We start from the raw sequence: 72,089 nt of genomic DNA, 5'->3' as shown, positions 1-72,089 counted from the left end.
ATTCGTCCTCAATGAATGAATAACCTTAAGGAATACAGTAACTCGCTTGCAGGGGATTCACGAGTGTGTGTATGGACTTACCTCCCGTACCAGACGGGGGATGAACCATTGTCGTCGACTCGGGCCACGACTCCTATGCCGCGTGCGAACCCGAGGGGCCGAGACGATATAGTAATCGTCCTCCTTCCCTGCACACAGTTTATATAATTTTTTATTTTTTTTATTAATACCCTTCCGTAGGGTTTAAAAAAAAAGTCCAAAGTCCATAAAGTCTAAAAAAAAATAATAATAATAAAAATAAAATTACAGTTTTCCTCACACACTCTAAAAAGAATTAAAAATTAAATCCTAAAATTGTCCTCTTTTCTTCTCTTTTCGCTTTAAGCTTTTTCCTCTCCAAGTCCTTAGTGCTCCACTTCGAACTTGTAAATCAAAGACAAAAAGGCAAAGTAAAAAGGAACAAATAATTAAAAAAATAAAAATAAAATCTATATACAAGTCCGCGTCGGCGGCGCCATTTTGTTATAGTAATAATATTGCGATATGTAGGGGTTCATTGCTCGGACTCGTAAAGATTTATAAAAACAAAATATATGTACAAATTTTCACTGGATCAAGAGACACCAGGACTCAGGATTCCACTATAATTATTTATATAATTATTATATTTATTCAAAAGACAATTATAGCTCACATAAAAATAGGGACTCTAATTCTTGCCAATGTAGATTTTTAGAAGATTAACTGTAAATCGAAAGCATGGCATATCAAAAGTACTAAGACCAAGCATAAACCATCAAAAGAAATGACAATCAATTAAGAAAAATCATATAACATTTAATAAAAATGCAAGAAGTCATAAAAAAATTAAATATAGTTTTTATATGCGTAAAATATGGCTTCCTCCATCATCCCAGTGTTGGGGTTTAGCCTCTCATCATGAAAACACTCTCAAAAATATAATTCATAGCTCAAATGGTGTTTTTATTAAAGAAAACTAATAACAACGAATTCGCAACATATATAAGCGTTACAGAAGTTACCGTTACAAGATATGTTGCAGATTCAAAATAAACGTGCCAAACGAACTGTTGCGAGAACTGTTGAGAATCGACACTTCTCTGTGACAGTTCCTGCGACAGTTCGCTGGTTCTTCTTCTTCTTCTTCTTCTTCTCTACAGCAGCAGAGAAGTTTTTTGGCAGCGTTTTCTTCGTCCCCAGCTCTCGATAGCCTTCACAGACATCCCAGTATCCTATTTATACATCACCAACCCCTTTAATCCTCACAATAACTCCAAGAAATACCCATTAATGGTTTTTATCCACGAGAATATTTTCTTTCTCTGTTCACCTTTCACGCGTCTTTTGTTGATTCTCCCGTATATTTTGTTGCTCATTCAAGCTCCAAATATCCTACAGATTGAGTAAAGCTCGTCCAGGAACATGCCAATCTTCCAAAGATGGCTAAAAAATCCCGAGAATCACTCTCAAAATATTCTTCCCTGTTTTTGCTCTGTTTTATCTCCCACGGATTCCTTGGCCAAATTTGCTCGATTAAAACAGTTGTACCAGGCCTATTAAGACATATTAGGTTCATCACAATTATTTCCAACAATTGAATCTTCCAAAAACACGTCCAACAATCGAGTTGAAATTCATGCAGACGTGTTTGAAAAATTCCCGCCAATTTCATTTTTTGAACTCGTAAAGGTGGTGTCCCCCTTAGCAAACAGTGGTGTCCCCTTAGCATTTTGGGTGGAAACATCATTTTTTGGGGTGTAAATAACCATGGGGTGCCCTTATCCAAATGATGGGTGTCTTTAGCGATTTTTCTGGGGGCGTTTTCCGCACTTTTTCGGGGTTCCTCCGGGACATTTTCGGGGTACTTCCGCCACACATCTGGGGTACTTCCGGTGCGCCATCAACGGAGCTCCAAACGCCGCATTTTTAACCAATTTCGTCGCAAGGGATTATTTCTCTATAAACACTTATAAATAAATAAAAACCATAATAAGTACAAAAATGGGTACTAATACTATATACAATTGGGCTATATTAGACACATAAATGCGTCTATCAAATACCCCCAAACTTATTATTTGCTAGTCCCGAGCAAATTAAAACTACAAAATAAAATCCTAGCTCACTTTCGCAGGCATCGTCGATTGCATTTAGCGTATGCAATAAGCCTTTAAACCCCTAGGTGGCCCTAGTGGCCGAGTTATAGTATCGGGAGGGCTTACCAGAGATGTACCCATAAAATCATTACTCCAGACCCTAACTATCTATGCAAAATCTTAGAAAGCACTAAAGAACCTCCTTGGTTGGCATACTCATTAATTACAGGAGGAAGTACCCTGACGCGAAATTCCAATTGATGTATACGAGTTTGCACCCAAGTATACTAAAATTCATAAAAGTGACAGAGCTCTACTAAGATAGTTTCACGATGGACATCATACTCGGAGTCAGACTAATCACATGAAAAGATTAAGAAGATGGGAAAAGACAAATGTAGATGGTTGAAAAGTGAAAGATGTTTCCCATATCTGTCTGAAGGTCTTTGCCAAGATAAACCTAACCTAAATGACTGAGATACCGGTATGACTAATATTAAACACTACAAGGGTACCAGTGGGTCAATAATCATGACTCTAGGTCAACACAACTGGCATATACAAGGGTACCAGTGGTCGAATTTATTAAACACACATTTACTTAAGAACTAACTACATGATTGGACTTTGTGGACCCAAGCGCATGTTTCTTGTCAGCAGATTACATGGTAATTCCCGTGGATCCTGCATTCCACGCTTGTTTAGGCGACGGAGACAGGGAGAACACACATATATTGCTATCCAAGTGTTAGTGTTTATTCCTATTGGTCTACTGGTCTGGTCTAAATTATTATTTTTTATTTATTTTTTTTAATAAAAAGGTACTTAGTCACTCTAATTCACCCTAGCAAAGGTAACAACTTGAATCGTGTGCCCCACCGAATCACTTGAAAAAGAAAAGTAAAAATAGAAAGTGAAAAGGACTCAAACAAGATATGGCGAAACTATCATGTTATTTCTAACACCTGAGCTCTGTGCTTTTATGAATAGACTCTATAGATGTTTCCATCTAGTCAGATTGGTCCCTCAACTCCTAAAACCAAAATGCTTCCATCCACTTAGATTGGTTAGTGCTATCCTTAATATGCGTAAATTTCTAGGCTCTGGAGTTTATTTATTGCAACTAAAAAGTTTCTCCCATACCCCCGAACTTAAATCTAACATTATCCTCAATGTTCTAAAGATTAAATTAAAAACATGAACAAGGAGAAACTGTTACCATTTGAAGCAAAAGAGTTAAGGAAGGATATTACCGGGTTGCCCGATATTGGGTTACCTCCCAAGAAGTGCTAAGTTTATAGTCTTCATCCAGACTAAGAAAAGGTTTAGTCAACTCGAACCATATAACAATAATCGGAATATCTGTGGGTCTTTAAAACTAAAAAGAGCTGACAAAAGGAGACTGCCACAAGCCAGAGAGTGATAGTCTTCCTTAAACATATGTGTCGACCCTCATCTCCTAAAATAATTAGGTTTAGTCTCAAAACTTAAAAATTGACACATTTTAAATTCTTATGTTCCCACAATTGGTAGAAAAGTTTTTGGTGGGAAAACAAAATCGATCTTGGAATCATAGCCTGGGTAAACCACATCAACCAGAGGATGGGTTTCCAACGACTGAACTTCCTTATGGACACCATTAGATTCAGGAAAACGTGTATGAAGATAATCTTTTAGAATGGTTGAGGCATTGATGTCAAGTCCCAAGTGAGGGACCTTTTTAAGAGTTAAAACACACGGAGAACGGTAATCACCCCCAAATTTAGATTTTTCGGCGTCTCTAGATAGACAAGTCACAATCTCCCTAATTTCTAGATCATCAGATTCTTGGAAATGGTCAATTGATTCTTCTAAGTTATTATCAGGTAGTGCATCTTTACTCATCTCTGCGGGTCTATCTTCTTCGTCTAAGATTATTGTTTTTAAGTCTCTAGACTCTAAAACAACATTTTCAGAATAGACCCCTTCCTCTAAACCACCATCATATAAAGGATTATAAGAGGAAGTTTCTAATAAAGGCTCATCAACTAAGGTGTTAATCATAGTTACTTCCTCCGATCCATTAATAAGTTCATCAAATAATGGATTTTCCAATACTTTGTAGGCTAAAGGATCATGAACTACATCGTCTAAAACGGTGGTATCCCTGATCAGATCCACATCCTTTTGAATAGGTGAATAATCATTAAAATTATTGGGATCTGAACCAGAAATAATATTATCATTATGAAACTCAAATAGAGTAACTAGTTCCGGATCACTATGCCTACAAATGTATGATTCTTCATCAATATTATCTTCATCATCATCATCATAATAGCATGAAAATGGTTGAACCTCATCTAAATAAGTAGTGTATTTTATTCTACCCTCGTCCTCTAAATTAGGAAAATATTCACTATTGATATCAAGGGTAGAATTGGAAACACTATTTTGGCAGTTAACATTATTTCGAGCAGTTCTTTCATGGGCCTCTAAAAGAATCCGAGTCGACTCAAGTGACCTTCTGATTGAATCAAGGGAAGAAGGTTCACTCGTTTCATTGCTTTCGTCTATAACTAAGTTATTCATTTTAGCTAACTCACATGTCGACTCAGTTAACTCCCTACGGGTTTCTTCTAGAGAACGAGCAGGAATAGAAGGATCATAAAATGGACTACTTTTCAATAGTTTGATTGTTTCCTCCAAACGCGAGGAACTAGTTCTGTATTGTTCCTGATTTTCTTGATCGTAAGACCAATTCGTGTGTGGATAGTAATTGGGCTCACTATGGTATGAACCATAACCTTGAAAAGGTTGGCGCTCCCAACTACTATTCTCACCATGGTCATAAAACTGATGATGTCTATATTCAAATTCAGGTCGATACTCATTGTATTGGCTTCTATCATACCAATTCGACATTTTTTTTAGTTGCAAGGGAATTCTACACAATCACAAAACAAGGCCGACTCGACTCCACCAAAGCAAACCTAGAGATTTCTAGCAAACAACAAGCATGATGGCTCACTTAGATTGTTTCTAGACTAGCTTCTATCTCTGGAAGGGGAATTCGTTACAGTTTGAGCAACCCCTCTGGATCAGTCCGAATTAAAGTAAGTTGAATATAGGCGAGGGAAGCTCAGAGGAGCTTTGATACCCAAGGCCTCACCGGTATAAGGCGGCGCAGTCACGCATTCAACTCACAGAAATCATCATGAACTTTGGAATTTCTTAAAAAGTGACCAATATTCTTCGAAAAATTTTCCTAACAAGCTCGATACCCTATAGATCTCTTTCTAATCATATTTTAAGGCTTAGGTTCGCGTCAGGTTTTGTTCTCCTAAAGCGGGCAAGAAGGGAGCGGTGATGAAATCCGAACCCTTATCTTGTTTAGGCAAGGCCTTGCCCTTTATTAGGAAAATAAAAACAGTCCAAATTCGTCCTCAATCAATGAATCACCTTAAGGAATACAGTAACTCGCTTGCAAGGGATTCACGAATGTTTGGATGGACTTACCTCCCGTATCAGACGGGGGATGAACCGTTGTCGTCGACTCGGGCCACGACTCCTATGACGTGTGCGAACCTGAGGGGACGAGACGATATAGTAATCGTCCTCCTTCCCTGCACACAGTTTATATAATTTTTTTTTTATTAATACCCTTCCGTAGGGTTTAAAAAAAATAAAGTCCAAAGTCCATAAAGTCTAAAAAAAAATAATAAAAAAAAAATACAGTTTTCCTCACACACTCTAAAAAAAAAGAAATTAAATCCTAAAATTGTCCTCTTTTCTTCTCTTTTCGCTTTTCGCTTTAAGCTTTTTCCTCTCCAAGTCCTTAGTGCTCCACTTAGAACCTGTAAATCAAAGACAAAAAGACAAAATAAAAAGGAACAAATAATAAAAAACAAAAAAAACCTAAAAAATAAAAATAAAATCTATATACAAGTCCGCGTCGGCGGCGCCATTTTGTTATAGTAATAATATTGCGATATGTAGGGGTTCGTTGCTCGGACTCGTAAAGATTTATAAAAACAAAATATATGTACAAATTGTCACTGGATCAAGAGACACCAGGACTCAGGATTCCACCATAATTATTTATATAATTATTATATTTATTCCAAAGACAATTATAGCTCACATAAAAATAGGGACTCTAATTCTTGCCAAGGTAGATTTTTAGAAGATTAACTGTAAATCGAAAGCATGGCATATCAAAAGTACTAAGACCAAGCATAAACCATCAAAAGAAATGACAATCAATTAAGAAAAATCATATAACATTTAATAAAAATGCAAGAAGTCATAAAAGAATTAAATATAATTTTTATATGCGTAAAATATGGCTTCCTCCATCATCCCAGTGTTGGGGTTTAGCCTCTCATCATGAAAACACTCTCAAAAATATAATTCATAGCTCAAATGGTGTTTTTATTAAAGAAAACTAATAATAACGAATTCGCAACATATATAAGCGTTACATAAGTTACCGTTACAAGATATGTTGCAGATTCAAAATAAACGTGCCAAACGAACTGTTGCGAGCACTGTTGAGAATCGACACTTCTCTGCGACAGTTCCTGCGACAGTTCGCTGGTTCTTCTTCTTCTTCTTCTCTACAGCAGCAGAGAAGTTTTTTGGCAGCGTTTTCTTCGTCCCCAGCTCTCGATAGCCTTCACAGACATCCCAGTATCCTATTTATACATCACCAACCCCTTTAATCCTCACAATAACTCCAAGAAATACCCATTAATGGTTTTTATCCACGAGAATATTTTCTTTCTCTGTTCACCTTTCACGCGTCTTCTTTTGATTCTCCCGTATATTTTTTTGCTCATTCAAGCTCCAAATATCCTACAGATTGAGTAAAGCTCGTCCAGGAACATGCCAATCTTCCAAAGATGGCTAAAAAATCCCGAGAATCACTCTCAAAATATTCTTCCCTGTTTTGCTCTGTTTTATCTCCCACGGATTCCTTGGCCAAATTTGCTCGATTAAAACAGTTGTACCAGGCCTATTAAGACATATTAGGTTCATCCCAATCATTTCCAACAATCGAGTTGAAATTCATGCAGACGTGTTTGAAAAATTCCCGCCAATTTCATTTTTTGAACTCGTGAAGGTGGGGTCCCCCTTAGCAAACAGTGGTGTCCCCTTAGAAGTTTGGGTGGAAACATCATTTTTGGGGTGTAAATAACCATGGGGTGCCCTTATCCAAATGATGGGTGCCTTTAGCGATTTTTCTGGGGGTGTTTTCCGCACTTTTTCGGGGTTCCTCCGTGACATTTTCGGGGTACTTCCGCCACACTTCTGGGGTACTTCCGGTGCGCCATCAACGGAGCTCCAAACGCCGCATTTTTAACCAATTTCGCCGCAAGGGGTTATTTCTCTAAAAACACTTATAAATAAATAAAAACCATAATAAGTACAAAAATGGGTACTAATACTATATACAATTGGGCTATATTAGACACATAAATGCGTCTATCAAAAAGGCCTCGGTGTTAGGAAAGGAAAAATCATTACTTATATTCCATTTGGCCAACCACCGACGAATATCAGGGTATTACAATACCACCACCTTAAATTGGAGCCGTCCTCGGCTCCAGAATATATTCGCAAGCCCAGATCTTCGACGTTCCCTGCCCCTTATGAGAAGCACCTGGAACAACCCCGTTCAACGTGCCTTCCCACCCTCGGCAGGTGAACCGTCGTCGGCTCTGATACCATTTGTAATGACCCGTCCCTCCACCGATATTGTCCCCACTTAGCCACTGCGGTTATCCGGTAGTGTGGGGTTTTCAACGGGCATCGCTGCGGTAATCCAGCAGAACTTCCCGGATGGTCACCCATCCCTAGATTGCTCCCGCCCGAGCACGCTTAACTGCAAAGTTTTCTGCCAACTCTGGAGCCAATTGTGCTGAAAAGGCCTCGGTGTTAGGAAAGGAAAAATCATTACTTATATTTCATTCGGCCAACCACCGCCAAATATCGGGGTATTACAGATATACTACTTGGTGGTTTGTTTAATAGAATTTGGTAGTCGAGAACTTCCGTATCTAGTGATAGAAGGGGTTTTGGGGATAACACTGATCTAGCTGGTATTCTACGGTTGATGATGAATGGTTCTAATGAAGATAAATAAGTATACTATTGAGTCAATGTTTGGTAACGGCGAAGGACTCCTTGATCATCTCTTTCTTTTATTTGTTTCTTTTTATTTTACTTTAAAATAATCCTCCTTTATCTTTTACTTTATTTTGCTGATCAAATAACCTATCAATTACACAACTTTCCGGGAGAACGATCTCTTACTACCACTATATTACCAATTAATTAGTAGGAAATATCTTGATTAATTTTTTGTGGTTACGACACGCATGAATGACCTCTATTGAACAAGAGTTTGATGGTCTTTCAATGGGAAATGTCTCAGTTACTGATGCACCTTCAACATCTAAACCATATTAGTTATCTGATTCAGGTGCTACCACACATATGACAGGGGGATCAATCGTTTTTCCAGACTTCATCATCCTATACCGGCAAGGAGAAAGTAATTGTTGGCAATGGTAAGTCCTTATCCATTTCTCTTATTGGTACTTCATGTCTAGCTACACCTACTTCTTGCATCACCTTAAATAATGTGTTACATGTACCAGACATAAAGCATAACTTTCTATGAGTTGCTAGGTTCACTAGAGATAACAATTGTTATTTTAAATTTGATCCATATGGCTATGAGATTAGAGATTTTCACACACATTTATTTTTGGCTCAGGATGCTATGGTAAATAATTTATATCCCATTTCTCATTTTCCTATTTTTTTTATTCCTTCTCTCATCATGGTTTTGCATCCGTTATGTCTGTCTCATCATCTCTGTGGCATGGCAGATTAGGTCACCCATCCTCCAAAATTGTTCAACTATTACCTAATTCAAATCATAATGTTTTAGACTCTCATTTTTCTTAATCTGTGTGTGACTCATTTCATCTTGCCAAAAGTAACAGATTTGTAAAGACCCTCATGCTCGTCAACGTTATTAGACCAGTCAAGAGACGTTTTAGCCGCTAATGACTCGATTAGTTTAACATAATCGATAATTAACAGACTTAATTTAACAACGACCTAGATACGAAATTAGTAGCATCGAAGAGATCTCGAAAAGTTATGCTAGATAGACTACTCAAACGTGTCATTTGGATACGGGACGAAGAAGATTTTATCAAATTAGTGAGAAGGGCAAAATAATCATTTTTGCATCTAAACCGCCTGGCTGCCCTTATCTTTCACCTGGGTGCCTTATTCATTTTTTTGTCTTTATCATCACCCAACGTGTCAAAGAGAAACTCATTTCTCTTTTATTCTTTTCTTTCCTTCTTCTTTCTTTTTTTTTCCCTGTTATTTCTCTTATCCTCTCTGTCGAGCTCAGCTCAGAAGAGTAGAGTTGTTTTCGTGTAAGTTACTCATAGAAAATTAGTTAGCTTGATGAACTGAAGAAGATAAAGGTAGAATTGAAGTTGTTTGAGTTCCAGGAGAAGGGGAAGATCATGTTAGTGTTGAATTGAAGTTAGGATTTCTGGAGTTAGGGTTCGGGTTGAACTGATAATGGAAAAGTGTCGTTCTGGGATGAAAAATTGAGGAGTTATTATTGAATTGTCAAGGTGATGCTGTTCTGATGATGAATCGAATAGGAAAAGGTAAATCAGAGATTTAATTAGGGTTTTCTGTTTTGATATTTCTTGATGACATTGTTTTTATTCGATTGAATTATTACATGGGTTTGTTTTGATTTGAAGTAGAGATGTTCATATAGGGTTTAATTTTAGTTCTGAGCAATTCAAACTGAGAATTAAGGATTTTGTAAATTAGGGTTTAGAGTTTATAATTGGGGATCAATTGAATGGTACTGGAAAGAAGAAGAATTGGTGATTTGGGTATGATTAGCTGTAAAGCTTAATTATAGAGTTCAAGGAATTAGAATTCTGTAATAGAGAGGATGTGAAGTTGAACTGCTAATGATGTTGCTGGTTGTGTTGAGGTTACATGGAGTTTGTGAATTATGAGTTGTATCTCAGGTGGATGAAGTAGTTACCAGTGAAGCTGCAGTTTGTTATGGTGTTGGTGACTTTGAATGTATGTGTGTCTGAATTAAGAGAATGAGCTGAATATGAAATGGGGATGTAATTGGGTTTGCTGGTGGTGGTGTACAATATAGGGAGGAAGCCTGGGATGTTTTAAGACAAGCTGAAAAGAATGGCATTGCAGACATGAAGATAAAAGTGAACAAAGTGATACGAATGGAGGTATTGGAGCTGGAAATTGGAAATGTGGATAATGATATGGATGGAAGTGCAAGCAATGTATGATTTGATGAAGGTATTGTCTGACTTGAAGTTTAGATGAAGGAATCTGGGTTTTAAGTTACAGTTTAGTGAAAGGAACTGGAGGATGAATTGTATTACAGTGAACTAATGGTGGAGGCGATGAAGAGCTGGAGATTAGGTGAATATGGATGGGTTCTGTTGGTTGAGTAGATTGTATTGCAGTTACAGATGGAACTAAAGTTGCAGCTGGTGATTGTGTGATATTAGAATCTTAGAAGTGTTTGTTTTATTCAAGGACTGAAGTTACAGAATGAATTGATGTTCCATATGAGTGTTTAGAGATAAAGTAACAGTTGGTTATTATGAAGATGTTAGTCTAAGTTATTTGTGGTTAGATACAAGTATGGAACAGATGTTGATGAAGTTTCTGTTGAGGTGAAATGTAATTGAAATGAATCTGGAAATTGTGTAAGAGTGTTGATGAAGTAGTAATGGAATTGATTGAGACTCAAGAATGTGAATTGAGGATTGTAAATTGATTAAGCTGTAGGTTTGCAATTAGAGTTAGAAATGCATCTTTTAGTCTTGACATGTGATGTGTTGCATCTTGTTTGTGCCAAGGCTTTGGCCTTGTGTTTTAGACCTATTAGTCATCCTAGTCAGATTGTCTGTCTGACTCTATCCTTAGCTGACTCAGGATATCTGACTGAGGTGAATCAGTGTAACCTTGAGTTGACTCATTAACTAGTCTTGACCAGACTTGACTCAGTAGACCTTGACCGAGTTAACTCGTTGATTGACCGTAGACATGTTGACCATTGACTGACATTTACTGTTAGTTGACACCATTGACCGTTATCGTTGACTGTTAGTTGACCAGAATGGACCTTAATTTCCTAATTTGATATTTTGGACCCTTATGGTCTGAATTAGCCTTTGGTTCCTTCTAAAAAGTTGTAGCTACTTATTAGACTTATCAAATGAACTTTAGATTCAACCTAATTGAATTAGTAATTCTTTAGATGTGCTAAAGATGGATAATGAAAAGGTGTAGAACCATAAATGGACTTAGAACTATTTGATAGTTCACTTAGCTTATATGTATACAATTGTATGAGATTATGTGACGAGCCTTTTGGCTAATCTTAAAGTGCATGTGTGAATAATAATTACTCTTTATTAACAACGATCGATCTAAAGAATGAACCAATGGATTATGGATCTCAAGGTATGCGAGGCTTTTCATCAAAAGAGGTGGGAATCGATAACGAACTTTCTTGTATTCATTATTGTTTTACAAATCTATATCTTATGAAATGCATGCATATCTTTGTTACTATATGATATGTTTATGCATGTATTATTTATATGTATTACAAACTAGTTTTATTTTATATTTTGGGATGGGTTTGGATCTTTTGAAACAACTGATATTCGTGTTTTGGGAGTTTTTATTTAATTTCAAAGTGTGATTCTTTCCATTGACTAGAAAACAGTTACAATCTTTATCTATTGTTAGCATGAAAGGTAGAAGCTTTCCTTTTGATTGGTGTGAGATGTGTGCCCCAAAATTTATATCTATTTATGCTTGCTATGTAGAATGCGTATAAAATAAGGTACTGGTAAGGTACACATCGTTTATGACTTGAGGACGGAAACCTCATGGGCGCTTTAAAGATCATTGAAGAATCCGCAACAGTCATGCCTTGCTACTCCGAAGGAAGACATCGCTCAACTTTTATTTATGTTGTGAATGTCTGCCGAATGTTTGGTTGGTAGAACTTTATATTTCAGTACAATTATTATTTTAGTTATGCTTTATATATTTTCCAGTTTTAACGGGTTTTTTTCCAGTAAAACAGTAAAACCTGCAATGTCTTTAAATCATTCTAGTGATTACTTGAAAGTTAGTTGTTATTTCTACTGGGCGCCCCTTTTAGGGATAATGTGCTCACGCATTCCCGCTTTCAGTTTCAGAGACAAAATCAGATCAAGTTGTGCACGTCGCGATGAAAGCTTCGAGGAATTGGTTTCGATAGTTGGTTAGCTTCCGCTATGTTTATTTTGTGTTTATATTTTATCTGTAAACCAAATCATTATTACTTATGTAACACTTGAGAGGAGTTTTTGTATTTATTTCATAGAGGGTTTAGATTTGGGTTAATCTTTGTTTAGAAATTCTTTCTTTATGTTTAAATTGATGTTTTAGATCGTTAGTGCCTCATATTATAGTTAGTCTCTTGGATTAGTTAGTTGTTAGCTTAGGGGCCGCTACAAGATTGCCTTTCTCATTATCTTCTCCTCATTCTCTTGCACCTTTCTCTATCCTTCATTGTGATGTATGGGGTCTAGTGATAAGACTCTAAATAGACCTAAAGACTAAAACTGCAAGTGCACAGTGTGTTGTGGCTAGTGTGCAAATGAGGTCAGTTCCACAGGGACTTGGAGGGTTGAATTTGCTAAAACTTACTAATCTTATCAGTGACAGTGAAGAGGTGAAGTGAAACAAAGTGTTTTTGCTGTGTTGTAAACAGCACTGATACGGGTTGAAGTTATCCAAATAAGATCAAGAGAACACTATTGAATAGAGGAAAAAGTTAACAGTGAGCAAAGTTGGAATGAAGTAAACAAGTGAGAATGGAACTAAGGCTTTTGAATCCACCTAACCCTTAGCTAAAGCAAGCTAGTTGATAATGTCCTTGTCCCTTTGGTATTGGGCAGTGATGAAGGTTCTAGCCTTCATTTGTCCCAGGGTTCAAATAGGTGGAATAACTAAAGTGACATATAGAGTTCCCTAGTCCTACATTAGTTGACTACTTAAAGATCAACTCAATGTGGCTTAGAGCCTAAGTGCTTCTAATTATCCTAACCATGAAAACACACAAGATACATACAACCAACATTCAATAGCATAAAGATTTAAGGTTTCATCTAAACCTTAGTATTGAAACTTAGCTCATCATCCTAGACATGTGAATTAGAAGCATACAAAGAACTAGGATATGGGTATGAGGAACAGAACAGGGACAAGAAGTTATAAAATGGGATGCAACTTTCTGAATTATCAAGGCTTGAAACCTAAAACTACAACATGGAAGTGATATTATGAACTAGGACAAGGACTTGTATGTCACTGAACTCTGAGCTTGGTTAATCCAAGTCTCTCTATTGAATTATACTAACAGTTACACTAAGGCAAGAAACATAACATAAAAATGGAAATCAAAACATTAAGCTGAGACATTGAAACTGAACATGAAATTGAAACTAGACTAAACAGTAACAGGACTTCAAATTCAAATTGAAATAGAAATTATACTTGTTGGAAACTTGGCTAGCCCAAGTATCACTGAAGTGCAAAAATTATGAAGATGGATTGAAATTGAAATTAAACTAAGAACTTAAAACATGCATACTCAAATTGAAACAGGACATCAAAATCAAAATGGGAATAGGAACTTGTGTTTTTACTAAAGTTCTGAGCTTGGTTAATCCAAGTCTCAAACCTGATTGCATTAATAGTTTAGGATACCCTAAGCAAGAACACTAATCTACAGGACATGGCATGTGAGTTGAAAACAGAATTTTGAGAAGTTGAAGTTCTTCTAAAACTAAAAATCATACATTAAACATAAGACAAGAATTAGAATGATCAAACATTAAGCAGAATTATGCAACATGAACATGAACCCTAAAATTTTGACAAAACAGTGAAGATGAAATTAAAATTGAAATTGAATTTTGGAATTAAACTGTAATGGAACCCTAATTGATTGAAACTTGGCTAACCCAAGTATATCCCCCGCGTTACAAACATCACCCTCTATTTATAGGGCAGAAACCCCCAATTTTACAAACCTAATTTTTGAATTTAGGGTTTCTTGAAAATCGAAATTAAAACTCACCATTTTCCTCTGATTTGTTTTCTCCTTGTCCTTCATCGACACACCAAGCTTGACCCATGCTGTTATTTACTCGAAATCTCCAAGCCTTCGTCTTCTCTGCACTGTGAACCCTAGTCTGTCTCTCTTGGTTGTAGCATCTAAGGGGAAGCTCTAACCGAGATAGAGAGACTAGGGGCTACACGAGCTTCTCCTGTGATGGTCGGGGTATGGAGTGAAGGTGATGGTGGCAGTGGACTTGGAGGTGAGGGATTTGCAGAGTTCTGTAAATTTGGGAAGAAGAGGAGAAGAAGAAGTCGATGGGAAATGCGATTAGGGGGTGTCTGGTGAAGGGGAAGGTATCTGATGCTAGGGTGTGTAGAGGAACATCAAAATCTGATGAACAGCGAACCGAAAGCGTTGGATTATAAACTTCATATTGGATCTACCGGCTAAGATGGATCAGTCTTGCAACGACCGTTGGATGAGTGATACAACAAATCTAACAATTCAGATGGGAGTTAGGTGCTATGGTGTTTTACAGGAGCTTCGGAGTTTGATGAACGATGATGAGGAGACCGTTGGATGATGAGATGGATCCAATCTGACGGCTCTCATGGAAATGGGTATGGATATTGGAAATGGATTTGGGTAAGGGCTTTGGGATTTGGGTAGGCTAAGCACATATCTTCTTTAAGAACAATTCTTCCTCTTCAAGCCAACTTCTAGATGATCCGGCTCTTGCATACATCATTCTCCGCTTCCTTCCTGCGGGAGTCTTTGCCGTTTCTTTGCTCTTTTCGCTCCGCAACTCATCCAACCTTTATTTAGAACCTAAAAATACAAAATAAAATAAAATAAAATATTTATCCTTGAGGAGAGTAAAATACAGAATTCATTACAAAAAGGGAATTAATGGTATGCAAAAAGGGATAAGTACCAATAAAATGGTAAAGAAAAATCCAATATTTGGCACCTATCAAATACCCCTAAACCTGAATTTTACTTGTCCTCAAGTAAAATAGAAACTAAGGAAATCCTACCTATACCATTGTCGCTGGTTTCTCGATTGCATTTAGCGAATGCAATAACCCTTTTGAACCACTAAGTGTCCCTAGTTGACGAGTTGAAGTCTCGTGAGGGTTTGCTTAGAACATACCCACAAAGTTCTAGGCCAAAATATAATCTCAGATTCCATGACATGTGACATGTGCAAGACATTTTAAGCTCACAGCAAAATGGATATGTGAATCTAGCTATTAAGGCACAATCCTAGCACTGATAACGACTAAAGACATGTGATAAGAGTGTAAAGTGTATCTACACATGTTTAAAGAAAGATCCGAAGTTATGACTACTAATCACCAAGAGATAGTTTTTAGGCTAAGAACCGAAGTCAAAGCCAAGCTAGATGTCCGGCTTTACGAGAACTGTGAATGTTCACCTAAGAGTTGGTGATATTTCAGGTTACTCGCGTTGTACATCAATGGCATACACCCTCCCTTGCTTATTACAATAAAACAACAAAAGATGACTCTTTACATGACTCTTATTTACATTGACTACTCTCTTTTATTTTTTTGAACAAGAGAGAACTATTGTCTTAAACATGACAACATATGGAATTGACACTTGATATTTTTGTATTTTTCTGATTTTTTTTTATGAGAACTAACATGAACTTGACATTTACAATTTAACTTATGAAAAAATAAAATTTACATGACACTGATGTACCCGGTCAAATTCAATGGTTGCTTTTCTTAATGTAACCTCCACCTTCTATCCCAGACAACCAAAGAACAAGCTAGTCAAGTCTCAATCAGTATTCTAAAGTGATTGGCAATCCTAACTTCTGATAGAACACCTCAAGCTTGAGGCTATACATGTATTGGTAGATCGTGCGTGTGCAAATTTCTTATCAACATGTGAATTGTGCTAGAATCAGGGGTGTCTCTATATCTAGACTAAGAATCCTAATATTACATATATGCACAGGAGTCAACATTTCAAGGTAAATGAGCTCCATTTTTATGTTTTTATCATTTTCTATTTTTTTATTTTTATTTTTATTTTTTTTATTTTGATTTTTCAAAAAGTGAAGAGGCCCGTTTTTCTATCATAGCATGTTATTAGGGTATCTAAATCTACCCCCAAACCTAAAATAAACAGTGTCCTCAATGTTTCAAACAAAAAGAAAGAGATTAAGAACTATACAGAAAAGAAATAAAATTGAATGTTTAACCTGATTTATGTACAAGTGTGGACCAGTTTAGTCCACATAGACTGGGTCTTCCAGATTGGTTGTCTCACTGTCAGGTGGAATTGGTTCAAGGAACGGTTTCAATATTTGCCCATTCACTTTGAAAATGTTCTTGTTGGAGACATCTTCAAGTTCCACAGCTCCATAAAGGAATACTGTGCGTACTAAGAACGGACCCGTCCATCTCGAACGCAATTTGCCTGGAAAAAGATGCAACCGAGAGTTGTATAACAAAACTTTCTAACCAGGTGTGAATGACTTGCGCAGAATACGCTTATCATGAAACAACTTCACCTTTTGCTTATACAGCCTGACACTGTCATAAGCATCATTCCTCAATTCTTCTAACTCGTTGAGTTGAAGTTTCCTTTGAATACCAGCCTCGTCCAGAGAGAAGTTAAGTTTATTGATTGCCCAGTAAGCACGATGTTCTAATTCCACAGGTAGATGGCACGGCTTCCCATACACAAGAAGATAAGGGGACATGCCAATTGGTGTCTTATAAGCTGTTTTATAGGCCCACAAAGCATCATTCAGTCGTAATGACCAATCTTTTCTAGACGGGTTGACCGTCTTCTCCAGAATGTGCTTAATATCCCTATTAGAAACTTCCACTTGTCCACTCGTCTGAGGGTGGTACGGAGTTGCAACCTTGTGAGTTATGCCATACTTGCGTACTAAAGACTCAAAGTACTTGTTACAGAAATGTGAACCACCGTCACTGATTATATCTCTAGGGGTACCAAAACGTGAAAATATGTTCTCCTTCAGAAATGAGAGCACCACCTTGTGGTCATTCGTCTTGGTCGCAACAGCTTCAACCCACTTAGAAACGTAATCAACAACGACTAGGATGTATAATTTGCCTTCAGAAGTAGGAAATGGACCCATGAAGTCAATCCCCCACACATCAAATAGCTCAACGATCAAAATCGGATTCAACGGCATCATGTTTCTCCTCGAAATACTTCCTAGCTTTTGACAGCGTTCACAAGTAACACAATACTCATGGCAGTCTCTAAACAGTGATGGCCAGTAAAACCCACACTGCAAGATCTTTGCAGTAGTTTTCTTGGCACTAAAATGTCCTCCACATGCTTGGTCATGACAGAACGATATCACTTCTTTCTGTTCAATGTCGGGGACACATCTCCTAATGATTTGGTCTCGGCAGTACTTAAACAAATATGGGTCATCCCAAAGGAAATGTTTAACTTCAGCCAAGAACTTAGAACGTTCTTTTCGAGACCAATGCAAAGGCATTCTACCTGTATCAAGGTATTTAACAATGTCGGCAAACCAAGGAAGGTTTGACACAGACATCAGTTGTTCATCCGGGAATGATTCTCTAATCAGCTCGGATTCATCAATAGACTCTATGGTTAATCTAGAAAAATGATCAGCAACCACATTCTCACAACCTTTCTTATCACGGATTTCGATATCGAATTACTGTAACAAGAGTATCCATCGAATAAGGCGATCTTTAGCATCCTTCTTGGAAAGAAGATACTTCAAAGCCTCATGGTCAGTGTATATGATGATCTTAGACCCTATAAGATAAGATCTAATCTTTTCTAATGCAAAAACTACAGCAAGTAACTCCTTCTCGGTAGTCGAATAATTAAGTTGAGCATCATTAAGAGTTTTACTAGCATAGTATATCACATATGGTAGTCTATCAACACGCTGTCCTAAAACAACACCGACAGCGTAATCAGAGGCATCACACATGAGTTCGAACGGTAGTTTCCAGTCTGGTGGTCGGACTATAAAAGCGGTAGTAAGAAGAGTTTTTAATTCTTCCCATGCTTTCACACAAGCATCGTCGAAATTGAAGGCAACATCTTTGGCGAGTAGACTACACAGTGGTCTTGAGATTTGACTAAAGTTTTTGATGAATCGCCGGTAAAAACCAGCGTGACCTAAGAATAATCTAATCCCTCTCACAGAGCGGGGTTGAGTTAAATGTTGGATAAGGTCAACTTTAGCTTTATCTACTTCTATGCATTTTTCCGAGACGATGTTTCCTAGAACTATGCCGGAGTTCACCATAAAAGGGCATTTTTCCCAATTTAGAACAAGGTTTCGTTTCTTACATCTAGATAGCACAAGGGTAAGATGTTATAAACATTCATCAAACGAGGAACCAAACACGGAGAAATCATCCATGAAGATCTCGAGAAAACTATCTATCATGTCAGAAAAAATGCTCATCATGCAACGCAGAAAAGTAGTCGTTGCATTACACAACCCAAAGGGCATGCGTCTATAAGCAAATGTCCCAAAGGGGCACATGAATGTAGTTTTTTCTTGATCTTCCGGAGCAATGTGAATTTGGTTATAACCGGAAAAGCCATCCATAAAACAGTAGTGACTGCGTCCAGACACACGTTCTAGCATTTGGTCTATAAAAGGGAGCGGGAAGTGATCCTTCCTTATTACTGTGTTCAGTTTCCTGTAGTCGATACATACTCGCCATCCTGTGGTTGTACGTGAAGGGACTAACTCATTCTTTTTGTTCCGAACTACAGTAATGCCTGACTTCTTAGGCACAACTTGAATGGGACTAACCCATTTGCTATCAGCTATCGGATATATGATACCCGCATCAAGTAGTTTCAGGATTTTTCCTTTAACTACATCTCTCATGTTAGGATTAAGTCTCCTTTGTATTTCCCTAGATGGTTTGGCATTCTCTTCGAGATTAATGTGATGCATGCAAATGGTGGAACTTATTCCTTTGAGGTCTGAGATGGTCCATCCTAAGGCCTCTTTGTATTCCTAAGCACTTCTGGAAGATTGTTTTCCTGTTCCATGTCCAAACATGATGAAATAATGACAGGTAAAGTATCAAAAGAACCTAGGAATGTGTACTTCAAAGTACTAGGCAATGTCTTCAATTCTTGCTTAGGTGACTCTTCAGAAGATGTGATAGACTTTGTATCGGAAAGTGGGAGTTGTTTTACTTTGTTCTGCCATTTAGTGACATCCATTTGAGGTACGGATTCTAGCAAGGATTGGACTTCACTAATGTATTCATCATCATAAAACTCCAAATTAAAATTCTCCAAACATGCTTGTAGGGGGTCAATTGATAAAATACTAGTCAATGAATCTTGTGTTACACTTTCAATCATATTGATCTCATGCACATCATTATCATCAAGATCCACATGTTGTTTACTAACATTAAACACGTTTAATTCTACAGTCATGTTTCCAAAAGACAGTTTCAACACTCTGTTACGGCAGTTAATGTTCGCATTAGACGTAGCCAAGAAAGGACGTCCTAAAATGACAGGAATGTGGCTGTCAGGGTTTTGTACAGGTTGAGTGTCTAAGACAATGAAGTCTACAGGAAAGTAGAACTTATCAACCTTAATCAAACACATCCTCAATCGCACCTCGAGGAACTTTGACGGATCGGTCCGCCAATTGGAGAGTTATGGTTGTTAGTTTCAACTCTCCAAGACCTAACTGCACATAAACAGAATATGGCAGGAGGTTCACACTTGCACCTAGATCTAATAAAGCTTTATTGACTGTATGTTTTCCTATAGTGCAAGAAATTGTTGGATAACCTGGGTCTCTAAACTTGGGTAGAGTTCTGTTCAGAATGATGGAACTCACCTGTTCAGCTAAGAAAGCACGTCTATGTAGATTAAGCTTGCGCTTTTGTGTACACAACTCTTTAAGGAATTTAGCATATGCAGGGATTTGCTTAATTGCCTCAAGGAATGGGATGTTGATGTCAACTCTTTTGAACATCTCTAACATCTCATTGTAGTGGGTGCTTTTGTTTTGTTGAATTAACCTTTGAGGGAATGGAGCAATAGGAACATTAGGTGGTAGAGGGACATTCACAGCAATAGAATTGTCGGCTTCACTAATGTGCTCAAATTCATTATCTAAATTGGAGGTTTTCTTTGGTGGTGTAGGCAGTGCTAAGATTGGCTCAGATTGATTTGTTTGTGGCATGCCTACTTTGTTCTCAACAGTTTTACCACTTCGGAGAGTGGTAATGGAATGGACTTGATCGGGTGAGGTTTCATGGCAAGATGATGTGCCTGCCTGAAATATCCTCTTTGGATTTTGTTGGGGTTGACTAGGAAGTTTACCCTTTTCTCTCTCATTCGTTGCATCACACATTTGACCTATCTTGAGCTCTAGATTTGTAACTTTTTGATCAGAAATTTTTTGATGTTGCACAAGATTTTGGACAATTTCCTCAATGTTGGGGAATTTCTTTTCAGCAGTATGTTGAGGATACGAATGTTGCTGAGGGTTCCTAGGGTATTGATAGCCTTGATTGTTCTGATATCCCTGATTGTTTTGATAGCTTTGGGTGGGTTGAGATGGTCCTCCTTGAACAGGGCCTTTGGACCATGAAAAGTTTGGGTGGTTTCTCCATCCTGGATTGTAAGTCTGTGAATAGGGGTTATGCTCTTTTTTTTGATACATAGCATGTGCTTGTTCAAGTCTAGATTCCTGAAGTGCAAGCAAATATGGGCAGTTATTGAGTTGATGGTTGGGATCGTAACAAGCATCACATACAGACATCTCGACATGTTCTCGAAGAGTAGTGGTAGAAGGTTTTATATTTTTCTGTGTCTCTAACACTTCTATTCTCCTAATTAATGATGCAATTGTTGCATTTCCCTCAAAATCTGACTCAATCCTATGAACCTTAGCTACAGGTGTAGTCTTCCTGGGTTCACGAATGGATTCCCACTGTTGAGTCTTATCATCTACTTCAATTAAGAAGTCCCAAGACGCATCAGCAGTTTTGTCTACGAATAGACTATTGCACATTGACTCTACAGTTGTTCGGGTGGACACATCTAGACCCTCATACAAAATTTGCACAAGTCTCAATTTTTCAAAACCGTGATGGGGACATTGGAGCAATAACTCATTGAATCTCTCCAGGTATCTAGCCAAGGTTTCACCCTCTAATTGCACAAAACTATTCAGACTTTGACGAATTGTCGCAGTCTTGTGATTTGGGAAGAATTTATTGAAAAACTCCTTTGTGAGGTCGTCCTATGTCATGATGGATTGCGGCTGTAAAGCATACATCCAGGCCTTGGCTTTTTCTTTCAGAGAGAAAGGAAATAGCCTTAACTTTAAGGTCTCGTCGGACATTTGAGTGAAACGCAGAGTTCCACAAATCTCCTCGAATTCTCTCACGTGATGGTAAGGGTTTTCATTTTCAACTCCTCTAAACACAGGAAGCATTTGTATTGTGCTTGATTTTAACTCATAATGACCATTAGCTTCGGGCAAAACAATGCAAGAGGGCTGGCTTGCCCTTGTTGGGTACATGTAATCCTTGAGAGTACGGGGTTCTCCCATTGTCTCAGGTTGGTCCGGTGTGTTTTCCTCAGAAGTTGTGGGTATGTCAATTGGGTCTATTGGATTGACTCTAATTAGTCGATTTGATTGGTCTCTAAAGGTTACAATCATATCCCAAATTAATCATGAAATAACATACATAACAAGTCCACAAATAAGGAGAAAAAAAGGCCCACAATTTGGTTTTAAATGGGTGTTTAAAAAGTTTGGTTTTGATGGGAAGGGACAAAGCCCACAATTTGGTTTTTAAAATGAGAGCAAATAGTTTTGGTTTTAATGAGAGAGCAAATTTTTTGGTTTTAATGAAAAGGGAGGAAGCCCAAGTTTGATTTGTTAATGGGTTGTAAAAATTTTTGGTTTTAAATGGGTTGAAATATTTGCTTTGGTTTTTAAAATGGGTTTTGGTTTATAAAATATGAAGCCCAAATTTTGGTTTGAATGGGTTAGTTTTGGTTCAAAATGGGTTTTAGAAAATTTGGTTGAATTGGGTTTTAAAGATTTTGGTTTAAACGGGTTAATGGTTATAGAACTTTGGTTTGAAATTTGGAAGGAGAAGCCCACTGTTGGGTTAGGAAAAGCGGCCAAATTGGGTTGTTTGGATGCTGGGCCTAGTTGGGTTGAAGCCCAACGTCGAGCTTTAGAAACGGGTTCCAATGGGTTTTAACCCAGTTGGTTTTTGATGAAGCCCAAATTTTGAAAGTCTGTTTCACAAGTTTTTTAAAAAAAAAATTAGAAAGAGGAAGGAAACAGGCCCGAGGCTATGTTCAGTGGGCTTGAGCCCAGCTAATAAGTTATTCTTTTGAATTACAAGCCCAGGTGGGTGTTTAAACAGGCCCACAAATAATGAAATTAATTACAAGCCCAAAAATAAAAACTTTAAAAACAAAAGCCCACAAAATAGTGATGGGTTTAGGCTTAGCTTTTTAGAGGGAAGCCCAGTTGGGCTTTTACCCTTTTTTCTTGTTGCACAGCCCAGATGGGCTTTGATCTAGCTTCAGAAGTAGGCTCAGCAGCAACAAGGCTCAGCAGCAGCAACAACAAGGCTCAGCAGCAGGGCAGCAGTTACAGCAGAGCAGGCAAGGCAGCAAGCAACAGCTCAAGGAAGCAAGCAAGCAAAGCAGCAGCAGGACCTGCACAGGAAAACAAGTGAAAAATGTAATACTGCAAGCTGAAAACAGCAAATACGCCGCTACCGAGTCCCCGTCAGCGGCGCCAAAAACTTGATATGACTCTAAAGAGACCTAAAGACTAAAACTGCAAGTGCACAGTGTGTTGTGGCTAGTGTGCAAATGAGGTCAGTTCCACAAGGACTTGGAGGGTTGAATTTGCTAAACTTACTAATCTTATCAGTGACAGTGAAGAGGTGAAGTGAAACAAAGTGTTTTTGCTGTGTTGTACACAACACTGATATGGGTTGAAGTTATCCAAATAAGATCAAGAGAACACTATTTAATAGAGGCAAAAGTTAACAGTGAGCAAAGTTGGAATGAAGTAAACAAGTGAGAATGGAACTAAGGCTTTTGAGTCCACCTAACCCTTAGCTAAAGCAAGCTAGTTGATAATGTCCTTGTCCCTTTGGTATTGGGCAGTGATGAAGGTTCTAGCCTTCATTTGTCCCAGGGTTCAAATAGGTGGAATAACTAAAGTGACATCTAGAGTTCCCTAGTCCTACATTAGTTGACTACTTAAAGATCAACTCAATGTGGCTTAGAGCCTAAGTTCTTCTAATTATCCTAACCATGAAAACACACAAGATACATACAACCAACATTCAATAGCATAAAGAATTAAGGTTTCATCTAAACCTTTGTATTGAAACTTAGCTCATCATCCTAGACATGTGAATTAGAAGCATACAAAGAACTAGGATATGGGTATGAGGAACAGAACAGGGACAAGAAGTTATAACATGGGATGCAATTTTCTGAATTATCAAGGCTTGAAACCTAAAACTACGACATGGAAGTGATATTATGAACTAGGACAAGGACTTGTATGTCACTGAACTCTGAGCTTGGTTAATCCAAGTCTCTCTATTGAATTATACTAACAGTTACACTAAGGCAAGAAACATAACATAAAAATGGAAATCAAAACATTAAGCTGAGACATTGAAACTGAACATGAAATTGAAACTAGACTAAACAGTAACAGGACTTCAAATTCAAATTGAAATAGAAATTATACTTGTTGGAAACTTGGCTAGCCCAAGTATCACTGAAGTGCAAAAATTATGAAGATGGATTGAAATTGAAATTAAACTAAGAACTTAAAACATGCATACTCAAATTGAAACAGGACATCAAAATCAAAATGGGAATAGGAACTTGTGTTTTTACTAAAGTTCTGAGCTTGGTTAATCCAAGTCTCAAACCTGATTGCATTAATAGTTTAGGATACCCTAAGCAAGAACACTAATCTACAGGACATGGCATGTGAGTTGAAAACAGAATTTTGAGAAGTTGAAGTTCTTCTAAAACTAAAAATCATACATTAAACATAAGACAAGAATTAGAATGATCAAACATTAAGCAGAATTATGCAACATGAACATGAACCCTAAAATTTTGACAAAACAGTGAAGATGAAATTAAAATTGAAATTGAATTTTGGAATTAAACTGTAATGGAACCCTAATTGATTGAAACTTGGCTAACCCAAGTATATCCCTCGCGTTACAAACATCACCCTCTGTTTATAAGGCAGAAACCCCCAATTTTACAAACCCTAATTTTTGAATTTAGGGTTTCTTGAAAATCGAAATTAAAACTCACCATTTTCCTCTGATTTGTTGTCTCCTTGTCCTTCATCGACACACCAAGCTTGATCCATGCTGCTATTTACTCGAAATCTCTAAGCCTTCGTCTTCTCTGCACTGTGAACCCTAGTCTGTCTCTCTTGGTTGTAGCATCTAAGGGGAAGCTCTAACCGAGATAGAGAGACTAGGGGCTACACGAGCTTCTCCTATGATGGTCGGGGTATGGAGTGAAGGTGATGGTGGCAGTGGACATGGAGGTGAGGAATTTGCAGAGTTCTGCAAATTTGGGAAGAAGAGGAGAAGAAGAAGTCGATGGGAAATGCGATTAGGGGGTGTTTGGTGAAGGGGAAGGTATCTGATGCTAAGGTGTGGATCGGAGCATCAAAATTATATGACAAACAAATAAAAATCGTTGGATTATCAACTTCAGATTGGATCTAACGGATAGTATGGAGCATACTTTTAAAGACCGTCGGATGAGTGATACAACAAATCTAACGACTAAGATGGGAGTTTTGTTCTATGGTGTTTGACAGAATCATCGGAGTTTGATGAACGATGATGAGGCGACCGTTGGATGATGAGATGGATTCAATCTGACGGCTGTCATGGAAATGGGTTTGGATATTAGAAATGGATTTGGGTAAGGGTTTTGGGCTTTGGGTATGCCAAGCCCATATCTTCTTTAAGAACAATTCTTCCTCTTCAAGCCCACTTCTAAATGATCCGGCTCTTGCAAACATCATTTTCCGCTTCCTTCCTGCGGGAGTCTTTACCGTTTCTTTGCTTTTTTCGCTCCCCAACTCATCCAACCTTTATGTAGAACCTAAAAATACAAAATTAAATTAAATAAAATATTTATCCTTAAGGAGAGTAAAATACAGAATTCATTACAAAAGGGGAATTAATGGTATGCAAAAAGGGATAAGTGCCAATAAAATGGTAAAGAAAAATGCAATATTTGGCACCTATCATCTAGCCCCTGTGTCTTCTCTCTTTCGCTACAAATACTATATCATTTTTATTTAAAATCTTATGTTCTTCAATGCTTTTATCACTTTAAGAGTCTTGTTGAAAATCTGTTCTCTACTAAAATTATTATTTTTCAAACTGATGGTGCTTCTGAATTAGTAAAAGGTCCTTTTAAAAAAATTCCACTCACCAATGGTATTCAAATCAGGATTTCATGTCCTAAGATACATGAACAAAATGGTATAGCTGAAAGAAAACACAGACATGTAACATAAATGGGAAATTTCTTATTGTTCAAAGCTTCTTGTCCTAAGGAGTTTTGGTTTGATGCCTTTGCTACTGCCTCATATCTTATTAACAGAACTCCTACTAAACTGTTACATTTCAAATCTCCTTTTGAAGTGCTTTTCAAGACAGTCCCCGACTATTCATTTATTAAGCTTTTTGGGTTTGTTTGTTATCCATTCTTAAAACATTCCAGAACTGATAAATTGTTTCCTAAATCTTTAAAATGTGTTTTTATTGGATATATCTCTCTTCATAAAGGCTATAAGTCTTGTAACCCAATTTTTAAAAAGACTCACATTTCCAGGAATGTTATCTTTGATGAAACTCAGCTTTAATTCTCTTCATTTCCCCATCTACTATTGAGGAGTGTGTTTCTACCACTAGTACTTTTTTGCCTCCTCTTGTTGTTACTAGATCAAGTAATGGCATTTCTAAACCAAAATAATTTTCTGATCATATCACAAATGTCTCTGTAAAACATCTTATATGCTATGCCTCTCTTCTCACTAGTAATCCTGAGCCTAAAACTTTTGAAAAGGCTGCTAGGAATCCTAAATGGCTAGTGTCTATGAAAGATGAAAAGACTGCCTTGGATAATATGGAACTTAGGATATTTGGCACCTCCCACTCCTGAGATGAATATTCTTGGTTGTAAGTGGGTTAATAGAGTTCCGAATACAGATGGTAGTGTGGATAGGTTCAAATCCAGGTTAGTTGCAAAAGGTTTTAATCAGTTAGATGGTGTTGATTATTCTGAGACTTTTAGCCCAATGGTAAAATCAACAACTATCCGAATTGTTCTTACTTCAATAGTTACATTTAATTGGCACATCAAACAATTAGATTTATCCAATGTGTTTCTTCATGGGGACTTACAAGAAGATATCTATGTGCAACAACTTCTAGGTTTTGTAGATCCAAAATTCCCAAATCATGTTTGTTACTTGGCTTTATGGTCTGAAACAAAAACCAAGGCAATTGTTCTCCAAGTTTAGTACCTTTCTTCTTTCATTTGGTTTCATTAAATCAATGAATGATCATTCAATGTTTATTCTTCATTCTGCCACATATATTCTGGTTTTACTTCTTTATGTAGATGATATTATTCTAACTGGTAACTCTGAATGGTTACTCAACAAGTTAATTAACTCTCTTAAGTATGCTTTTCCTATGAAGAAATTAGGAAACTTAAGTTACTTCTTGAGTATTGAAGCTATTAGACATTCAGATTCTTTGGTATTATCTCAGAAGAAATACACTTTGGAACTGTTAGGGAAATCCATTATGTTGGATTGCAAACCTTGTAAAACTCTAATGGAAAAGACTTTCAAGGCTTCTATAGATGATGGTATTTTGTTGGCAGATCCTCTTGAGTATAAGACTATTGTAGGTGGATTGCAATACTTAACTCATACTAGACCTGATATATGCTTTTGAGTTAATTATGTGAGTCAATTTATGCACTCTCCTATAGATTTTCACCTTCTTTTAGTTAAAATAATTATCATATACTTGAAAGGTACCATTGGTCAAGGTTTGACACTTAAAGCTGGTGATGTTTCCTTGCTCGATGCCTACACTGACTCTGATTGGGCTGGATGCCCTGATACTCGCAGATCCATGTTATGTCAATAACAACTAATAAGAACCATTAATAGGACTAGAAGATCAAATCTGGAACTAACAACAGCCTCTCTTGTCTTTTCAATTCATAGAAAACTAAAGAAGAGCACATAGGTACAATAAATAGCCCTCACTCAAAAATCCTAGAAGATTCACTCTCACAGATCCAATCCTGACTGTCCAGTCTAACCCTAATTATTACTTAATTAATTAACTAATTTACTTACTAAAATGACTAGTTAAGCATTAATTAAACTGTAATGGTAATCTCTACTATAGGCGCCCCTCTTTTGAACTCAGGCCACCCCGTGTGATATGAAAATACTCCCTCCATAAAAATATCCTTGTCCTCAAGGATAAAAGTCTGGGAAATGTGCTCTGATGTTTCCTGCATCCTCCCAGGTGTTGTCATATGGTGTTGAGTTGGTCCACTGTATGAGTAGCTGTGGTACTGTGAAACTGTCTCGAGTGATAACTCTCTCCCCTAAAAGAGCCACATGCTTCACAATAATTTGTCCTTGATGATCTACTAGGGGCAGCTGGGGTGTAGGGACAACTGCTTCTCCAATCTTCTTCTTGAGTTGGGATACATGGAAGACAGGGTGGATCTTAGAATCTACAAGAAGTTGTGCTTATAAGCTACATGACCTATCTTTTTAATGACCCTGAAAAGGACCATAAAACTTTGTTGAGAGTTTCATATTTCTCGTCGTAGTAATGGAGGTTTTCCCATAGGGATGTAAATTGAGGTAGACCATATCATCCATCCTGAATCTCCTATCAGTTCTCTTATCAGCAAAGAACTTCATCCTTTCTGCAATGACTCTTTCAGGAGGCTAATGGTTCTATCCCTTTCCTTAATCTAATCTTCTACATTAGCTACAGATGAGGTGACTTCAACAGGAAATGCTAGGTGAGGTGGATCATACCCATATAGAGCCTTGTATGGGGTGGTGTGCAAGCTGGTATGATAGTTTCAATTGTACCACCATTCAGCTAGTGGCAGCCATTTACTCCATGGAGGGAGTATCACTCTTCTGACCCCATGGATATGAACCACATAAATTCTTGATTTGTACCTCAAGACTTCATTTTTATAAGTATATTTCTCCAAGGTGGTAGGTGATAATAACCAATTGGCCATGTTGTCTTTAGCAACCTCATCATGTGCATAACTTCTAACAACCTCTGATGCCCATTCAGGTTTGATGGTGGCTATAGATTGGCAAGTAGCTGTTGGGGTTCTTAAGAGTGCATCAGCTATCTTATTCTCCAGTCCCATCTTGTATTTGATGTTATAATTAAATCCCAACAATTTCATCAACCATTTCTGCTGTAGAGTGGTTGTCAGCCTTTGCTCCATAAAATACTTTATTCTTTGTTGATTTGTGTGTATGGTGAAGTGGTTGCACATTAGGTAGTTCCTCTATTTTGTGACAACCATGAAAATTGTTAGGAGATCCTTTTCATAAGTGGACAGACTCAGAGATCTCTGGTTTAGTGGCTTGCTAAAATAAGTTATTGATCTTCCTTCTTGCATGAGAACTGCTCCTACACCTCTTGCACAAGCATCTGTCTCTAGAATGAATAGCTTGGAGAAGTCAGGTAATGCCAGGACTGGTGTGCTACACATGGCTAGCTTTAATTCAATAAATGCCTTGTCAGTTGAACTAGACCATGCAAAGTTATTCTTCTTCAATAAATCAGTTAAGGGTTTACAAATGGCTCCATATACTTTCACAAATTTCCTGTAATACCCAGTTAGCCCTAGAAAACCTCTTAACTCCGTCAAGGTAGTTGGAGTGGGGCTGGTTACCATGATGGTGATCTTAGATGGATCTGTTGATGCCCCTCCAGAAGTGATGTGGTGACCCAAATATTCCAACTCCCTATTGTGCAAAACAACATTTTGATTTCTTAGCATACAACTCATGTTGTCTTAGTAAGCTCAGAACTTGCTTCAGATGCTGTTCATGCTCTTATGGGGACTTTCTATAGATCAGGATATCATCAAAGAAGACTAAAACAAACTTCCTGAGAAATAGTTTAAATATCTCATTCAGTGGAGCTTGGAAGGTAGCTGGGGCATTGATTAACCCAAAAGGTATCACCATGAATTCATAGTTCCCCTCATGGGTTCTGAAAGTTGTCTTATGAATGTCAGGGCCATACATTCTAATCTGATGGTACCCAGACCTCAAATCAAGCTTAGTGAATATTATATCTCCATGTAGCTCATCCAAGATCCCATCTATCATTGGAATTGGGAACTTTTTATTTTTCTTCTTATCTTTTCCTCCATGTCAATAAAAATTGGTAAGAACCATTAACAGGACTAGAAGATCAAATCTGGAACTAACAACAACCTCTCTTATCTATCAATTCATAAGAAACTAAAGAAGAGTACACAAGTACAATAAATATCCCTCGCTCAATAAATATCCCTGACTGTCCAGCCTAACCCTAATTATTACTTAATTAATTACTTAACTTACGAAAATGACTAGTTAAGCATTAATTAAACTGTAGCGGTAATCTCTACTATATGTGCCCCTCTTTTCGGTTCAAAAACATCAAAGATTCATCATAACATCGCTTTGAATCGGCATCCGTGTTCGTGTGGATCGACAAGTTTATGGGAAAGTACTATTTTGTTTTAGGAGCATCTCTCATCGAAGAAGAATACAATTAGGTTAAATGGTAGAAATTTACTTCCGGATAGACCATCATCTTTCCCTTATACATTTTTTTTGGATATCTTTGTTGTTTATCGCACTTTCTCTTCACGATCTACTTGTAATTGATGTCCTTATTGGCATTTAGGATTTCAACTATCTTCTATTCAGGTGTTTTTGTTATTCTTGTAAGAGAACATGCAATCACTATTTCGATCTGAATGAATTGAAATATGTCGATTGTCAAAAAAAAAGGTGTGATTTTTCTAATCCATATTAAAAATCTAACATGAGCAATAAATTTCTTGATGTCCAACTTGGAAGTTTTGAAACATTTAATAACTCAAATCTCTTTGCTGTAGGGGTGAGCAACGGATGAGTAGACGCGAATTTGGTATCACCCGCGTCCGATCCATCTAAATGACTGATTTCAGATTTTCATCCACGTCCATTAGCCGCCGGATGTGACACACATCGGCGAGCGGATGAGCAGATCATATGCAAATTGATTTTCGCGGATCTAAATAATTTTTAAACGAAAACGGATAAATGTTGAACATGGGAAATATAACTTAGTTTAAAACTTAAATTACTAAAATGTAGGATAATTAACATAATAAGAGTAACACGTTGTCTTTCCAATAACCAAAACAATAATATTTATTGATACGAAGGTCTTCGACCAATCCAAAACTGATACTTTTTGAATACCATTAAGGATCTTCAATGCTTCTCAATAGCAAACTATATATATCATCTACCAATTTTCTTTCATATATGTATAATACTAACATTATTCTTAGGTTCGGGTGTTCAACAGATGGATGACGTTCCACCAATGTTAAACCCGTTAAATTGACCGGTTTTAAAAATTCATCCGCGTCCAACCCGTCGAGAAACGGATTATATATCCACCCGCCAAAATACGGATTAGTTTGGGTAAAATCCAACAATTTGGATATTTTTGCCCACACCTATACTTTTATGTTGATTTTGTGGTTTAAGATGGAGGGCCTGACCCGCCTTTGCAAGGAGATTGTAGTCGGTAGCTGGGGGCACACGTCATGGCTAGATGAAAGGAGCCAGATACAAGTAAGGAGAATCGGAAAAAAAAGCCATTTTTATCAACACCAGTAGCAAACAAAAACAGACGATGATGCCCTAGTCCGTTCTTAACATCATCTCCACCGCAGCGCTCTTTTAATATTCTTCGAGAAATTTATAGAAAAAATGTTCATCTAAAGCAATTCGGACGATCTGGTTAAACCCTTAATCAAACAAATTAGGGTTTCTCTTATTATTTTTTCTTCCCCGTTGTAAAGGTAATCAATTAAAACACCAACTTTCTTTTTTCTGTAAAACCCTTAATCAACAAATTAGGGCATATGCATATAATCCCGAAATAGACTTCTTTCTTATCTGTTTCGATTTTCATAATCTGTGTAGGAGGAATTAGGGCATCCGATTAAACGGAAAATGTATTCCTCAAGAGGGAGCAATGCATATGGGCAGCATCAATATGGCGCTCAGCAGACGTGTGGACAAAATGTAAGTTTATGTCGACGGAGACGCTAACCTAGATGTTGCATTATCAATTATAGCCGTCTTTTTTAAGTTCTTGATTGGCAATGTACATGATTTAGGTTAAATTCTGGTTATATTGACTTGTTGCTGTTTATCTTGGCTTTCTGCTGTTTTTATGCGTAGTCCGGAGCTGATGGAAGCTCCCTGCCTTCTCGACAATCATCTATGCAAGGATCTGCTGTTCAAGAGGCAGATATTGGTGCTGGATATAGAGGTCATCATCCTTTAGCGTCAACCCATTTTGGGGGACCATATGGTGCAGTCTATGGATCAACTGCGCTGAGCAGTGCCCAGCAGGTTAGAGATTTCTTTTTCTCCAATAACTTCAGTTCTATGTAATGCTTATTTTGGCTCCTGACTTCAAAAGTGTGAGAAAGTGGTTACCAAATTGCATAACCACTAAGATTTGAATACACGCATCTGAGGCCTTTTTATCAAGTTTCAGAACATATTGAACCCATGCTTGGTCATTTGCAGCTTTTATTAATTTCATAGATTTTAATGTCATTCACAGAACTGATTCATTACAATCAACTGTTGGTTGGTCATTTTGATTTCTTATCCCCCAGTGTAGAGATTTTGTGAACATTGTCTTGGGCTGTTTACTTCTCATTTAATGGTTCATCCTGAAGATCCCAATGTTTGGCTTTTCGATTTGTTATGGATCCTCATGTTAGTGAAAACTTTGTGCATGACGGTGTATAGTTGAACTCAGTGCTCTCTACTAATTGTTTATATATATCGACTTGCTGTACTCTTAACTTCCCTACAGACGCTCTGTTCTTCATTTCGAATTTATTTCTACTCAAAAATGTTGGCTGATCAGTCCTTTTGTTTTCACTAGTTTGTCTTTTGTATCCTTATTTATCTCCTTATTTTTCGAAATGAAAAACATTTTTTATTATTATGATGCACTACTGCCCCTGCATCATCTTATTTTCAAAACATTACAGCCGTTGCTTGCAATGTTATGTTAGACGTTGTGTGTTGCTATTGTGCCACCCTAGCTTAACATCCTGCACGTACAATGTACATAATAATGTCAGATACTGACATGTGCACCCATGTCATTGTTGCATAACAAGCAACACATCGTTGGATGAACCTTCACTCTCAAACACATGCTTGTTCAGGTTGGACCAATGAGTGACAATGGAGCAACATCATCAGCTCTTCAAGGTCGGACTGGCTATTCTTCAGGTATTGCAGGTTCTCCCATGTTTGCATCTGCTGACTATATTTCATCGTCAAGTCATGGATATGGCCCTAAAAGCGATCAACTCTCATCTGGGAAGCTTTCTGACTACTCTTCCATAGATAGACGGCATTATGACTTGCAAAGTGAAGTAACTAGACGATACACAGACTCTGTTGGTCTTGGTCATCAACTTCAGGTACTTCGCTTTTCTAGTTTACTTCCTATTTTTTTTTTAATATTCTGGGATCATTATCTATTTTATAGATTTTATGACCTGACTAATTCTTCCTTCCAATTTTTTATCTGCAGCAGCCTGAGATTTACGATCGCATTGACCAGGTATTCAGCTTGGCTACACTATACATATGTACACGCCCTGTATGAGCTGTCATAGTTTTTACTGAGATTCTGAACTATAAATAGCTCTGTTTGTTAAAATCAGTGAATGGTTCACCTTTGGTCCTTTGGGTCACACAACCTCGTCAGAGGGGAGATCATCAATTCCAATTAAAAATAAAACATTTTTCTGAACCAAAAGACCGATTGTTTTATCATTGAATCAGATAATATGTGGAGAAATTTGTAATTTTCGCTTGTTATGTTGATTGATGCTGATCTATTATCTTTTTTATTGTATAACGGAGATAAGATGTTGGAACTACAACAAGGCAAATGTGAACTAGAACAGCTTGAGCCCTAACCTTTAATCAATTGCAAAATACAAGTTCAGCGTCTAGTTTCCTTTTGAGAGAAACTTTAGATCTTAGATTTGAGGTCTTAGTATGAAAACTTATGCCGAGAATGATTCATTTGCGAAATCTTCCTTTAAACCCTGTACACAGTGGCATGTTTTAAGAAATCAGTTTATCAACGTTTTTGTACTTTAGTTTATATTATGTTTGACATGTATAAGTTCAGTCTATCTAACACTTGTATATTTTTTTATCTTTCCAGGCTGCACTACTTAGACAGCAACAGTTGCTAAAATCTCAATCACTACAATCCGCTTCTCCTCTAGATGGTGGTGCTAGGTACTTATCACGGCGGTGCTACTAATTTTTTCTTGAATTAATGGTTGTTGCATGATGCATCTCTGGTCATGGTGATACACTTTTTATTTTCTTTATGTGAATTTGGAAAATGCGAGCATCTGGTTCTTTCTTGCTCAGTCCCATAAAAGACGTTTTTCAATTAAAAGGTGTCTATGTTAGTGTCAGTGTCCGCTTTTATGTTCTTTATGTGAATTTGGAAAATGCGAGCACCTGCTTGTTTCTTGCTTAGTCCCATAAAAGACAGTTTTTCAGTTAAAAGGTGTCTATGTTAGTGTCAGTGTCCTCTGCATGTCCTGTTACGTTGGATAGACTCATTTTCTTACTGGGCTAAGTAGCATTGGCGTTTCTGGCAGACCAGCTGACTATCTTGCTGCGCGGGGTGCTCCCGTTCGTCACTCCGCACAAGATTTAAGTGTCTATGGTGGAAGGCTGGATGCAGATCCTCGTACTTTATCAATGCTTAGTGGTCTTCCGTACGATGGACAACATCAAGCATCATCCATATTAGGGGCAGCACCTCGAAGAAATGCTGATGACCTCATGTATGCTGCACAAGGTTCTGCAACTTCTGGTTATGGGGTGAGTCTGCCTCCTGGTCGGGACTACGGGAATGCGAAAGGACTTCATGTCACATCACGTGAATCTGATTATCCTAGTAGCCTTTTGTCACGTGGAGGTGGCCTTGGAGGTTCCAGGATGGAGGAAAGAAAAGATGATAGAGGAACTTTCCGGCGAGAGCTAGAAATAAGGGAGGAGGAGCGTCGTAGGGATCATGTGCGTGTGTGAGAGGAACGAGAACGCGATCGCGAACGTGAACGAGAACGGGAGCGACGTGACAAAGATAGAGAACGTGAACGTAAACGTATCCCTGAAATTAGGCGAGAAAGAACGCCACCAAGAATCACTAGAGAACGACCTGGTTCTGCTTTAGGAAAGGAGGAGAAGTCTCTGGGACGAGATTTGCAACGTCATGATTCTCAGCAGAGGTGGATCTTGATGTTTTATATTGTGACTTGCTACAGTTCTGAATAGATTGCTGCTTCATACATGGTGAAGCCTTCATAACTAACTCTGTGTTCTCTTATACTGAAGGCGCCATTCACCCATTAAAGAGAAAAGGAGGGAATATGTCTGCAAGGTAAATTCACATAAGAACCTTAATCGTTCACTGACATGGGAACTATATCTACCAACCACAAGGCCGTGGAATTGTCATCTTCAGTGTAGGACGTTACGCTTGATCTTAATCTTTTTGCTGGGGAACTCGGGGCTGTTGGTCAAGATTTGAACAATTCTTTTTTCGACTTTTTGACCCTCGATTAGTTTTTAGGATATGTAGATGATTATGATTCACGTAGTTCAATATTTAGCCGGACGTTGGTGGTGACCATTTTTTACTCGCTAATGATATTTATAGTAGCTGGTTTCTGTTTCAAGTATTTCTGTAAGGGTTCTTTGGTTCAGATACAAGGCTTTACTGCTTTGAAATGGTTTTGTATTTAAATGTCTGTTGGCAATTAGTGTGGTTGTCTATTGTTGGAGCTATTGAAGTGCTGTTCAGCTGTTTTGCAATATCCTTTTTTTTTTCTCCTTCTCTCTCTCTCTCCCCTATCTAGTGTTTTTTGCGGTCTTTAATGAGGTGGTTTGCCTGCAGGTGCACCCATCTTGTTTGGTGGATGTTGAAAGGGATTATTTGTCCGTTAGCAAGCGCTATCCTAGGCTATTTGTCTCACCAGATTTCACAAAGGTAAGACCTTCTTACTTTTTTGTGTGGATCGCGATCGAAAGTAAATCCTGCTCTGGGCATTGACACGAACCTCTACATTCTGTAGGCTGTTGTGAACTGGCCAAAGGAGAATCAGAACATTTCTTTCAGCACTCCTGTTAGGTACTTCTCTTTTGCTCGCCCTCAAATTTTATATTACATATTGCTTTCGGTGGAAACCTTTATGAATGAGTTTATTATGCTGAGTGTCCCAGCTTCGAGCATGACCTTGTTGAAGTAGAGAGCCTTTCTGTGAAAAAAGAGTCATCCATTCAGTCAGTTGCCGAGTCTGGGGAACCCACAAGTGGTGCTACCATATGGAACGCAAAGGTGCCAATTTATTCATTCGTTCATTCACATTCTGCCAAAGAGATACTTTTGGTTGTCTTTAATGTGTGGCCAGATCTTTTGTCCCACATTTGTTTTTTAGATAGTGAACCTAATAGTGCGCTTATCATTTTCCATTTTAGGTGATCTTGATGAGTGGAATCAGCAAGGATGCTTTGGAGGAGCTGTCTTCTAATAAAAACTATGAAGACCGTATACCGCATATCAACAATATTCTGAGGTTTTCTTTTCTGAGAAAAGATCGGGCTTTCATGGCTATTGGTGGCCCACAGGGTGTTGTTGATGAAGGGGATTCTTCAGTTGATGATTCCTCGTTGATTAAGACTGCCATTAGGTAAGTACTTAATACATCTTTGTTCCTTGACTTAATTCTTCCTTTTTAAGCACAAAACTGAAATATTTAATATCGCCTAACAAATACATTTGTATTGCAGTTACACCAAGGATATAACCCAACTTGATTTGCAGAAATGCCAACAATGGAATCGTTTCCTTGAGGTATTTTCACTCCCCATGTTTTTTCCTTTCTCATGATTTTACTCCCTCTATCATGTTTTAGGCTTCCCCGATCATGGCTTGCATTTCAGCATTGATTAGTGAACTTCAAGATGTGTATGTACTATGTACTTGTTTTCTATTATCTATGTATCAAGTAATGGCACAAACCTAAGGTGATGTCAGCATTTTTCAGCGCATTCATATCCTAATATCTATAATTTCTGCAGGTTCACTATAATAGACTTGGCAAGGATGGGCTTTTTAGCCACAAAGAAATCACTGTACTGTATATTCCAGATTTGTCAGAATGTCTCCCTTCATTAGAAGCATGGAGAGATCAATTGCTTGCACACAAGAAAGCCATAGCTGAGAGAGAGCAGCGTCTTGCTGCACAGAAAAACAAGGTTTCAATTTAAAATTGTCTTTGTTCAGATTCATAATATTTCTCTTTGCGTTTTTTTTTCTGTCGTTCTCCTCTTTATCTTGCTGACTAAAATTGTTAATTTTGTTTTTGTATAGAAATCTGTTGAGAAGAATACAGTGAAAGGTACTTGAGCAATCTGATAACTTTTCCATTTTAATCTATTGTTATGGCTATTTCTTAGCTGATGTTCGTTGCCTATTTCTATAGGGGGGCAAAGTATTAAAAAATCTGATAAAGATGCTGATTCCTCAAAAACTGTTAAAGCGGAAGGCAAACTGATGACGACCGTTAAAGAGGAAAAGAAAGAATCAGAGGGTACACCCTCAAAACAGCCAATTGATGGTAAGAAAAATGAAGGTGGAAGTGAGATGCCCCAAGAGAATGCCAAAGATCCCGAGAACAAAGACGGAGGAGAAGGGGGTGATGATGAGAAGGCTCTAGAGAAAAAGGGTACTGAAGGAACACCTACTGTTCAGGGAACTGGAGCTAAAAAGTCTGAGAAGAAGAAAATTGTTAAGAAGGTTGTGAAACTGAAAGTTGCTGATAAAAAAACTGGTGAAGAGATTACTATAAGCACTAATAGTCAGAAATGTGATGTAGACAAACAAGGTGCGTCCGACACTACCGTTGATCCTGACGGGACTACTGTTGATCCCTCCGGTGTTAAAACTTTCGCCAGGAAGAAAGTTGTGAAGAAGGTTCCTGCAGGAAAGACTCCCCAGAAAGAAGATAAGGATTTGACTTCAACTGATACTCAAGATGTGTTAAAACTGGAGAAGCCAGTAGAGGTTCAAGAAGATTGAAAAGATAATGCAGCAGTTCAGCAAGTTGCTGTTAAAACAAGTGGAAAGAAGAAGATCATCAAAAGGGTACCTAAAAGAAAACCTAGTCTAGTGGGAAGCTCTAGTGTGGGTGCTGATGGTAAGAAGGATGAGGATAATGATGAGAAGAAGGTAGTGCTGGAGGAGGGAAGTGAAGGTGAAAAACTGAAAGAGCAAGCTGCAAGTGCAGAAAAGGTTACGGTTGAGGAGAAAAAAATGGTGAAGAAAACTAATACGAAACAAAAATCTATAAAGACTAGTGGTGGTAAGAAAGAGGCTGCAAATAGTGTTGGTGAAAAGGATGAGAAGGTTGATAGGGAGAAAAAAGGTCTTGATGACAAAAACGACACTTCTGCCAAAAAGGAGTCAAATACTTTGGAGGAAAAGAGCTCTGTGAAAGATAGTCCGCATCTTAACAAGGACAAGGTAAAAAATGCGAATGAGAAAAAAAGGCAAAGATGAGAAAGACGATTCGAGGCATAAGTTAAGTAAGCTTGTGAAAGAAAAGGGTATGGCCGAGGAACCTCCAAAATACCCTGGCTTGGTTCTACAGACCAAATCAAGCAAAGATTCCAAAGTAGGTTACAGTTTATGGTATATGAAAATTGAATTTAAAATTTTATTATGAAATGGTATCAACACCAACCTGCTGATACTAGTTTTACGACCATGGATTATTATCTTGCAGATACGCTCAATGTCACTATCGTCGGATGCACTTCTGGATTATAATGACAAGGATATCGATGAATCAACTTTTGAGGTTTGTTTGGTTTTGTACATTAGATAATAGGTGTTGGTATGCCAATTTTATTTTTATGTTGTGAGGAGTTATGTATCAAACTGAGTTTTATCTTCTGCAGCTCTCACTTTTTGCGGAAGCACTCTATGAAATGCTACAGCACCAAATGGGTTGTCGACTGTTGACATTTCTCCAGGTTGGTTCTGAGTGGTAAATCTCATAATGCACTTTTTAATTTGTGCTTGATACTGAATTTATCAATTTGATCTCTATACGTAGAAACTGCGCTTAAACTATGTGAAGAAAAGGGATCAAAGGAAAAGAGAACGTGATGAAAATCCCGTGAAGCAGGTGAAGCTTTCAAAAAAGAAACTGAAGCCAACTGAAGCTACTCCTATGGATGAAGAGTCTACAAAAGATGCTAATTCAAATTCAAACCACAAAGAAGAACTAAACAAGGATGATCCTATCATAGATGGGCGTGGCGATTCCAAAATGGATGATGAAGCAAATGATTATGATCCTGAGGAAGATATTGATGATGATCAAGAAATGGAAGCTGAGTTCGACCAGCATGACAAACCCAAGGAGGTAAGGATTCTTTTGCCCATTTCTTTTTTAATGTTGTTGGATCATCTTGAAATCTCATGTCATAGCTTGTCTTCTCCATCCATCTCGCTCTTAACTTTCTTCTTGTCCGAACATCTTTTATCTAGTTATTTATTTATTACAGTTTGGAATTTCATGTTAGAAAATTAGTGCAAGTGATTTTAGGGGAACGAGGGTATGTGTGGTAATTTGTTGGTGAATGAAAACATAACAGTCCGAATAGGGAAAATTAGGAAAGTAATAACCTATATATTAAAGTTGAGGCCTTTCAGGTTCTAAAGGTCAGTTTACATGAGTGATCCATGTTATCGAATATCTTGAAATCATACTTTATTGATAAAATAATGCGTCAACGTATACAGTGTAAAATACATGATGCTCTTGTTATATCCCTTCCTGTAAAAATGAAGTGATTGACATAACCTTCACTAACACACACTGATGATGCAGTTACCATGAGTATTTGATATCTTTAATATTACACTGCAGGTTAGAAATGAAGATGAACCGGCTGCTTCAGAGGTTAAGGTAGAAAAGGGAATAAGTGAAACAAACATTAAAACTGAGGAGTCTGCGCTGGGAGATAGGACTGATGAGATAACTGCTGAGAAAGGAGACAAATCCAATTTGGCAGCAAAAGAAGCAGAAGTAGACACAGAAGCAAATAAAAAACCTGTCAAAGAGGAGGGAATTGTTGATAAGGAACTATTGCAGGTATGTTCTTGGTACCTCACTTTTATTAACTCGTACATATTTCTAGGGTAGCGTTTTTTTGCAAAAGCTAAGGAAAAATTTTCATTTTTGAACAGGCATTCAGGTTCTTTGATCGGAATCGGTTGGGCTACATTAAGGTACTTTCTTCGTTGTTATATTTGTTTCAGGTTTTCATTTTAGATGACTTCAGTTATACCTCCCACCGCTATCCCCAGATTACTTACCATAGCCAGTGTCACTCTTCATTTATTTCAAATCCAGTTTCAAAATCTGAGATATGTTGCCTTTTTGGTTTCATCTCACTTTTTGACGGAGTATGAAAGATCATTGTAAAAGTATTCATGTGTATGAAAAGTTTGAACTTTAAAAGTCGGATGCTTGTTTCTTTCTCATTAAAATTTATTCAGGTAAAAGAGTAAATCATTTGTTACGATCTTGCTTTTGCAGGTTGAGGACTTGAGGTCGATTATTCATAATCTAGGAAAGTTTCTTTCTCATAGGGATGTCAAGGTGAGGCGCCAGTTTTTTGTTTTTCTAACACAGTTTAGAATTTCCATCCTGTCATTATGCCTTTCCAATGTTTTATAATTGCTTTTTCCCAATGCAACAGGAACTTGTGCAGAGTGGGCTGATAGAAAGTAACACGGCAAGAGATAATCGGATACTCTACAATAAACTAGTGAAGCTCTCAAAATGTGATATTTGATCGAATAGACGAGGTTGACATAGTTTAGCTTTTATTTGGGGATATCTTGATTTTTGGTCTTGCTGAAGTTATTTTGATGAAAAAGACCTTGTAACCCCAAGTCATTCTTGAAAAATTAATAGAACCTCCTACTCCATTGTTATGCACCTCTTTGAAAGGAAATTTAAAAATGCCAAAGAGGTTTGTTTTCCTTTTTGTTGCTGCATTTTTAAGTTTAAACTAAGATTGCGGTATTTGGCCGTTGGAACATAACGTACAGATGCAATAAAAAGAACCGAGTAAAAAAGCAGGTTGATGCTGTAAGAAAGAACAACTAGTTTTCGAGCCAAGAATCAAGATGTTGCTGAAACTTCTTCGCCTTCAATTTGTGAAGTGCTTATTTCTTAAAAAACCAAATCAATGATGGTTAACATCTAAATGAACAAAACAAAACCAAAATTTAGTTCTAATAGGTTTTTGTTAACGGGTGGTACTTGAACATTATTGTTAATAACTTCCACGACTGGGCTGACAATGGTGGAGCTCAGTCTGGATGGATCTACCAAGCTGGCCAGGCCCAGCTTTGCATGTTTCCAAAATAAAGCTAGAGAAACCTTATAAAAGCAAAGATCGAGTAGTATAATCTGTACAGAGTGCAGACAGTGGTTTCCTATTGCAGGGCAACAACAGCAGGAGTGGTGTCGTTAGAGATCTAAACAATAAGGTTAACGACATGGAGAAACTACCCCAAGGTATCATCTTAAACGTAATATCATCCTTACCTCACAATTCCATTATAAACTGCAAATTAGTTTGTAAACGCTGGCGAGATCTACTGACCGATACTCAATTAGGTCTCCTGTTTCTAGTCGGGACGCGTAGATTTATACAAAAAGATTCAACTCTGCCATGGAGGACAAGAATACGATGATATCGATATGCACGGACGACGCTATTCTTACAAAACACTTGTCAACTTCGATAACCTCTCCCGCAGACTCTTGGTACAAGATGGTTGGTTCGTGTAACGGTTTGGTCTGTTTCTCGGTCGTTCATGACTGCATGTATGATCCTAATTATATATGTAACCCCGTCATCGGAGAATTTGCTAAACTTCCAGAATACGTATTAGTTGACGAAGACTATATATCAGAGTATCGTGTTGGAGGTGATTTGGTTACAATTATTCGACGGATGAATATAAAGTTGTTAGAATGTACACTAGGTCTAGTTATCCATCTTCGGAGCGGAGCCTCAAAGTTCAAGTATACACCCTTGGTAGCGGTATAGGGTGGAGAGATAAAGGAAGAGCTGAGTTCTTTATATCCATAAAGGACGCCAGTGTCTGTGGAAACGGAGCCATTCATTGGATGGAGATCTCGGAACGTAAAATTGTGGCTTTTGATTTGGCAGATGAGAAGTTCATAATGATTCTACTGCCATCATCAGTTTACAGGGATTTTAGTGAAGTTACTCTCAAGTTGTTGAGAGGGTATTTATCTGTTTTTGACGTAGAAGAAGGATCATGTGTCAACATATGGCCATTGAAGAAAAAGAAGCAGTGTAATGCTTATTGCATGGGAGAAGACGAATTCGACAACTACTGGAGTTGGAATAAAGAATTTAGTATACCATGGGATGGCTCTAAAGCTAAGTACTATATGTCGTCGTATCATCCATTTGCGGTTACAAAGAGCAGTCAGGTGCTACTATGGTTCAACGGAGTTCTCTCTTGTTATGATGCAAAAACTTCAACTTTGACAGAACTATGGGATGATTCTTCGAGGATATATGGGTGGAGGCATTTCCCCACTTAAGTAGTCTTGTTTCGCTAGAAGCACTAGGAGAAAAGTCCAAGAAAAGAAGGAAAATTGCATGTCCGGCCTAAACACATTTGGAGCAAACTTTTTATTTGCAGCTTTGGATGATGAAGTTAGAGTAACCAAATTGGCTGGCGTTTTGGACATCCAGTTCACGGCTTTGCAATTTGGTTATGTCTAGAATGCAAAGATATTTAGCTATTAAAATAGGTTGACATAATAACATTCTTCTTTTCTTCTTCATTGAAACTAACTGAGAATATTTGCAAGAGTAAAATTTCACAGATTATCCATACTTGGATATTTTGAGATACTTATTTTATCAACTGCCTGAATTGTGATAAACCCTGCTGGTGGATAGTCCGTGCATAATTTGAACCCCTATGTATGAGCTAGAAATTAAAATCAAGCATCTTAATTAACAAGAAGAGAGTGCTGTACTCAACCAACAAGGATTCACTGAGAGACTCAAGGCTGAAATTGAGTAAAACAATTGAAGATTGGAAAAAAGAGAAAATACTTCAAAGGGCTGAAGTGAAATATCACAACTCACAAGGCTGACACAACAGCAAAGCTGGTGATGAAGGAGAAGACTGCTTCCACCAACCAAGAATTCAGCAGGAAATGCAAGACTTCCACTCCAACCTGAATTCAGTGGACTAACAAAGTCTCTCAAGAAGATAACTGGATGTTGGAAGCAAAGTGCTGGGACATCATTAAAACTGAACTTATGGCTGTTCTCCAGGAATTTCATGAAGCAGGTGTTATAAACTGAAGATTAAACTGTTCATTCATCTACTTATTGCCCAAAAAGATTCATGCACATGTACCAAAGGATTTCAGATTACTTGGGTTAATAGGCAGTGTCTACAAAATTCCGGTATCAAAAAGACCAAAAAATAAATCTTGTATTAGTTGTCAGGTACTAGGTGTTGTGACTATACAGGGCAATTCCTATGCAATGAACAAATCTTTTTAGATACTTTGATTTGCTCATTTTGAGTTCATTATGGACTCAACACATGTTCAAAACAGATGGTTAGCAGTCAATTTTTTGAGGATATCTTGTTTCTAATCTGCACCAACGTTATTTTGCGTTCAGTCTGATTGAACTGTTTTTAAAACAGACCCTGTAAACGGAAGTATTTTTCGAAAAATTAATAAAACCCTATTCCATTATTATGCTGTGCGACACAAGTTTGTTCTTCTTTTGTTGCTGCATTTTTAAGTTTAAACTGCCACAACAATAATAATAAATATAAGATAGTTATTTGGCTTGATCATATTTATCTCGTCCGAATTAGATGAAATAAGGTCCCAGATGTGATAAAAAGAACTGAGAATATAGCGCAGGTTGACGCGGTAAGAACGAACTAATAGTTTTCCACTCAAGAATCAAGATGTTACTGAAACTTCTTTGCCTTCAATTTGTGTGCTTATTATTTCTTATGAAAACCAAATCACAGTACAGTACAGTAAAACATGGAAGTACTACTTAATGATTGTTGATATCTAAATCAAGACCAGCAAACTTTAGTTAGTTAACAAATGCAAAGCTCAAGTAGAGCTTTCACTGCCTTTCTTTTCTTGATCACTTTGCCATAAACAGATCTCCCTAGCTTCATTTCTTTCTCCATCTCCACAATTCCACTGCTAACACCATTTTTTCTCAACCCTTCCACCACCATTTTTAGAACTCTTTCGTCACTGCCTACTGCTTCTGCAACACTTTCACCAACAACCTCAGCCGGTGGAATCCGCCGTCCCCACCTTTGCATAGACTTCTCCGACTGGTAAGCTTCTGAAAATACCCTCCAAAACGAAGCTCTCAAATAGCCCTTCTCCCTTTTCTCCCCCTTGAGCATCCATCTCTTCATCCCTTCCTCCAATCTGACAATTACATTACCTATATCTGACCCGCACTCCAGCAAAATCTCTATCTCATTTAAACCCTGGTTACGGTTATACATATCCCTCTCGAATCTGCATCTGTTACACTGACAATGAAATCCCCAAGTTTTAGACATCTCATTTCTCTTGCTCAATGGTGTTAAAACATCAAAATACCCGAAAAGTATTTCTTCCCCGGCTTTGATATCTCGCGAAGCATGAACCAGTAGATGATCACCAACGTGCAGGCGCCTTGCATTTGGTTCACAAGAGTGATTAATAAAAGATGCCAAAATCCATAAACCAACACCATAATAATCACTATTCTTTCCAAGAACTTTAGCCGAAATTCCATCTTCTTCAGTTAGCGAATTCACATCCAAGATGTTCAAAATCTTAGCAACATCCGGTTTCATATCCTCACATGATAAAAATTCATCACTGTCTGGCCTGAAAACACTAATTGCAGGAACTTGAAGCACTTCTTCTTCTTCCCCGGTTGATAATCTGCAAATCAAATCATAAGTCTTCCTACATTTCGTCGAAACATCAACAACTTTTTCAACGAAATCTTTCCACATAACCATCTTTGAGTCTTCACCACATTCCGGCAAAAAAATCCCTCTATCAGTAGCAACTGCCTTAGTAACAAACAATAAATTCCCTGCTTCAACATTCTTCGTCGTAAACAAACCTCTACCACTGACCTCAGATTTCTTAATCTCGATTGGTCCAGTGAACTCAGCGAGATCTGGATTTTGATCTTTGGAAAACCCATTTATTACCCAATCAGACAAATCAAAAACCCCAGTCCTAGATTGATACTCAAGTTTCTTACATCTATTTAAAAACCCATTAATCATTTCAATATCACTGTTCTGAATAGAATCATTATCATGTAAACCAGATTGAAAACAATTAGAAGCATTCGCATATTGATTAAGATGCAATAAGATTTTACCTTTACAGACAAGGGTTTTGAAATGGGTTTTCTCGATTTCCAATGCTGCGTTACAATCTTCAAGTGATTCCGCGAAGTGACGGATCTTTGATTTTGCTTCGGCTCGATTTGATAGAGCTAAACAAAGGGTTTTCTGTAATTTGTTGAATCGATCTGGGTTTTCAGATTTGGAAGTGATTTTTGAGAGATGATTTTTAGATAGAGATATGAATTGAGTGTAAACTTGAATTGATTCTTTGTATTCTTCTCTGAGAAGAAGTTCTGTTGCTTTGAATCTGATCTGTTGCATCACTTCTTCTTCTTCTTCATCATCAATTTTCATTTTTGATAGCTTTTTGAGATTTGATTTCTATCAGAAATTAGGTTCTTTTTCCTCCTTGAGTTTGATTTTGTGTTTTATACTTTAAAAGTTTTGTAACGGTCGTATTTGTTTTACAACGGCAACGGCTATCTCGGGTTTATTAGATGCTGAATCATTAAAATACTGAGTAAATTTTGTTTTACTTCCTGTACCACGGATTGTGGTATACAATTTGAATCGCAACCGTTAATTTAGATTGTCGCCTGATATTTTAAAGGCGGCCCAAAAAGAAATAAGGGAAATAGGGTCGATAAATTGGGGAATGAATCCGCCTTTGTCCACATATTTTTTCCGTAGTGGTTAGTCTGTTCTTGATTAATTTATAGGGGTTTACTCAATAAATATATTTGTAAATTTGTAGAGATTCAAAAAGAATCATGAAAATAAATAATTTTGCGATAATTATACAGAATTGAGCAATCACATTTATAGAGTCCTGAAGAGTTTTATAAACAAATTTTATATGGAAAAATGCATGATAGACATAAACAAAAAATTTATTATAGCTTATTTATTATAATAACTTCAACTAAATTAAAATAAATTATTATTATTTTATGTATATAACTTATTTCTTTTGTTCAATAGAATATAATAAAGTGTAATAATAAATTAAAATAATTATTGTTGTAAATTTGTACATAATAATTAAAATAAAAAGCATTTAATCATATCATATAATTTATACTCATCTATAATAGGAGTTTTATAAATTGTGTATTCATGAAATAAAATAAAAGAGAGTAAAAAATATTTGTATAAAAAATTTGGAAGTCTTCCAAAATCTTACATATTTCACATGACTTTTATCAAGGAAAATATATACCCAAAAGTCACTCAAAGTCTTGAAAATAGATAAGTATGCAAAGTCTTTGAATTTTCAAGTTTACAATGAGTAACACAAACTTTAGAAGACCTTTTGACAATCTACAACGAGTAACATAAACTTTGAAAGAGATTTTAAAAGTATACAACCAATAACATAATACTTTGTAAATCCGTTAAACTCTTTGGAAATTGATAAAAATATTTATTGAGTAAACTCCTTTTAGTGCTAATTGGTAATCATGATTTACTAAAAAAAAAAAAGTGTTAAGAAATTATTTGAGTTATTGAGTTCTAAGGTTTTAGAGTAGAAGATGAAGAAAAAAAGAAATGGGATTAGAGTAGAAGATGAAGAAAAAGTAGAAATGGGAGAAAACTAGGTGTATCTAAAATACATAACAAAAACGGATGAGATAGTGACGATCAGGGGCGGAGGTACAGCCAAGCTTCCCATAGCTGAACCCACCCCAAAGCCCACAAAAATCCAATTTTGACTGCCTAATTTTGATGATCCCAAATTTACTAATTATAGGCTTAATCCAGGGTATAAAAAATTGTCAAGCCAGGGGTGTTCTTCATTTCCAGTTCCACCATTGGTGACGATATTATGTTGAAGGTCCAATAACAATTAGAGAGACGATTGAATGCATTCAATGCCATTAATATCCTAGAATCGATAGATAATATAGTACTTTATTTACCGATTATATTCTTCTGTTCTGATAGAGAAACACAATCGGTAATTTCGTGATGTTAATTATCTACCGATTGTACAGTCGGTAGTTTCATGATATTCATGATCTACCAATTGTGATAGTAGCCCCAAACTCTAATTTTCTTCAAAAACAATAAAATTTCGGATTTCTCTAGTTGCACAATCGGTAGTTTCATTACGTTCATTATCTATTGATTGTGATAGTAGCCCCAAATTCTAATTTTTCAAAAACTAATACAATTTCAAATTTCACAATGGGTAGTTTCGTGATGTTCGTTATCCACCGATTGTGATGGTATCCCCAAATTCTTATATTTTAAAAACTAATAAAAATTCAAATTCCTCTACTTTCACCACCGGTAATTCCGTGATGTTCATTATCTACTGATTGTACAATCGATAGTTTATTGGTGTTCGTTATTGTTGATGGTGGTTTTTAGTTTAGGGATAAAATTGTAAAACCCTGTATTTAACGTACCATTTTTCTGCAAAGAGACGGAGCCATTTAAAAGTGATGAGTGCCCAGCCTCTTTAGTTACACATTTATTGAGCAATTCAGTATATTTACATGAAATTTATCCAGAATGGTGCATGTAGCAACAATCCCAGATATTCTGTAAATTTTAATCTCCCGCCTACATAATTTATTAACGTATGGCTTACCGAGTGTTTTTCCTATGCTATGTTCCCGGCTGAACCCTTAATAATGATATGACATGACAATTAGTGTTCACTCGCAGCTGAGTAGCATAAATTTCCCGAAGTATCAAGATTAAGGTCTGCCTAAAAGTACTCAGTCGGAAAGCACGCTGCTCTCTGATAATAAAATTAAGGAATTTTGTGTCAGCACACAAAATTCATCAAATTTGATCAATTTTGTGATAACTCACAAGACCCAAATTTTAACCTAATTAATTTGCAAAAAATTAGGTTTTTTGCGGCCTCCGCAGTATCTCGAACCCATATTGGTCGAAACAAAACCTAAGCAAGCTAGGAAACTGATCCGCCATGAATTAGTAGGAGAAAAACCTGCCAAAAGAAGAAGACAAGAAATAAAGAGGAATTGTGGCAAATAAGAGCAGCAGAAAAGGGAGGCGTGGCCACGCCACTTGGCCGACCGTCCTTTTCTAGCAGGCGCTGCTCGTGGCCGATCGACCACACTCCATGTTGCCGCTTGCCGGGCCCCTTTCCCATCGACCAATCAAATCGCTTTAAATGCGCCACACACACTTTTAGTTGAAGTTGTAAGTTGGTTGGTCGACACACCTAATCCCTTAAAAAATTTAATATAGACTGACGATGTCAGTCTCAAAATGAATCACGGCCGTACGTTTTGGCCAGTCGATTCATCAAACCTAGCCGTCTCCTAACATGGTCGGACAAGCGCCATCATGTACACTGGTGGGCATGCTAATACTTAGGTCGATCAGCCTCCTTCCCACTCGCAAGAGGAGACATCAAATGCTTATCCCAAAAAAGTTGGTCGCGAGCTAAAAAAACCCTAATTTTATTAAGCGACATTACATTACTGTCGCAAAACGATCTTGGACGCCCAACTTCGCTAGCCGAATTCACCGGCCTAGATTTAATCTCGATTAACGAGCAAGGTCCAAATATGCTCACCAGCGGCTTGACTAAAGTGCTGGCCGGACGAACAGTTCAAAGCACGCGACCAACACCAAAAAAGCTAACCCAAAATAGGTTGGCCACACAGATTTTTAAATCTAAATTAAATCAACGACATCCATTCACTTCCGCAAATCATCTCGGTCTCCCAACTTTGCCAGACAAATCGGCTGGCCAAACCCCTATTCTAGGCGCCAAATAAGACATGGCCGTGACCATTCGCCACCCCTCTTCCATGAGGAGCAATAGGCCAAGCCGCAGCAGACCATATGTCTCCTAAACGTCTACCCAAAGATGGATGGCCACACTCCTTATAAAAGTCTTAAATAAGTTAGCGGCAACCAATAACTACCGCAAATCATCTCATCTATCCAATTTGTCTTGCCAATTTAACCTGTCTAGATTTAACTTGGACCGACAAATAGAATTTCAAAATGGCTACCACCCATCACTCTCCTGTAGGGATTGACCGACTTACCTTTGGCATGCGTGAATGGATCCCAGCAGTTCCCTGAAAGTGGCCGGTCACGCTCCTTTTAAGGCGCTAGGTTCCACGACTAACCAAATCAGGCTTTATACAACGATGCTTCACATGCATCGATTATTTTGAGTTGTTTTCTTAAAAGCGATGTTTTATATGCATCGAATACATACGATATTTTATTAGTATCGGTTTCACGAATAACTTAGTTATTTAACATAATAGCGCCACATGCTATTCTTTGCGGCAAGTCTCATGACTTGGCTCGCCATATATGACCACCCACCACCTAGCTTGCTCGTAATTGGTCAAAATAACTAGGTCTTGCAAATAAGACCCATTCAGCAGCTTGATGGATATTTTCCACGAAAATACTCGAGACATCAAACATGTCACAAATTGGGGGATATTCATCAGGGTATTGGTATGGCAGTTTACAACGTACGGCGTGCAACACACCCATCATGAGAAAGTGACAGGAAAGGCGGACAAGTTAGTGGAAGCAGAGAAGTAGTGGGTGTAAACCGACTTGTCTTCCCTAATAGTAAGACGTGGTTTTCTACATTTTCACACGATCCCACTTCTCCATCACTCAACTACTCCCATTTTCTATGAAACCAGGGTGCGTGCAAGTATGACTAATATAAATAGGTTTCTACCTATTTCGAACAAAAAAAGAGAGTTTTGGTTAATAACACATTATACAGAAAAAATATCAAAAAACTAATAAGCTTACATTCCGCAAGCCAGTTCCATATTCTGATACAAGTCATAAAATAACCAAACTTTCAGAGTTAACCATTATGATCTCAACACCTTCTTCGCTTCCCTCCCTAAGATCAACCCTTCTCCTTCATTTTGTGACCAAAGCAAGACTGGAACGACCATTTATTGGTTTAGGCCAGGATTGTACAGATTGATCTATCGAATCTAAAGTACTCCGGTGCAGTGCATTTATTTAGGGCTTAGATTCGTATCTCATCAACACACCCAAATTTACCAAAACTAGAAGAATCAGTTTTTACCCCAAAATAACTGGAAACCACAGTGGGAGATTAATCTCTCGGTTACAAGATCAATTTTCAATTTCATTTCAACTTTCTCAAATTCAAGAGGGTGGATCTTAGATCTAATTCGATCATTAACCAAAATTCACTTCAATCACCAATTCCAACTTCCCATTTTATGATGTACCCAGGTCAGCTGAACTCTTCAAAACCCACGAATGCTCGAAATCCAATCACCATGGAAGGTACGACGAAAATGCGTGAGAAAGTTGTCGCAAATCAGGACAATATCGTCAAGCTGCAAAATGAGACGTTTTGTCTCCTAAAGAGTATGGTAAACCAGTTGTGGTAAAATCAGCAAACATTCGCTCAGAGAATGCCAGCAATTTCAGAGATGATGCAAAACATGTCGAATCATTGTCTTAAGTCTGTGCCTCCGCCAATGGAAATGCCGACGGAGTAGTAGCCGTATCGAACGAGAGGAGAAGATGACGAACTAAATCCAACCAACGAAAAAGAGCTGAAACAGTTTCACAAGGCTAAGGGGAGAGATCTTCCAGGTGCGTCACAATATCTGCAAGATAAAGGTAAGGATCCGACCTATGAAGCTTTGTTGGTAAATATGTATCTCCAGACCCTCGCAGAAGTTCAGAGAGTTGTCCAGCAGTCAGCATCCACGATCGATCTAACCTTACTAAAAAGAGAAGGATCTGAAGAAGGTTAAATATACCAAGGTCCACGCCAATAAATAGTATTCAGTACAACCACCTCACGTTTCTGTTACCGAGGAAGGGTCGTCAAGAGAAGTTGTATTTCAACAAAATGGCAGAATTAAACGATCCGCTTCTGAATCAACCCTCGCGTACTGACTCCATCCTCGGAAAGAGATTCGTTTCAGAGCCTACAAGAGTTTCCACGACAACAGCCGCTAACGCAAGAGAAGCCAGACTCGAAGTACCCGCGCTTCTCGCTTCCTATAAGAAGAGTTCTGGAGTTATTGGAAGTTTGGGTACGAGAAGGAGTGGTTCAACTTCCCCCTGTATGACGTCCACCAAATGATCAAGAGATGTTAGATTCGATATATTGTCACTATCACAGGTTCATCTATCATCCTACCAGTGAATGCAATGGTATGAAGCGCATTGTCTAAGAAGTTTAATTCAGGGGAATTGCGCCTGGGAGCTGAAGATTCTCCGATTTACCGCAAGTCGACATAAAGACGTTGCAAAGATAATAAAAGAACGACTGGGGACTTCTCATGGTCAGGATTGCGTCACATAATGAACTTGGATTTGGAGCAATTATCCGGGAAAATTCAGTTTTGTTGGAAGACCTCCTAAACGAGTAAGTTTCGTCAAAAAATGTTTACACAACCCATCATTTTGGAATTCGCTGGAGACTTGACACATACGTTAGTTCCATATTAAGAATAGATGCCAATAACCCGATTATCCTAAAATATCATATCACTCCCGTATTTCCCCTTTTCATGCAATATATGCAATTTTTCCAAAATGGTTGCGCTATTTGCATTCATAATTAGTTTATCCGAGTATCATTCCTTCCAGAATATTACTCACGAAATCATTTCAAAAAGTAAACTAATTCAAAAGATCCTCATAAAGCAATCACCTACCAGTCCAAAACCAGAAAAATTAAACCATAAAAGAGGCGTCTATCGCCTTAAGAAAAAAACCTAAGGGGAGGAAGTTCAGAAAAATAAAAGCTGAAAAGAAGAGGGTAAAACCCACACTGCAGGATCTTTGCAGCGGTTTTCTTGGCACTGAAATGCCCTCCACATGCTTGGTCATGACAGAATGATATCACATCTTTCTGTTCCATGTTGGGTACATATCTCCTAATGATTTGGTCTCGGCAGTACTTAAACAAATATGGGTCGTCCCAAAGGAAATGTTTAACTTCAGCCAAGAACTTGGAGCGGTCTTGTCTCGACCAATGGGAGGGAATTCTACCTGTAGCAAGGTAGTTAACAATGTCGGCAAACCAAGGAAGGTTTGACACAGACATCAATTGTTCATCAGGGAATGATTCTCTAATCAGCGCAGATTCATCAATAGACTCACTAGTTAATCGGGACAAGTGATCAGCAACCACATTCTCACAACCTTTCTTATCACGGATTTCGATGTCGAATTCCTATAATAAGAGTATCCATCGAATAAGGCGAGCTTTAGCATCCTTCTTGGAAAGAAGATACTTCAAAGCCGCATGGTCAGTGTATATGATGATCTTAGATCCTATCAAATAAGATCTAAACTTGTCTAATGCAAATACCACGACAAGTAACTCCTTCTCGGTAGTTGAATAATTGAGTTGAGCGTCATTAATAGTTTTACTAGCATAGTATATCACATATGGTAGTCTATCAACACGCTGTCCTAAAACAGCACCAACGGCATAATCAGAGGCATCACACATGAGTTCGAACGGTAGTTCCCAGTTGGGTGGTTGAACAATAGGAGCTGAGGTAAGGAGAGTCTTGAGTTCTTCCCACGCCTTCACACAAGCAGCATCGAAGTTAAAGACAACATCTTTGGCAAGTAGGTTACATAAAGGTCTTGAGATTTGGCTAAAGTTTTTGATGAATCGCCGGTAGAAACCAGCGTGACCTAAAAATGATCGAATCACCTTCACAGATTTGGGTTGTGGTAAATGTTGAATGAGGTCTACTTTAGCTTTGTCTACTTCAATTCCTTTTTCTGAAACAATGTGTCCTAGAACTATGCAGGAGTTCACCATAAAATGACATTTTCCCAATTCAAAATCAGATTCTTTTGCTTACATCTTGACAGCACAAGGACCAGATGGTCCAAACATTCATCAAAAGAGGAACCAAACACAGAGAAATCATCCATAAAGATCTCGATAAAACTATCTATCATGTCTGAAAAAATGCTCATCATGCAACGCTGAAAAGTAGCAGGTGCATTACACAGCCCGAAGGGCATACGTCTGAAAGCAAATGTCCCAAATGGACACGTGAATGTAGTTTTTTCCTGATCTTCCGGTGCAATGTGGATTTGGTTATAACCGGAAAAGCCATCTAGAAAACAGTAGTGACTGTGTCCAGACACACGTTCTAGCATTTGGTCTATGAAGGAAAGAGGGAAGTGATCTTTTCTTGTTACTGTGTTCAACTTCCTGTAGTCGATACATACTCGCAATCTTGTGGTTGTACGTGAACGGACTAACTCATTTTTTTCGTTCCGAACTACAGTAATGCCTGACTTCTTAGGCACAACTTGAATGGGACTAACCATTTACTATCTGAAATTGGGTATATGATACCCGCATCAAGTAGTTTCAAGATCTCACTCTTAACAACATCTCTCATGTTAGGATTAAGTCTCCTTTGAATTTCCCTAGATGGTTTGGCATTCTCTTCAAGATTAATGTGGTGCATGCAAATGGTGGGACTTATTCCTTTGAGATCTGAGATGGTCCATCCTAAGGCTTCTTTCTGCTCCTTAAGTACTTCTAAAAGCTTGTTTTCCTGTTCTATGTTTAATTGTGAAGAAATGATAACAGGTAAAAGTACCAAAAGGACCTAGAAATGCATACTTCAAAGTATCAGGTAATGGTTTCAATTCCTGCTTGGCCTTAGGAGACTCATCCGAAGATATAACAGACTTCTCAGAAAGTGGGAGTTGTGCCACTTTAGTCTGCCATTCAGTGATGTCCATATGAGGTACAGATTCGAGCAAATATTGGACTTCACCAATGTATTCATCATCATGCAACTCCAAGTTAACATCTTCCAAACATGAGTGCATGGGATCTATTGACATAATGCTCGTCAGTGAATCTTGTATCAAACTCTCAATCATATTGACTTCATGTACATCCTCATCATTAAGATTCACATTCTGTTGACTAACATTAAACACATTCAGTTCTACAGTCATGTTTCCAAAAGACAGCTTCAATACTCCATTACGGCAATTGATGATCGCATTAGACGTCGCCAAGAAAGAACGTCCTAAAATGACAGGAATGTGGCTATCCGGGTTTTGTACAGGTTGAGTGTCTAAGACAATAAAGTCTACAGGAAATTAGAACTTATCAACCTTAATCAAAACATCCTCAATTACACCTCGAGGGACTTTGACGGATCGGTCCGCCAATTGGAGAGTTATGGTGTTGGCTTCAACTCTCCAAGACCTAATTGCACATAAACAGAATATGGCAAGAGGTTCACACTTGCACCTAGATCTAATAAAGCTTTATTGACCATGTTTTTTCCTATAGCGCAAGAAATTGTTGGAAAACCTCGGTCCCTAAACTTGTGTGGAGTTTTGTTCAGAATGATGGAACTCACCTGTTCAGCTAAGAAAGCACGTCTGTGCACATTAAGCTTGCGCTTTTGAGTACACAAGTCTTTGAGAAATTTGGCATATGCAGGGATTTGCTTGATTGCCTCAAGAAAAGGAATGTTGATGTTGACTCTTTTGAACAGTTCTAACATCTCATTGTAGTGGGTGCTTATCTGTTGACGAACTAACCTCTGAGGATATGGAGCAACTGGAGCATTAGGAGGTATAGGGACATTCACAGCAGCGGGATTGTCGGCTTCACTAATGTGCTCGGACTCTTTTTCTAAATTGGAGGTTTCCTTTAGTGGTGTAGGCAGTGCTAAGTTTGGCTCGGATTCATTTGTTTGTGGTATGCCTACATTGTTCTCAACAATCTTACCACTTCGGAGAGTGGTGATGGAATGGACTTGATCGGGTGAGGTTTCATCGCAAGATGATGTGCCTGCTTGAAATATCCTCTTTGGATTTTGTTGGGGTTGACTAGGAAGTTTACCCTTTTCTCTTGTATTCAGTGCATCGCAAATTTGACCCATATGTAGTTCTAGAGCGGAGACTCGCTGATCAGTCGCTTTCTCATTCTTCATCAGATGTTGGGTCAACTGATTGATACTCTCTTCAATGCTAGACAATTTCTTATCAGAAGTGTATTGAGGGTACGACTGCTGCTGAGGGTTTCTAGGGTATTGATAGCCTTGATTGTTTTGATAGCTTTGATTGGGGTGAGATGGTCCTCCTTGAGCAAGGCCTTTGGACCATGAAAAGTTTGGGTGGTTTCTCCATCCTGGATTGTAGGTCTGAGAATAGGGATTGTGCTCTTGTTTTTGAAACATAGCGTGTGCTTGCTCAAGCCTAGATTCCTGGAATGCATGCATTTCCGGACAAACACTAACCTGATGGTCAGAAACGTTACATATAGCACAGATAGCCATTTCGACATGTTCACAGAAAGCAGTGGTAGAAGGTTTTACGTTTTTCTGTAGTTCTAACGCTTCTATTCTTCTTGCTAGCGCAGCCATTTTTGCATTTTCCTCAAAATCAGATTCAATCCTATGAACCTTAGCTACAGGTGTAGTCTTTCTAGGTTCACGAATGGATTCCCACTGTTGAGTCTTTTCAGCTACCTCAATTAAGAAGTCCCAAGACGCATCAACAGTTTTGTTCACAAACAGACCATTGCACATTGACTCTACAGTTGTTCGGGTAGACATATCTAGACCCTTATACAAAATTTGCACAAGTCTCCATTTTTCAAAACCGTGATGGGGACATTGGAGCAATAATTCATTGAATCTCTCCAAGTATCTAGCTAAGGTTTCACTCTCCAATTGCACAAATCTATTCAGACTTTGACGAATTGTCGCAGTCTTGTGGTTTGGGAAGAATTTTTTGAAAAACTCCTTTGTGAGGTCATCCCATGTCATGATGGATTGTGGCTGTAAAGCATACAGCCATGCCTTGGCTTTTTCCTTCAAAGAGAAAGGAAATAGCCTTAACTTTAGGGTATCGTCGGACATTTGAGTGAAACGTATAGTTCCACATATCTCCTCAAATTCTCTCATGTGATGGTAAGGGTTTTCATTGTCGACTCCTCTAAACACAGGAAGCATTTGTATTATGCTCGATTTTAGCTCATAATAACCATTAGCCTCCGGCAAAACAATACAGGAAGGATGGCTTGCCCTTGTTGGGTACATGTAATCCTTGAGAGTACGGGGTTCTCCCATTGTCTCAGGTTGGTCTGGTATGCTTTCCTCAGAAGTGGAGGGTGTGTTAATTTTTGCTATTGGATTGATTCTAACGAGTCGGTTCGATTGGTCCCTAAAGGTCACAATCATATCCTAATAAGATCATTAATCAATGAAACAACAACTAACAGGCGCACAGTCAATGAGAAAAACACGACCCAAAATTTGGTTTGTTAATGGGTTTAAGAAGATTTTGGTTTTAATGGGTCTTTTGTGAAAATCAATTTGGTTTTGTTGGGTTTTGGTTTTACAACGGAACTAAGCCTAGTTTGGTGAAGTTGGTTTGGGCTCAAAAATTAGAAGTCCACAGAAGTTATTACAAACCCACAAAAGAAAGAAAAAATAACAAACAAATAATTACAAGCCCATAAAAGAAAGAGAAAAAGAAAAAATAAAAATAAAAATTATTACAAGCCCAAATAAAGAAAAATAAAGAAAAATAAAAACTAAAATTATTACAAGCCCAAAATAGAAACACTTAATTATTACAAGCCCAAATGAATTTCAATGAGGCTCAGTTGGGATTACTAAAGGTTTAGGCTTACTTGATTTTTGGAGGGAAGCCCAGTTGGGCTTTTTATCCATTTAATTGCACTAGCCCAGTTGGGCTTGGATCTTCCTAACTTTGTCTTTGTTGAGGCCAAGTTGGGCTTTGGTTCACAGAAACTAGCCCATCAACCAGTTCACAACATCAGCTTCAGGTTCACATTCAACAGCCCACAGCTGAGTTGGGCTTGTTCAAGTTCTCCATACTCCACAGGCCTAATTGGGCTTTGTTCTCCAACAGCCTGAAACCCAGTTGGGCTTTTCTCAACTGCTCAACCAGCAAAGTTCAGCAACAGGACCAGTTCCACCACTGCAGTTTAACAGCTCAACAGCTTGGCTTTTGCTTACATCCCACAACAACAACAGTGCAAGAACAAAAGCAAGAGCAAAGAACAAGAGCAATGCCTAACAGGAATGATCAAGGCCTAACAGCAAGGACCATACAAGTGCAGGAACAATGCACTAAGGAGGCAAGACAAAGATCAAAACTGAAAAGAAAGCAAGACAACAGCAAGGATCATGCAAGGTTAAGAAAACAGACAAGAAAAGAAGAAAGAAAAAAAAAAGAAAAAAAAAACTAGCTAACCGCTACCGAGTCCCCGGCAGCGGCGCCAAAAACTTGGTAGCTCAAGGAATGAGACCTAAAAACTACAACCTATGTTTTACCTACAAGTATACAGGGTCTTGATGAAGATAGAATGTAAATAGGGGTTTGTCCACAGGGACTTGGAGGATTTGCTAAAGTTTTCTAAGTTTCTAAAGTTATCTGAATTCAAAGGAAGGTACTAAGGCTTTTGATTCCACTACTTGACCCTAGGCTAAGGAAATTATGATGCAATGTATGTCTTGTTCTTTCATGAAAGACTACAATGAAGATTCTACTAACTATCCTAACTAAATTACCCCTAGCATCAGTTGTCTTTAATCAGCACAACTAATCACATGCATTTAGCTCCTCTAGTTAGTTTAGCTTAAGGCAATCTCTCTAGTGGATTGAATTCTTGGCCAAAGACCTAGCTCCACTCCTAGCATCAGCTGTCTTCTAACAGCACAGCTGATCACAAGAAGGTAGCCCAAATGGCTAAGCATTCATCCTAAGGCAATTCAACTCAATATAAGAACATACATATACACTAACATTCTAGCATATGATCAAGAGCTTCCTCTAAGCCCTAGCAAGTAAATTAGAACATGGACATGCTTGTAATCATGATACTAACAGGTATAAACATGCTCCACATTATACAGAATACAATTCACATTCAACCTTTATGCATAAGAGATATTCAACATGGATAAACTGAAAATGTACTTTGAAATTAGAATTGAACTGCATATATTGCTCACTGGCTAGTCCAGGATCCTCTATTACATACCCATGAGTCTAATTTATACACAAATCATCATTCCCCCAAAACAGGACCAAAACAGTCCAATTAGGGTTTGGTGAAAAATACCAATTAGATCAAAATAATCCTACCTAATGCTGATAAAAACCCTAAGAAACTAACCCATACGTCAATTTAACAATCAATTGAATTCCCCCAAAAAATTCCCAAATCAGAAAAATTAGGGTTTGGTGAAAATCAAAATTAAATCAAAATAATCCTACCTAATGTTACTGAATCTAGACAATAACACTCACCCATGCCTCTATTTCTAGTTGTAATCATCAATTCCTAAGAATCCCCAATTTGTAAAATTAGGGTTTCCTGTTGAGAAATAGGAATCAAAATTACTCACCTAACAGATCTGATTTCTTCCCAATAGTCTCGACCCATGCTTCCTTATCGTCTTCTGCTCCTTCCCATGCTTCAATTAAATCCATCTCATCAACTTATTTCACCAACTCCACAGCTAGGGTTTAGTGGTGTGAAAATGGGTGAAATTAGTCGTTGAGAGGGAAATAGGACGTGATATAGGGGATGGGTTTAGTTGGTTGAATGATTATGGTGGTGATGGCGGAGCAGGTGGAGTTGTTGGAGGCGGAGCAGGTGGTGATGGCGACGGAGATGGAGAGTAGCAGAGAGGAAGAGAAAATGAAGGAGAAGATGGTATTGCCCGATAGAAAATAGGGTTAGGTGTTGTTTGGTTAGGCCCGTTAGGGTATTAGGTATTATAGGATATGGTGTGGGGCAGGGATAAAGAGTTTGATGTTATGGAAATCGTAGACGTTGGATGATAACATATGAAACGGATCTAACGGCGAGATGGAGACATATTATGAACGACCGTTGGATGCAATAATACAACGAAACTGACGGCTCGAGATGGAATTAGGTGCTTCGGTGTAAAGCGATTTTAGAAAATTTGATGTACCGGAGATTAAGAGACCGTTGGATTCAGATGAGGATCCAATCTGACGGCTACAAGAGAAGTGGGTTATGAGTTTGGGTTTTGGTGTGGGAGATAAGTTGGGCTTGGGGTAATTCCGAGCCCATTTCTTCTTTAAGATCAATTTCTTCCTTGTTGAGCCCATTTCTAGCCTTTTGGTCTTGCGCATAACATTCTTCTCAGCTTCCTTGCGTGATTCCTCTCGGCTTTTTCCGTGTCTTTGCTCTTTTGGCTCCGCAAATCATCTAGTCTTTATTTTTTACCTAAAAATGCAAAATTAAGTAAAATAAAATATTTATCCTTGAGGAGAGTAAAATACAGAATTCATTACAAAAGGGGAAATTATGGTATGCAAAATGGGATAGGTGCCAATAAAATGATGATAAATAATGCAATATTTGGCACCTATCATAAAGGAACAACAAATCTGTTCGGTAACAACTCTTTTCAAACATCGTTATATGAGTTTGACAAAAGGCTCTTATGTTTATCCCAATAAACTCTTTTGTGGGGTCCTTAGATCAATCTCTTCAACAACTACCAAAGTAATTGTTTAGACTATGCAATCGATACTACTAACGACAAAGAAATGTATTGATGCCGATCTACTCAACTAATCAATCCAATCTATCAAAAGATAAATCGATTATAGTTGGATCCCTCCACCCAAATTAAGTTTTGTCCACACCAAAGATTATGAACCTAAATATCTTTTTTGTCTTCAAATATTCTTAGATATTCAATAAACACCTTCACACAAATAACTTGAATCTCTTGTGATCAATCACACATAGAACGGAGTCTGTTAACGATGGATTATCACAAGATGTCTTTATATCTACAAACAGTTCTAAAGATCCCCGTTGACACTGCGGTCTAGTTTGAGTGAATCTTATATCAGAAAAGAAGATTCTCAAGCATAAACAAACTAGGTGCAATCAAAGTTCAACAACCATTAGTCAATCAAATCAATCGAAAACTAATAATAAACTGCAATTATCTAGTTTCCCACCAACGGTACTCGTAGAGCTTTCCAATCCCAAAGAAGTCTTTAAAATGAGCGATTGTAAGAGATTTCTCCTAATTAGGGTACTTTCCTCTCCGAATAGACGGATCCACCAGTAATAACACAACTAGGTAGTTTTGCTGGCTCTGATGATTAATTTGCTAGAAATGCAAACTTCAGTATTTATAGACAAAGGAAGTTTGGACACCAAGGAATTTCCAAAACCGAATATTCTCAAAGTTATGCAATAAAGTCCAAATAGGTTTTCATAATTCCTGGAAATTCTCTATCCAAATATTGACCGAAATCTCAATAGAAAATCTCCAATTAGTAAATGCACATTACTAACTTTTATTCTCCAGAGATATGCATTTTAATTGCTGGAAACTAAAAACATATAAACCTAAAAACCTTAATTAAAATATTCTCAATATATTTCTATCCGGGATTCTCCTTTAGTTATTAAGGAATATCTTTGAACAATAAAAGATAAGAATTACTGCACAAGTTCAAAGTATGTCGACATCTTTACTTTGTAAATCCTTTTTCATATTTACAATCTTGGAACCGATTTGCCACACTTCTAAACAAGTTTAGAATTGGTTCATCTAACTTCCAAGAACTATGTGATTGATTATCCTATCAAATCAACAATCATGGGTTTAATGGTGAAAAGGCGGGGGGTCTAACAACCTCACCCAATATTTCGATTAGCAATCTTTATGGACTAAATCGAATATACTTTTAAGAGAATCAACTAGACAATCAGACTCAATCTTACTCCCTCCGTCCTAGTTTAGATGCTAAAATTGGGGATTTTTTTTGTCCGAAAATACTTGATATATTTCATATTTTCCCACCTTTTATCCTAATTTTCCCCTAACTTGGAATCAGGACATGACATGGAGAATTGTGTATTTCAATTTTCTAGACACATTTTTAAATATTCTCTCTATATACTTCCTTTAGTTTGAATTTTTCCAAGTAAACAACAAAACCTAGGCATCTAAAAACTAGGAACCTTAAATATTGACCTAGGGAAATTGTGGAAACAAATCTATTCTCTTTGTGTTTCTTAATCTTTGTGCAAAATCCTATTTTAGCATCTAAATTAGGACAGAGGGAGTAATAAAAAGTATATCAAGGAGTTAATATCTCTATCTCTCGATTTGATATATACTCAAATAAATAGAAATATGTGAGTCTTTATCAAATACAAGAGATATAAACTTGGATGGTACTAAAGACCAATATCCAAGGATTAATCAATTTCCAATCAACAACCAAAGGTTGGATTTCACAATTGATCGATACAACGCAGAATCTGTGATATTTCAATTATATAACAAAATATAATGCGGAATAGAAATAAAACAGACATCATAAGTTTTGTTAACGAGGAAACCGCAAATGTAGAAAAACCCCAGTACCTAGTCCAGATTCAACACCATACTGTATTAAGCTGCTGCAAACATTATCCTACTTAAAACTAACTTCGGTATGGACTGTAGTTGAACCCTAATCAATATCATACTGATTCAAGGTACATTTGCGCTCCTTACGTCTTTCATCCCATCAGGATACTACGCACTTGATTCCCTTAGCTGATCTCACCCACAACCAAGAGTTGCTACGACCCAAAGTCGAAGACTTTAATAAACAAATCTGTATCACACAGAAAAGTCTACGGTAATAGATAAATCTGTCTCCCAAGATAAACCTGCGAGTTTATTCTGTCTTTTGATAAAATCAAGGTGAACATGAACCCATCGATAACCCGAACTTATATTCCCGAAGAACAGCCTAGAATTATCAATCACCTCACAATAATCTTAATCGTATGGTAGCGAAACAAGATATTACGGAATCACAAACGATGAGACGAAGATGTTTGGGATTTCTTTTTATCTTGCCCCATCGGAGATATAATCTCAAGCCAATCTTATAATTGAACTCGTACGATAAAAAACGGCAAGATCAGATCGCTCAACTACAAGAGATGTAGTTTCGCCTGGATTCATAATCCCGATGAAGTTTTTAAGTCGTTAACCTAAAGGGTCTCGAGAAGAAACCTAAGGTTAAAGGAGAATCGAATCTAGCAAAACAAACTAGTATCACACAAGAGGTGTGGGGATAAGTTTTTCCAGTTGCTAGAGTTCCCCTTTATATAGTTTTCAAATCAGGGTTTGCTATCAATGTTAGCTTAATAACAAATCATTCAATATTCACCGTTAGATGAAAAACCTGATTTAACCAAGCTAATATGTTTCAACCGTAAGATCAAAACTTAGCTTGTCAAACACAAATGAAATGTATTTCATTCGGGTTTGAGTAACCGTACCTAAATGTGTACATTTAGTTGGTTCACAAATATTTAACCAATGGTTAGCCATATGAGCACTTTCATATTAACCATATTCATGTTTCTCATATCTAGTTCAAATGACTCAAAAGAACTAGTTAAAGAGTTATTCAATTCCTTAGGTCTTTATGCATAGACACAATTGAAACAAAATCGATTTGATCCATTTGAATCAATTCATAAACAATATAGCCACGATTTGCAAAGATTGCATTCCTTATAATTTATTGTTTTGAGTTGATGAACTACCGATTTGAGAAATAACCATCTTGGTTACGCGTATGGGTATGCGTACCTTAGCTACCGAATTTTGAGTTGGTTTTGGTTTCCAAACTCACCAGAATTTTTCGGGTAGAAAGTTTTGGAAGTACGCGTACCTAAGGTGACTGGTTTATGAGTTCGTAAACTCCAAAATCAGCAGAATTTTCCGGGAGGAAAGTTCCGCCAGTACGGGTACTCAACCTGTCTCCTTCACCAATATCGCATGCACACATATGCACGGACTTGGTTTCGGGTACATGGATTTATACAGTAATGTGCAAACACACTATATATGCTTATATCCATAGACGGTAATCTCAACTATACATTTCAATCATTGAAACATTCTTTCATAATGTTATAACAATCGTTATTGACAACTATAGTCATCAAAGCTATTTTTAAGATTGAAACGTCATCATGACTTTCGTCATGGGTAAAGATGAAAAGTGGTTAAAACTAAAGCTTACCAACACATATTTCGAGAAAAAAATAGGCGAGTAAACTCGGCTCGAAATAGCAAATGTGTATGTATGAAAACTATCATAATTATACGACTTTTGTCTCAAGAGTAGGAGATAGAGTAGGCTTTTGAGTGATAGATAAGTTCAAGTCTCCACATACCTTTTAGTCGGATGAAGTTGTACTGGTTCATTGAGTAGTTCTTCGTCTTCGTAAGATGATCGTCATGGAGTCTGGAGCTCTAGTACACTTAACTGTCCTAGATCGAGACTAAGCTATAAGTAGAATAAAAATCAAGACATATGGTTTTGACAACTAAATTTGAAAAACAAGCTTGAGATAGCAACACTTGTGAGTTTGACAGAGCAATGCTCTAACAATCTCCCCCTTTGTCAATTTTAGTGCCAAAACTACCAATACATATGGATTACAAAATAAATAAAACTTTATAGCTTCTCGTCCACATGCTTGATCTCCTTGGTGCTTCAACATTACTCCCATGATTCCATAGATGTTCAGTTCACCATCATAGTTGTTGAAGATCCGTAGCCATAAAAATGAGAAAACAAAAGCCGTCGATCATTGTTATACAATGTCATAGTATTATTACACAATATCAAAGTTCAATTGCATCACAACTTTGACAATAATACTATGGTGATATGTATCACTCCCCCTTAGTCAATACTTTTGTCTCAACACTAAAACCACTCCCCCTTACATAATGATCCAAAAACCATATGTATTTGTAGTGTGAACTACATATTATTTCTCCCCCTTTTTGTCAATAAAATGGTAAAGGTATGAAAACGAGATCCTAATGAAATTTTCACGGAGACGCTTCAAGACCAAAAAAAAGTACATATCAAATTTATTTAGATGCAATCATAAAGCCGAAGCTGAATGCATTCATCAAGGAGTTTATAAAGATACAAGATAACCCCTAAAAATTCCACAGCCGCACTCCCCACAAAGATATAACGGCGTGTAATTAGTAAGACTATCTCAGGCGACCTGCGGTCATAGACCTCTAGTTGCCTAGGGGAAATTAAAAGTAAGTTCAAAATAAATCTCCCACATTTGATGTCATTACCGAAAGAACAACATGAGCGACCTTAATTTCACAAGAAAATAAGGATTTCTTCGGACACCAAAAACCACCAAGAAAAATGATCTTTGTGTTAAACTAATCACAAGAGAACTCATGATTAATTTAATCGGAATACACAACCAAATTATCCACAAACGAATCTATGATTAGTCTAGTTGGAAATGCTCACACAAGAAGACTTATGGAGCCACACAATATATACATAAGATATGGACCGGGGAAGATCAATACTGCGGAATATACAAAGATTGTTTCTATTTTCAGCACTATTTGCATAACGACATATAATGGACATAATATTTGTAAACAAAAGATTTTAACCTATATTCCATCAATAAATGACATAATAGGCTTTTCATCGATCTTGTATCAATACATGCATATCGACATATGAAAGAGATAACTTTTGACATCGTATGGGATAATAATAGTTCAAGGACGCAAACACACATATCCCATAACATATTGCAATATACAAAACCATAAAGATTAATGTTGCAAAAAGCATCTTCCAAATCAACTTTAGAATATAAATAAATAAATCTAAAAACATTGCAAGATGAAAACGTTTGGACATAACTATGTGTACTCACAATAATGGATATTCCAAACCCTAGTTATCCTTCTTAAACAAAAACAAGAATAAAAATTCTTTAAAGAAGTTTCCTAGACATTAAGATATTTGAATAATTCCTCGTCGTCCCCGAACTCCTTGTCGTCAGCAACCATTGGAACATATGGTTCATGGAGAAAGGAGTCAATACCAATAAACCTTCTTGGATGATGATGTAGAACTAGTGCATTATGAATTTCTAACGATCTTAAAACGCAAGACGTTATTTGTTGAATCTCTTTTCTTGCCTGCTTCAACTCTTCAAGAGCATCAGAAAACTTCTGAGAATTTGAAGGAACATCTCTTGGCTTCCTCCCATTCCTTCTTTTTCTTTTCAAAGTTGGAGACAAAAGAGATTTCTCTTTTTCCTCAGTGATTGATGGATTAACAATCAAATTGATATCTTTCCCATCAGAAGACATGGTGCTTGAAGTTTTCATGAAAACACGATTTTGCGAGAGGAATTCACAAATCAAACCTCAACAGGCAGTCTTAAGATATAGAGAATATCAGATAAGGAAAAAGGAATGTAGGGCTTATAAACCTATAAAAGGTTTGTGTACGCACAACTCACAACCTTATAAAGAGTGGAATTTTCGATAATAACCCTCTTCTTTTGGCAAACAGGTCCTTTCCAATATCAACAGTGATATGAAGGAATTCCAAAAACTAAACAACACAAAGCTAAAAACACAAATTAAGAATTTTCTTTTAAAGCCTGAGGTGTACAAGATCTTGTCTCTTTTGAACAGGCACATGAGACAAGATGCACAATGACAACACAATCAAGGTGTGCTGTGGTGATCAACAATCTGTCCACCATGACCCTTTTGGATGGAATTCATGGAACCATTCCTTTCCGTATGTTCAGACCATGTTCTCTTCTCTAATGGTCTAAATCTATCTTTGGAAACAAATTTCTTCGAGGAAGATAGGATCTTACGTACCTAAGCTATTTTCTCCGCGAGTTTAAGCTTGGTAGCTAGACGATCTGCTCTTCGTTGAAGCTTGTTGACATATCTCATATTGTGTTTATATTTGTAATAATTTGAAAACTCATGACCCTTGAGAGAACAATAGGAGCATGTCAACACATAAGATGATTCAGGTGCCTTTAAAACAAAAGCTTCTAGATACAAAGTAGATCCTGAAACATTAAACAAAGAGTTTCCAAAAGAGGGGTCAATTGATTCTTCCATCTTGATTGGGATGTCTTCTAAAAGATTATCAAGATTGATGTATGTATTGCTATAATTATCAAAATCGATATTTTCATATAGAAGAGCAACACTTGATTTTTTGTCTTCATCAGAATCATAATTGTCAGACATCTCATCAAGCGTCGCAGCAAGACCTTTGTTCCCAGTATATTTTCTATGATTTGGGCACTCGTTTTCAAAATGACCAAAACCTTTACACTTAAAGAACTGAGGCATATCCTCGTCATCAGTTTCATTTGTGTCCCTGTTTATAGGAGGAATACGATTATGAGGTTTGACTGATGCTTTTGGTTTATCTCTGGAGAGCCGTTTACTTATCTTCAATAGAAGATCCCTAAACTGTCTTGTGATCATTAAGACTTATTTGTGAAGATATTCATCTAATGAATCAGTCTCAGAGTGATCATCTTCAGAGATATACACATTTTTACTTTTTCAAGTAATTTTGTGTCTTTCAGTGCTTTGAACGCAACATCCTTAGTTTTGGATGAATGTTCATGATAAAAGATCTTAAGCTTCCCAACCATTGTATTTCTAGAGAGATTATCAAGGTTATTTCCCTTAATGATGACATGCTTCTTACAATTGTATCTATATGGCAGCGAACTGAGAATTCTCATCATAATGTCATTTTCAGGAATAGTCTTACCCAATGCAAAAGATGCATTAACAATTCAGACACTTTGTGATTTAACTCATCAAATGAATTTTCATCTGCCATACAAAGGTTTCCCAATCGAAATTTAGGTTTTGAAGCCTGACTTCCTTTTCACTGGTATTTCCTTCGAATACGGTTTCTAAGATATCCCAACATCTTTAGACCTAGTGAAATTTGACACATGGTGCTGAAGATTTGGGGTAATGGCATGTATGATGGCATTCAAACCGTCGGAGTTTTCCTTTGCAGCAAGTATCTCAGCAGCATCGTATTCGCCAATATGCTTTAGAACAATACCGTTACCTATTGCCATAATGGGAGCATCATAGCCATTAACAACATATACCATGACTGAAAATCACACTATTGAAGAAAAGCTCGCATAAATTTTTTCCACCATAGTAGTTTGAGACATCGAAGACTGGTGGTACGTTAATAGAGATAACACCTCTGTCCATAGATTCAGATCGCTACAAACACAGACTTTTGAGGTCTTGAACATGTTTTCCTGCTCTGGTACCAATTGAAAAAGCGGGGGTCTAATAACCTCACCCAATATTTCGGTTAGCAATCTGTATGGACTAACTCGAATATACTTTTAAGAGAATCAACTAGACATTCAGACTCAATCATAATAAAAAGTATATCAAGGAGTTAATATCTCTATCTCTCGATTTGATCTATACTCAAACAAATAGGAATCTGTGAGCCTTTATCAAATACAACATATATAAACTTGGAGGGTACCAAAGACCAATATTCAAGGATCAATCAATTTCAAATCAACAACCAAAGGTTGGATTTCACGATTGATCAACACAACGCACAACCTGTGATATTTCAATTATATAGCAAAATATAATGCAGAATATAAATAACAGACACCAGAAGTTTTGTCAACGAGGAAACCGCAAATGTAGAAAAACCCCAGTACCTAGTCCAGATTCAACACCACACTTTATTAAGACTCTATCGACACTAGCGTACTAAAAACTAACTTCGGTCTGGACTATAGTTGAACCATAATCAATATCACACTGATTCAAGGTACAGTTGCGCTCCATACGTCTCTGACCCAGCAGAATACTGCGCACTTGATCCCCTTAGCTGATCTCACCCACAACCAAGAGTTGTTATGACCCAAAGTCGAAGACTTTAATAAACAAATATGTATCACACAGAAAAGTCTACGGTAATAGCTAAATCTGTCTCCCACAGATAAACCTACGAGTTTGTTCCGTATTTTGATAAAATCAAGGTAAACATGAACCAATCGATAACCCAGACTTATATTCCCGAAGAACGGCCTAGAATTATCAATCACCTCACAATAATCTTAATCGTATGGTAGCAAAACAAGATATTACAGAATCACAAACGATGAGACGAAGATGTTTGTGATTTCTTTTTATCTTGCCATATCGGAGATATAATCTCAATCCAATCTTACAATTTAACTCGTACGATAGAAAATGGCAAGATCAGATCGCTCAACTATAAGAGATGTAGTTTCGCCTGGCTTCACAATCCCAATGAAGTCTTTAAGTCGTTAACCTAAAGGGTCTCAAGAAGAAACCTAAGGTTAAAAGAGAATCAAATCTAGCAAAACCAACTAGTATCACACGGGAGGTGTGGGGATAAGTTTTTCCAGTTGCTAGAGTTCTCCTTTATATAGTTTTCAAATCAGGGTTTGCTATCAATGTTAACTTAGTAACAAATCATTCAATATTCACCGTTAGATGAAAAACCTGATTTAACCAAGATAATATGTTTCAATCGTTAGATCAAAACTTAGCTTGTGACACACAAATGAAATGTATTTCATTTAGGTTTCAGTAACCATACCTAAACCTGTACACTCAGTTGGTTCACAAATAGTTAACAAATGGTTAGTCATATGATCACTTTCATATTAACCGTATTCATCTTTCTTATAACTAGTTTAAATGACTCAAAAGAACTAGTTGAAGAGTTGTTCAATTGCTTAGGTCTTTATGCATAGACACAATTGAAACAAAATCGATTAGATCCATTTGAATCAATTCATGAACAGTATAACCACGGTTTGCAAAGATTGCATTCTTTATAATTTATTGTTTTGAGTTCATGAACTACCGATGTGAGAAATAAACAGCTTGGGTACGTGTACGGGTATGCGTACCTTAGCTACTGGATTTTGAGTTTGTTTTGGTTTCCAAACTCAGCAAAATTTTCGGTTAGAAAAGTTCCACCAGTACGTGTTACTAAGGTGACTGGTTTATGAGTTCGTAAACTCCAAGCTCAGCATAATTTTCTAGGAGGAAAGTTATACCAGTACGCGTACGTATGGCTACCCAACCTGTCTCCTTCACCAATACCGCATGCACACAGATGCACACACTCGGTTTCCGGTACATTGATTTATACACTAATGTGCGAACACACTATATATGATTATATCCATAGATGGTATTTTTAAGATTGAAACGTCATCATGACTTTCGTCACAGGTAAAGATGAAAAGTGGTTAAAGCGAAAGCTTACCAACACATATTTCGAGAAAAATATAGGCGAGTAAACTCCACTCGAAATGGAAAATGTGTATGTATGACAACTATCATACATATACGACTTTTGTCTCAAGAGTAGGAGATAGATTAGACTTTTTAGTGATAGATAAGTTCAAGTCTCCACATACCTTTTAGTCGGATGAAGTTCCACTGGTTCCTTGAGTAGTTCTTCGTCTTCGTAAGATGATCGCCATGGAGTCTAGAGCTCAACTACACTTATTTGTTCTAGACCGAGACTAAGCTATAAGTAGACTAGAAATCAAGACATATAGTTTTGAAAACTAAATTTGACAAACAAGCTTGAGATAGAAACACTTGCGATTTCGACCGAGTAACGCTCTAACAAACGGTTCTACCAAAAAAAGTTTCGGTTCTACCTCCATGTGGCTACTAGTATCGGTTACACTAGTTACAAAAAGTTGGTTGACTAAGTACTAGAATCGGTTACCACATATTTATGGTATTTACTTGTAATCGGTTGCACAAGTCATAGGATCGGTTATCAATAACTAATTTGTACCTCTTACAAGGATTGATTCCCCTACTTGTGATCGGGTGCACCTCTTACTTGGATCGGTTACCCTATGTCTAGAGTTGGTCATACCAATTATAATATATCGATCATACCATATCAGGTGATTACTTAAGATCAATTTTGAAAAGGCGAGGGTAACCAAATATACCTCAACCTAAAATTTTTCCTTCCTATAAGTCCTTTCTCCGAAAGTGATTATCTATGGACTCAGTAGAGATAATACCACTAATCGGTTCACACTTCGTGTGATCGTCTATGGATACGAGATCGAGACAATAAAAAAACGAAGTATGTTTACTTGATACAAAGGTTCAGACTTAACCAAACACAATAGGATTGATTATAAAGTAAATAGGAATTAACGTTTGTGTAATTTACTTTAATTATAATAAAAAAATTATAATGCGAAAACATAAAGTAAATGACACAACATGATTTTGTTAATGAGGAAACCGCAAATGCAGAAAAACCCCGGGACCTTGTCCAGAATGGAATATTCTCAGGATTAAGCCGCTATACAAAATAAACCAACTTCGTATAGTTGAGACCAAGCAAATAAACCTATAATTCACCTAGTTCCGTATGTATTCCCACGCCTCCAACTTATGAAAAGTCATGTACTTGGAACAATTCCTTTGGTTCGTATTCCAAACAACATATGAATAACAATTTTGTTTAGTATCAACACTCTTCAACCAAGTGATATGAGTCGAACAAAGGCTCTTCTGTTTTATCTCAAATAAACTCATTCGTCAGGTCCTTAGATCTATCTTATGTTCAATTACCCAAGGTAATTGTAAGATTTTGTAATCAATATTTTTAATCATAAAGAACCGTATTTATGCCGATCTACTCAACTAATTAATCTAATCTACCACAAAGATAAACCGATTATAGTTGGATCCACTTTTTTATCGAGAAAGTATTGTGCACACTAAAGATTTATATAACCAATTCAGAAATCTTCTATCTCTTCTTTTTCTTCAAATCTTCTTAGATCTTCAAAAAGCAGCTGCACACAACTACTTGAATCTCTTGTGACCAATCACACACAGAACGAAGTCTGTTAACAATGGATTATCACAAGATAGTCTTTAGCACTAACAACAATCCAAAGATCCCTGTCGAAATTTCGAACTAGTTTCAGTGAATCTTATATCAGAAGAGAATATTCTCAAGCATAAACAAACTAGGTGCAATCAAAGTTCAACCATCATTAGTCAATCAAATCAACAAAAGATAAACCGCAATTATCTATTTTCCCACCAACGGTACTAATAGATCTTCTCAATCCCAAAGAAGACTTTAAACTGAGTGGCCGTAAGAGATTTAGCCTGATTAGGTTACTCTCCTCTCCAAATAGGCGGCTTCACCAGTAACAACACAACCGAGGAAGTTTGCTGCCACGAAGGATTAGTTTGCCCGAAATGCAAACTTCAAGTGTTTATAGACAAGGAAGTTTGGACAACAAGGAATTTCCAAAACCGAAAATATTCTCAAGAGATTCAATAATAATTTCCAAATTCGGTTTTCATAATTCTTGCGAATTTTTTGTCCAAAATAATGCTCGAAAATCTCCTTGGAAAATCTTTAACTAGCAAATGCACATTACTAATTCTTATTTTCCATATATATAATAAAAAACCTTAATTAAAAGATTCTTAACTTATTTAATTTCGATCCTGGGATTTTTTTCCTTTTAGCTGTCAAGGAATATCTTTGAACAATAAAAAATACGCATTACTGCACATGTTCAAAGTGTGTCGACATTCTTACTTTGTAGTTCCTCTTTCATACTTACACACTTGAAACCGATTTACCATAATTCCAAACAAGTTTAGAAATGGTTCATCTGATTTTCAAGAGCTATGTGGTTGATTAAGAACACTCAATCACAAATCATGGGTTTAAAGGTTCTACCAAAACAAATTTTGGTTCTACCTCCATGTGAGTACCGTGGATAGTCACACTAGCTTCCCA

At 37.4% G+C, this 72,089-nt stretch overlaps 5 protein-coding genes and 1 long non-coding RNA gene across 6 annotated transcripts; 3 read left to right on the top strand and 3 right to left on the bottom strand.

Moving 5' to 3' along the window:
- Positions 1 to 19,338: 19,338 nt before the first annotated feature.
- Positions 19,339 to 20,554, bottom strand: LOC113315855. The gene is made up of 3 exons (XM_026564103.1): positions 20,207 to 20,554; positions 19,981 to 20,053; positions 19,339 to 19,865 (listed from the first exon to the last, which is right to left on the bottom strand). The coding sequence occupies exons 1-3, from the start codon at positions 20,552 to 20,554 to the stop codon at positions 19,339 to 19,341; spliced, it is 948 nt and encodes a 315-aa protein (XP_026419888.1).
- A 2,115-nt stretch (positions 20,555 to 22,669) lies between these two features.
- On the bottom strand, positions 22,670 to 24,990 carry LOC113319604. The gene is made up of 2 exons (XR_003345681.1): positions 24,706 to 24,990; positions 22,670 to 23,061 (listed from the first exon to the last, which is right to left on the bottom strand). It is a non-coding gene; the product is annotated as an uncharacterized LOC113319604 (long non-coding RNA).
- A 1,988-nt stretch (positions 24,991 to 26,978) lies between these two features.
- LOC113315854 (uncharacterized mitochondrial protein AtMg00810-like) lies at positions 26,979 to 27,386 on the top strand. The gene has a single exon (XM_026564102.1). The coding sequence runs from the start codon at positions 26,979 to 26,981 to the stop codon at positions 27,384 to 27,386; it is 408 nt and encodes a 135-aa protein (XP_026419887.1).
- Positions 27,387 to 31,354: 3,968 nt separating this feature from the next.
- On the top strand, positions 31,355 to 40,903 carry LOC113315851 (protein SHORT ROOT IN SALT MEDIUM 1). Its single transcript, XM_026564101.1, is given in 25 exon segments — positions 31,355 to 31,569; positions 31,694 to 31,795; positions 31,955 to 32,128; positions 32,965 to 33,225; positions 33,342 to 33,368; positions 33,984 to 34,060; positions 34,435 to 35,067; positions 35,174 to 35,219; positions 35,736 to 35,828; positions 35,914 to 35,969; positions 36,062 to 36,176; positions 36,317 to 36,528; positions 36,629 to 36,692; positions 36,920 to 37,096; positions 37,212 to 37,239; positions 37,324 to 37,916; positions 38,046 to 38,330; positions 38,374 to 38,514; positions 38,626 to 38,700; positions 38,801 to 38,875; positions 38,959 to 39,270; positions 39,778 to 40,002; positions 40,098 to 40,139; positions 40,450 to 40,512; positions 40,613 to 40,903. Coding segments are annotated over 24 exon segments (3,942 nt in total). The 5' UTR covers positions 31,355 to 31,569; positions 31,694 to 31,723; the 3' UTR covers positions 40,709 to 40,903.
- Positions 40,904 to 41,901: 998 nt separating this feature from the next.
- LOC113315850 (F-box protein At3g07870-like) lies at positions 41,902 to 42,504 on the top strand. Its single transcript, XM_026564100.1, has one exon. The coding sequence runs from the start codon at positions 41,902 to 41,904 to the stop codon at positions 42,502 to 42,504; it is 603 nt and encodes a 200-aa protein (XP_026419885.1).
- A 1,426-nt stretch (positions 42,505 to 43,930) lies between these two features.
- LOC113315097 lies at positions 43,931 to 45,699 on the bottom strand. The gene has a single exon (XM_026563415.1). The coding sequence runs from the start codon at positions 45,678 to 45,680 to the stop codon at positions 44,049 to 44,051; it is 1,632 nt and encodes a 543-aa protein (XP_026419200.1). The 5' UTR covers positions 45,681 to 45,699; the 3' UTR covers positions 43,931 to 44,048.
- Positions 45,700 to 72,089: the final 26,390 nt, after the last annotated feature.

The sequence above is a fragment of the Papaver somniferum genome, chromosome 10, assembly GCF_003573695.1.
Source record: "Papaver somniferum cultivar HN1 chromosome 10, ASM357369v1, whole genome shotgun sequence".
In the NCBI taxonomy this organism is placed as follows: Eukaryota; Viridiplantae; Streptophyta; class Magnoliopsida; order Ranunculales; family Papaveraceae; genus Papaver; species Papaver somniferum.
Note: the sequence above shows the minus strand (reverse complement) of the source record. Positions and strands in the feature narration are given on the sequence as shown.

What these genes read in the sequence shown, in the direction of transcription:
- LOC113315855 (XM_026564103.1), bottom strand. Translation starts at nt 20,554, where the DNA reads ATGCCACAAACAAATCAATCTGAGCCAATCTTAGCACTGCCTACACCA. An exon ending in GTGCTTTCTTAGCTGAACAG is followed by an intron (nt 20,054 to 20,206) that starts GTGAGTTCCATC and finishes GTTTATGTGCAG; the next exon opens with TTAGGTCTTGGAGAGTTGAA. An exon ending in ATCCGTCAAAGTTCCTCGAG is followed by an intron (nt 19,866 to 19,980) that starts GTGCGATTGAGG and finishes CTGTCATTTTAG; the next exon opens with GACGTCCTTTCTTGGCTACG.
- LOC113315854 (XM_026564102.1), top strand. Translation starts at nt 26,979, where the DNA reads ATGAATGATCATTCAATGTTTATTCTTCATTCTGCCACATATATTCTG.
- LOC113315850 (XM_026564100.1), top strand. Translation starts at nt 41,902, where the DNA reads ATGTACACTAGGTCTAGTTATCCATCTTCGGAGCGGAGCCTCAAAGTT.
- LOC113315097 (XM_026563415.1), bottom strand. Translation starts at nt 45,680, where the DNA reads ATGAAAATTGATGATGAAGAAGAAGAAGAAGTGATGCAACAGATCAGA.